The sequence below is a fragment of the Bos grunniens genome, chromosome 3 (genome assembly GCF_055505025.1).
Source record: "Bos grunniens cultivar Pamir isolate PY7600 chromosome 3, Bosgru_T2T1.0, whole genome shotgun sequence".
Lineage (NCBI taxonomy): Eukaryota > Metazoa > Chordata > Mammalia > Artiodactyla > Bovidae > Bos > Bos grunniens.
Genome location: NC_141167.1, coordinates 36,199,012 through 36,271,100, shown reverse-complemented (window position 1 = coordinate 36,271,100; position 72,089 = coordinate 36,199,012). Strand labels below are relative to the sequence as shown.

The following is a 72,089-nucleotide window of genomic DNA, read 5'->3' as shown; positions in this document are numbered from 1 at the left end:
GTTGCTGGTTCATATGGTAGTTTTATATTTAGTTTTTAAGGAACCTCCATGCTGTTCTTCATAGGACTGTAAATTTACATTCCTATCACCAGTATTGGAAGGTTCCCTTTTCTCTACACCGTCTCCAGAATTTATTATGTATAGATGTATTTGATGATGGCCATTCTGACTGATGTGAGGTGATACCTCATTGTAGAATGTCACTCTTGCCAATACTATTCAACATAGTTTTGGAAGTCCTAGCCATGGCAATCAGAGAAGACAAAGAAACAAAAGGAATCCAAATTGAAAAATAAGAGATGAAACCATTACTGTTTGCAGTTAATATGATACTATACATGGGAAATCTTAAAGATGGTACCAGAAAACTACTAGAGATCATCAATGAATTTGGTAAGGTAACAGGATAAAAAATTAATACACAGAAATCTCTTGCATTCCTATACACTAACAATGAGAGATCAGAAAAAGAAATAAATGAAACAATCCCATTTAGCATTGCAACAATAAGAATAAAATACCTAGGAATAAATCTGCCTAATGAGGCAAAAGATCTGTACACAGAAAATTATAAGATACTAATGAAAAAAATCAAAGGTGACCAAAAAGATGGAGAAATATACCATGTTTTTAGATTGGAAGAATCAATATTGTGGAAATGACTACCACCCAAAGTAATCTACAGATTTAATGCAATCCCGACCAAATTAACTATGGCATTTTTCACAGAATTAGAACAATTTTTTAAAAAATATATATGGAAACACAAAAGACCCTGAAGAGATAAAGCAATCTTGATAAAGAAAAATAGAACTAGAGGAATCCTGCTCCATGACTTCAGACTATATTTGTAGTTTGATTTTTCTTTTCTGGTATGCTTGTATTTCATTCTTTCTAGTTTTTGAATCTCTATTCTTGGTTTTTGTTTTGTGGATAGTTATGGGTTCATATAAATTGACCCATAAATTGACTTCCAACTATATTCATTCATTTTAAGCAGGTGATTTTTAAAGTTCAAACACATTCTATAGGATCTACTTGTTTTTACTCCTTACTGCCACACTTTGTATTTAAAAAATAATTATTATTTTTAAATTTTTTAATTGGAGAATAATTACTTTACAATATTATGTTGGTTTCTGCCAAACATCAGCATGAGTCAGCCATAGATATACATATGTCCCAAGCATCTTTAACCTCCCTTCCACCTCCCAACCCATCCCACCCCATCCCACCCCTCTAGGTTGTCACAGAGTACCTGATTTGAGTTCACTGTATCATACAACAAACAAACTTCCACTGGTTATCTATTTTTTTTCCTTTTTTAAATTATTATTTTATTTCACTTTACAATATTGTATTGGTTTTGCCATACATCAACATGAATCCACCATGGGTGTACACGTGTTCCCCATCCTTAGCCCCCCTCCCACCTCCCTCCCCATACCATCCCTCTGGGTCATCCCAGTGCCCCAGCCCCAAGCATCCTGTATCCTGCATTAAAACTGGACTGGCAATTCATTTCTTATATGATATTATGCATGTTTCAACACCATTCTCCCAAATCATCCCACCCTCTCCCTCTCCCACAGAGTCCAAAAGACTGTTCTATACATCTGTGTCTCTTTTGCTCTCTCGCATACAGGGTTATTGTTACCATCTTTCTAAATTCCATATATATGCGTTAGTATACTGTATTGGTGTTTTTCTTTCTGGCTTACTTCACTTTGTATAATAGGCTCCACTTTCACTTTCATCCACCTCATTAGAACTGATTCAAATATATTCTTTTTAATGGCTGAGTATTACTCCATTGTGTATATGTACCACGGCTTTCTTATCCATTCATCTGCTGATGGACATCTAGGTTGCTTCCATGTCCTGGCTATTATAAACAGTGCTGCGATGAACATTGGGGCACACGTGTCTCTTTCAATTCTGGTTTCCTCACTGTGTATGCCCAGCAGTGGGATTGCTGGGTCATAAGGCAGTTCTATTTCCAGTTTTTTAAGGAATTTCCACACTGTTCTCCATAGTGGCTGTACTAGTTTGCATTCCCACCAACAGTGTAAGAGGGTTCCCTTTTCTCCACATCCTCTCATGCATTTATTGCTTGTAGACTTTTGGATCGCAGCCATTCTGATTGGCATGAAATGGTACCTCATTGTGGTTTTGATTTGCATTTCTCTGATAATGAGTGATGTTGAGCATTTTTCTTGTGTTTGTTAGCCCTCTGTATGTCTTCTTTGTAGAAATGTCTCTTTAGTTCTTTGGCCCATTTTTTAATTGGGTCGTTTATTTTTCTGGAATTGAGCTGTAGGAGTTGCTTGTATATTTTTGAGATTAGTTGTTTGTCAGTTGCTTCATTTGCTATTAATTTCTCCCATTCTGAAGGCTGTCTTTTCACCTTTCTTATAGTTTCCTTTGTTGTGCAGAAGCTTTTAATTTTAATTAGGTCCCATTTGTTTATTTTTGCTTTTATTTCCAGTATTCTGGGAGGTGGGTCATAGAGGATCCTGCTGTGATTTATGTCGGAGAGTGTTTTGCCTATGTTCTCCTCTAGGAGTTTTATAGTTTCTGGTCTTACGTTTAGATCTTTAATCCATTTTGAGTTTATTTTTGTGTATGGTGTTAGAAAGTGTTCTAGTTTCATTCTTTTACAAGTGGTTGACCAGTTTTCCCAGCACCACCTGTTAAAGAGATTGTCTTTAATCCATTGTATATTCTTGCCTCCTTTGTCAAAGATAAGGTGTCCATATGTGCATGGATTTATCTCTGGGCTTTCTATTTTGTTCCATTGATCTATATTTCTGTCTTTGTGCCAGTACCATACTGTCTTGATGACTGTGGCTTTGTAGTAGAGCCTGAAGTCAGGCAGGTTGATTCCTCCAGTTCCATTCTTCTTTCTCAAGATTGCTTTGGCTATTTGAGATTTTATGTATTTCCATACAAATTGTGAAATTATTTGTTCTAGCTCTGTGAAGAATACTGTTGGTAGCTTGATAGGGATTGCATTGAATGTATAGATTGCTTTGGGTAGTATACTCATTTTCACTATGTTGATTCTTCCAATCCATGAACATGGTATATTTCTCCATCTATTAGTGTCCTCTTTGATTTCTTTCACCAGTGTTTTATAATTTTCTACATATAGGTCTTTAGTTTCTTTAGGTAGATATATTCCTAAGTATTTTATTCTTTTCATTGCAATGGTGAATGAAATTGTTTCCTTAACTTCTCTTTCTATTTTCTCATTATTAGTGTGTAGGAATACAAGGGATTTCTGTGTGTTGATTTTATATCCTGCAACTTTACTATATTCATTGATTAGCTCTAATAATTTTCTGGTGGAGTCTTTAGGGTTTTCTATATGTTTCCATGTTACTCTCTGTTTGTCCCACCCTCTCCTTTCCCCACTGTGCCCACAAGTCTGTTCTCTGTCTGCATCTCCATTGCTGCCCTGAAAATAGACTCATCAGTACCATATTTCTAGATTCCATATATATGTATTAACATATATTTGTTTTTCTCTTTCTGACTTTTTTCACTCTGTATAACAGGACTGACTCAAATGTTTTCCTTTTATGGCTAAGTAATATTCTATTGTATACATGTACCACAACTTTGTTATCCATTCATCTGTCAATGAATATTTAGGTTGCTTCCATGTCCTAGCTACTGTAAATAGTGCTGCAACAAACTTTGGAGTACATGTGTCTCTTTCAATTATGGTTTTTCTACATGCCCAGTAGTGGGACTGTTGAGTCATATGGTAATTCTATTCCTAGATTATTAAGGAATCTCTATATTGTTCTCCGTAGTGGCTTTATCAATTTACATTTCCACCAACAGTGCAAGTGGGTTCCTTTTCTCCCCACCTTCTCTGGCATTTATTGTTTGTATTTTTCTATGACTGCCATTCTGACCGGTGTGAGGTGATACCTCATTGTAGTTTTGATTTGCATGTCTCATAATAATGAGTGATGTTGAGCATTTTTACATGTGTTGGATAGCCATCTGTATGTCTTCTTTGAAGAAGCGTCTGTTTAGGTCTTCTGCCCAGTTTTGGATTGGGCTGTTTGTTTTCCTGATGCTGAGCTGTGTGAGCTGCTTATATATTCTGGAGATTAATACTTTGTCAGTTGTTTCACTTGCAATGTTCTCCCATTCTGAAGGTTGTCTTTTAATCTTGCTTATAGTTTCCTTTGCTCTGGAAAGGCTCTTAAGTTTAATTAAGTCCATTTGTTTATTTTTGTTTTTATTTCCATTACTTGTGTGTGTGTGTGTGTGTGTGTGTGTGTGTGTGTGTGTTAGTCACTCAACTGTGTCTGACTCTTTGCAAGCTCATTGACAGTAGCCTGCCAGGCTCCTCTGTCCATGGAAGTCTCCAGGCAAGAATACTGGATCACTTCAGTGGTTGCCATTCCCTTCTCCAGGGGATCTTCCCTATCCAGGGATTGAACTCAGGTCTCCTGCATTACAGGCAGATTCTTTACTGTTTGAGACACCAGGAGGAGGGTCAAAGAGGATCTTGCTGCGATGTATGTCAAAGAGTGTACTGCCTATGTTTTCCTCTAAGAGCCTTATTATAGTTTCTGGCCTTACATTTAAATCTAATCTATTTTGAGTTTACTTTTGTGTGTGGTATTAGAAAGTGTTCTAGTTTCATTCTTTTACATGTAGCTGTCCAGTTTTCCCATCACTACTTATTTGAAGAGTTGTCTTTTCTCCATTGTATATTCTTGCCTCCTTTGTCAAAGATAGATGCTCATAAGTGTGTGGGTTTCTCTCTGGGCTTTCTATCTTGTTCCATTGTTCTACATTTCTGTTTTGTGTCAGTACCATACTGTCTAAAGGATTTTGTAGTATAGTCTGAAGTCAGGAAGTTTGATTCCTCCAATTCATTTTTTTTCTTTATCAATATTGCTTTAGCTATTTAAGGTCTTTTGTGTTTCCATACAAATTGTGGAATTTTTTGTTCTAATTCTGTGAAAAATGCCATGGGTAATTTTATAGGGATTGCATTGAATCTGTAGATTGCTTTGGGTGGTAGTCATTTTCACAGTATTGATTCTCCCAATCCAAGAATGTGGTATATTTATTCATCTGTTTGTGTCACCTTTGATTTCTTAGAATCTTATAATTTTCTGAGTACAGGTGAGTACAATTCTTTTGACCCATAGTAAGTTGACCTACAACTATATTCATTCATTTTAAGCAGATGATTTTTTAAGTTCAAATGCATTCTACAGGATCTATGTTTTTCACTACCTCCACACTTTTGTCTTTTAAAAATTATTTTCTAACTTTTAAAAAGTTTATTGATTTTTATTATTTTTGGCTGTGCTGGGTTTTTGTTGCTGTGCTTGGGGTTTCTCTAGTTGTGGTGAGGAGGGGCTACTCTCTACTTTCAGTGAACAAACTTCTCATTGCAGTGGCTTCTCTTGCTGTGGAACATGGACTCAAGGGAACACAGGCTACAGTCATTGTGGCATGTGGGCTCAGTAGTTGTGGTTTTTGGGCTCTTGAGCATGGACTCAGTTGTTGTGGTACATAAGCTTAGTTGCCCCATGTCATGTGGAATCTTCCCTGACTAGGAATGAAACTTGTGTCCCCTGCACTGGCAGGTTGATTCTTAACCAGTGGACCACCAGGGAAGTCCAGCACAGTTTGTCTTTTGATGTCATATTTTACATCTTCATGTTTATCCTTTTAATGATTGTTAGTTATAGTTGACTTTACAATTTTGTTGTTTAATCTCTATACTAGTTTACTTAAGTGCTTGATCCACAGCCTGAATTTATATTTGCTTTTACTAGTGGGAATTTTCTTTTCTAACAATATATCCTTCTTGTTATAGCTTTTTGTTTTCTACTAGGGAAGACCCTTTAATATTTATTCTAGGATTTGTTTAGTGTTTTTTTTTTTTTTTTAAGGTTTTGCTTATATGAGAAGTCTTTGTCTGTCTTTCAGTTCTAATTGATAGTCTTGCTGGTATGGTATCCTAGGTTGCAGGTGTTTTCCTTTCAGCGGTTTAAGAATATCATGCTACTCTCTCCTGGCTTGTAAATTTTGTGCAGAAGAATCAGCTGATAGCCCTAAGTGAGTTCCCTTGTATCTGACTTTTTCTCTTGCTGCCTTTAGAATTTTCTTTACCTTTCACATTTGACATTTTAATTATATGTCTTATTGTGGGTCTGTTTCGGTTCATCTTATTTAGGAACCCCTGTGCTTCCTGTACCTGAACATCTGTTTTCTTCTTCAGGCTTGAGAACTTTTCAGCCATAATTTCATTAAATATATTTTTGACACACTCCTCTCTCTCTTTTCTTCCTGAGACCTAATCATGTGAATGTTGGTACATGTGATGTCATCCCAATGACCCACTAAATGTTTAATTTTTTCAATTGTTTTCCTTTTTGCTCTTCTGATTGGGTGTTTTCCATTGTTCTAACTTTGAAAATACTTAAGCATTCTTCTGGATCACCTAGTCCAACACTCATTCCTTCTAGTGTGTTTCTCATTTTAGTTATTCTTCACTATAAAGTGAAGTGGTCCATTTTTATATTTTCTAATTCCTTGTTAATATTCTCATTGTGCTCACCAATTTTTCTCCTTAATTCAGTTAGCATTCTTTTGCTAATGTGTTAAGTTCTTAATCTCATAAGTTGTTTACTTCTGCTTTATTAATTGTTTTTTTTGGGACTTTCTTTTGCTGTTTAAATTGAGATAAATGCCTCTGTCTTCCCATTTTGTTTATCTTTCTCTGCCTCTATGAAATAGGTCAAACACCTATGGCAGTTCTGAAGAGGAGGGTGGAGGTTCTCATGTGGGAGCATCCCCATACAATCTATGTGTACCCAGTGGCTTTGGTGGAGAGCAGAATTTGACATAAACACAAGTCACATGTTTCCTCAGGATGTGCAGAAATTGACACATTGGTAGGAGGTGAGGCTGAAGATGGACAGGCTTGGGCTGGAGCCAAATGTGAGACAGTGTTTCCCTATGCTCAGTTGTCATCACTACCCTATCAGGGAAAATGCCAGTTCTCAAGTAGCTGGAGTAGAACTCCTGAGAGTTAAGTCTGAGCTAATTCACTTTCCTTTAAGTGTGTGCTATGGCTCCATCCAGAGCTGTTACCCTAACCCCAGAGGAAAGCAGCACTGGAGTAAGAAAGGCTGGCATGCTCACTCAGCAAGTGTTGAGGCATAGGTAGGCCGCTGTCAGTGATCCAGACTACCACTGACATACCACTTACCACCTGTTTAATTACCAGTAATGATGCTCCTACCCTGCTCAGACACCACTTCAGGTTTGAGCCATCTTAGCATCTCACAGCTGAGATCTTTTCCTCCTCCATGACAGCCCTCACTCTAGTGTGAATCTGTGACATGATGCACGAAGGACTGGAATATTCATTTCTCTCAGGCTGAGGGAAGAGCTGGAGGTTCTGCAGGAAACTAGTTAGCCACTTGTGCATTTTCAATTGACCCTCTTTGTCCTATTTCAGGAGCCAGTAAGCATTTGTGTGTCCCTCATGAATGGAATCCAGGCTTACCATAGCCCTTCTGTTAGTCCCACTGGCCTTCTAACCAGCCAAGGAGCTTCTCTTTCCATTGTTGAACCCCAGGGCTGGGGCATCCAATATGAGGTTTTAATTGTTGACTCCCCAGGGACAATCTCCAGTCATGTAATCTCCCTCTTCCTCTCAAGTCGTTTCCTAGGGACATAAGTCCCAACTTGATTACTTCTTTCCCTTCCTACCCAATTCTCTGTGGCTCTTTGTTATAGCCTTGGTTGTACAGGACTTTGCCAGTCTCCAGCTAGTTTTCAGTGAGAATTATAAATGTATTTTTGACATGTTCATGGTGGGGGGATTGAGCTTCATGTCATCCTACTCTATGGTCTTGATCTGATTCTGTACATTGTTTTTTAAACATAATTCTATTGCACACTTAATAGTGTAAAAATAACTTCTATATGTACAGAAAAACCAAAAAAGTTTCTACGACTCACTTTATTGAGATATTCACTTTACCAAGGCACTCTGTAACTGAACCCACACATCTCCTAGGTATGCCTATATTTATTTTGCCTTTGTCTTTGAAGGATAATTTTCCTGGCTATAGAATTCTAAGTTAATAGCTTAAAAAATTTCATTATGTCAGTTTATTGTTCCATGGCCTGTGGCTTCTGTTCTTTTTAATGAAAAGTCAGTATTAATTTTTATCTCTGTTCTTCTTTATGCAATGTTTTTTCCCTCAAGCTTATTTTAAGGTTTTCTTCTTACTGGTATGGAACAATTTGATTATTACATGTCTGTTATGGTTTTCTTTGCATTTATTCTTCTTAGGGTTTGTTTAACTTCTTGGAGCTGTAGTTTTATGTATTATTAAATTTGGAAATATTTTGGCCATTATCCCTTAAATTTTTTCTGCCTCCTCTACCCTAAACACCAAATATATGTGTGTTAGGCCAATTTATCTTGTCCCACAGGTTACAGCTGCTTTGGTAATTTCTTTTAACTTTGTGTTTCTGTGCCTGTGAATGTGTGCCTCATTTTGGATGAGTTTCTATTTTTCTGGCTTCAAATTTTCTCTTTTTTTTTTTTTTCTGCAATGTCTGATTTGATGTCAAAACCATCCAATGTTTTCTTCATTTTCATTTCAGAATTTTCATTTACTCTTTTTTTTTATATAATGTTACTTTCTTCTTTATGTTAATGGTACCTTTTAAGTCCTTGAATATGTTTGTAAAAACTGTTTTAGAGCCTAAAGAGATGCTATCATCTTTATCATTTCTGTGTCTCTTTCTATAAACTAACTTTTTTCTTACCTAAGAGTTCCATTTCTTTGTGTCCTGGCATATCAAAAAATTTGATTTGGATATCTGACACCATGATTTTTCTATTTTTTTTATAATAGTCTTTTTTAAATTTTTATTTTATTTAACTTTACAATATGGTATTGGTTTTGCCATATATCAAAATGAATCTGCCACAGGTATACATGTGTTTCCCATTCTGAACCCTCCTCCCTCCTCCCTCCCCATACCATCCCTCTGGGTCATTCCAGTGCACCAGCCCCAAGCATCCAGTATCGTGCATCAAACCTGGACTGGTGACTCATTTCATACATGATATTATACATATTTCAATGCCATTCTCCCAAATCATCCCACCCTCTCCCTCTCCCTCAGAGTCCAAAAGACTGTTCTATACATCAGTGTCTCTTTTGCTGTCTCGTATACAGGGTTATTGTTACCATCTTTCTAAATTCCATATATATGCATTAGTATACTGTATTGGTGTTTTTCTTTCTGGCTTACTTCACTCTGTATAATAGGTGTTTGGATTTTGTTGTCTTCTTTTAAAGAATATCCCAATTTGTTCCAACATACCGGAATTTTCCTTGCAGATTATCTTAATCTCTTTTAAGCTTGTTTTTAAACTTGCTTAATGTAGGTTTTGAGATGCCTTTACTTAGCTATCCTCTTAACATGTGAACTTTAACAGTCCCTACTGAATGCCCCATATGATCTTTTTGTGCATAGATTTCTATTATCATGTACTCTGCCTCATAAATGTCAACTGCTTATGCCTTCTTGAAATCCAATCTCTGTGTCCTAAGTTTAGATATATTGCCATGCTTTGCTTGGGTTCCTTGCCTCTAAGTAAGTGTCTGAAAAGTGCTTAGAGGTAAAAATACAAGATAAACATAGGTCAACATTCTTTTAGCAAGCACAGTTTATGCCATTAATTGCCCAACATCCAAAACCAGTTGTTTCATCTTTTTTCCAGTTTTGTTTTTTGTGGTTTTGGTGGCAGAGTTGGCCCAGTACCAGTTATACAATCAACTTTTTTCTTTTTTGTAACTAAACCTTAAATGCTGATATAGATTGTCGAAAAAAATATAGTACATACTATAATATATCACCTAAGGTTTGATCACCTTTTCTTCTTTGTTTCAAATATAACATTGTCACTTGAGTTTGGCATCACAGACTTGATTGAATCAGTAGCTGCTGAAAAAGACATTGAAGATGGTGGCAAAGTATAATCATGAACTCACTTCCTCCCATAGTTATAAAAAATATACATCTATATATGGAACAATTTGCTCTGAAAAGAACCTGAGAAATAGCTGAATAGCTACTCCACAGTGAAGGATAAAACGGTCATATTGAGGCAGGTGGGGGAGGCAGAAACATGGTCCTGCCAAAAATACCACCCCCAACATTATGATCCATGGTCAAGAGGATCTCAGAAATGTGGGATTTCTTGTGAGTGGTGAGGGCTTTGTGCCTCACATCAGGCACTTCAAATTTTGGAATCTGAACTGGAAATGAACTCCTGAGATGTTTGGCTTAAACAAATGCGGGTTATATCCAGGAGAACCATAGGTCTGTAGGGAATGGAGATTGAGCTCTTAAAGGATTCACAAATAAACTCACTTACCACAGGACCCAATGCAAAGGCACCAGTTTGAAAAGAGTCTAGAGGATAAGTGAAGGAATTTAATTTCAAATCCTAAAGTATCTGCCAGAGGGGCAGAAGCTTGGTGAAACTCTTCCTGTGAACAGAGGTGCTTGTGGGTGCCATTTTTTACATCCTCCCTTTATTTCTTTAGTGGTGGTGTATGTTCTGAATGAATAAACAAGATAAAACCCCAGAAGAAAAACCTTAGTGAAAAACCTTAATGAAACCTTATTACTACTCATAGACAAGTAATTCACCTGATAAAGAGTTTGAAATAAGGTCATAAAGAAATTAACTGAAGATGAACCCCATCCCCTGGCAGCCAGGGTTAGGGTTAGGATTAGGCAAAATAGGTGAAAAAGATCAAGAGGTTAAAAGTTTCAGTTAAAAAAAAGGGGGGGGGAATGTAATGTACAGCATGGTGATAATAATCAATAGCATTATATTATAAGTTGGAAAGTTGCTAAATAAATACTGAAAATTCACATCAAAAGAAAGGTGATAACAACCTTGTATGTGTATGGTGAAAAATGGTAACTAAACTTATTGTGATCATTTCACAATGTATAAATTTGTCAAATCATTATATCTTACATCAAAACAAATATAGTATTGTATGTCAAGTATACTTCAATTGAAAAAAAAAACTGTCTTTTTGTTTAAAACTTCATTTCTCTTACAGGTTTAAAGCTTAATTATTTTTGCTTAAAATATATATAGTTTAATTTATCTTACCAACCACTGGGAATTTGGGATTTGACATGTAGTACAAAATCAGAATATGTACATTTTGCTTATTGATATGCTACTATTAGAGGGAATCTGAAACGTTTTGCCAAAATTCAGCTTAAAGTCTATCTTAAAATTATTTTTCATTTTCTACTATTATTTGCTATTTTTTCTATTATTTTACATAATTGCAATCATACAAGAAGCACCTTTTGGTGAATGGCTTCTTTGACTCAGTATTATGTTTGTGTTATTCATCCATATTTATTTTTGCATGTAGTAGAAGCTTGTCCGTTTACTAATATTTTATAGTATTCAATTATGTAAATATACCACAATGCTTTTTTTTTTTTTTCTATGCCACTCTAGATGAGCAGCCTATACTCTTTAGCTACTTATCAGAAAAGGAAAAAAAAAAAACATTTAGTTTTACTGAATTAGGTGTAAAGTGAACATTTACTGAGCTAGGTGTAAGTGATTTCTTCACAGTATGGCTGATAGTCACGCATAATTGCTAACTACCAGGCATTGTCCTAAAGTACCTTCAGTTCAGTTCAGTTCAGTCGCTCAGCCATGTCAAACTCTCCACGACCCCATGAATTGCAGCATGCCAGGCCTCCCTGTCCATCACCGGCGAACTCCAGGAGTTCACCCAAACTCATGTACATCGAGTTGGTGATGTCATCCAGCCATCTCATTCTCTGTCGTCCCCTTTTCCTCCTGCCCTCAATCGTTCCCAGCATCAGGGTCTTTTCCAATGAGTCAACTCTCACATCAGGTGGCCAAAGTATTGGAATTTCAGCTTCAGCATCAGTCCTTTCAATGAACACCTAAGACTGGTCCCCTTTAGGATGGACTGATTGGATCTCCTTGCAGTCCAAGGAACTCTCAAGAGTCTTCTCCAACACCACAGTTCAAAAGTATCAGTTCTTCGGTGCTCAGCTTTCTTCACAGTCCAACTCTCACATCCATACATGACCACTGGAAAAACCATAGCCCTGACTAGATGGACCTTTGTTGGCAAAGTAAGGTCTCTGCTTTTTAATACACTATCTACATTGGTCAAAACTTTGCTTCCAAGCAGTAAGTGTCTTTTAATTTCATGGCTGAAATCACCATGTGCAGTGATTTTGGAGCCCAAAAATAAAGTCTGACACTGTTGCCACTGGTTCCCCATCTATGTCCCATGAAGTGATGGGACCAGATGCCATGATCTTCGTTTTCTGAATTGAGCTTTAAGCCAACTTTTTCACTCTCCTCTTTCTCTTTCTTCAAGAGGCTTTTTAGTTCTTCACTTTCTGCCATAATAGTGGTGTCATCTGCATATCTGAGGTTATTGATATTTGTCCCGGCAATCTTGATTCCAGCTTGCGTTTCTTCCAGTCCAGTGTTTCTCATGATGTACTCTGCATATAAGTTAAGGGAGCAGGGTGACAATATACAGCCTTGACCTACTCCTTTTCCTATTTGGAACCAGCCTGTTGTTCCATGTCCAGTTCTAACTGTTGCTTCCTGACCTGCATACAGATTTCTCAAGAGGCAGGTCAGGTGGTCTGGTATTCCCATCTCTTTCAGAATTTCACACAATTTATTGTGATCCACACAAAGGCTTTGGCATAGTCAATAAAGCAGAAATAGATGTTTTTCTGGAACTCTTTTGCTTTTTCCAGCTTGAACATCTGGAAGTACATGGTTCACATACTGCTGAAGCCTGGCTTGGCGAATTTTGAACATTACTAGTGTGTGAGAAGAATGCAATTGTGCAGTAGTTTGAACATTCTTTGGCATTGCCTTTCTTTGGGATTGGAATGAAAACTGACCTTTTCCAGTCCTGTGGCCACTGCTGAGTTTTAAAAATTTGCTGGCATATTGAGCGCAGCATTTTCAAAGCATCATCTTTTAGGATTTGAAATAGCTCAACTGGAATTCCATCACCTCCACTAGCTTTGTTCGTAGTGATGCTTCCTAAGGCCCACTTGACTTCACACTCCAGGATGTCTGGCTCTAGGTGAGTGATCACACCATAGTGATTATCTGGGTCATGAAGAATTTTTGTACAGTTCTTCTGTGTATTGTTGCCACCTCTTCTTAATATATTCTGCTTCTGTTAGGTCCATACCATTTCTGTCCTTTATCGAGCCCATATTTGCATGAAATGTCCCCTTGGAATCTCTAATTTTCTTGAAGAGATCTCTAGTCTTTCCCATTCTGTTGTTTTCCTCTATTTCTTTGCACTGATTGCTGAGGAAGGCTTTCTTATCTCTCCTTGCTATTCTTTGGAACTCTGCATTCAAATGGGAATATCTTTCCTTTTCTCCTTTGCTTTTTGCTTCTCTTTGTAAGGCGTCCTCAGATAGCCATTTTGCTTTTTTGAATTTCTGTTTCATGGGAATTGTCTTGATTCCTGTCTCCATACAATGTCACAAACCTCCATCCATAGTTCATCAGGCACTCTGTCTAGCAGATCTAGTCCCTTAAATCTATTTCTCACTTCCACTGTATAATCATAAGAGCTTTTATTTAGGCCATACCTGAATGGTCTAGTGGTTTTCCCTATTTCTTCAATTTCAGTCTGAATTTGGCAATAAGGAGTTCATGATCTGAGCCACAGTCAGCTCCCAGTCTTGTTTTTGCTACTTTATAGAGCTTCTTCATCTTTGGCTGCAAAGAATATAATCAATCTGATTTCTGTGTTGGCCATCTGGTGATGTCCATGTGTAGAGTCTTCTCTTGTGTTGTTGGAAGAGGGTGTTTGCTATGACCAGTGTGTTCTCTTGGCAGAACTCTGTTAGCCTTTGCCGTGCTTCATTCTGTACTCTAAGGCCAAATTTGCCTGTTAATCTAGGTGTTTCTTGACTTCCTACTTTTGCATTCCAGTCCCATGTAATGAAAAGGACATCTTTTTTGGGTGTTAGTTCTAAAAGGTCTTGTAGCTCTTCATAGAACTGTTCAACTTCAGCTTCTTCAGCGTTATTGGTAGGGGCATAGACTTGGATTACTGTGATATTGAATGGTTTGGCTTGGAAATGAACAGAGATCATTCTGTCATTTTTGAGATTGCATCCACGTACTGCATTTTGGACTCTTTTGTTGACTGTGATGGCTACTCCATTTCTTCTAAGGGAGTCCTGCCCACAGTAGTAGATATAATGGTCATCTGAGTTAAATTCAGAGGGGACGACAGAGGATGAGATGGCTAGATGGCATCACTGACTTGATGGACGTAAGTCTGAGTGAACTCCGGGAGTTGGTGATGGACAGGGTAGCCTGGCGTGCTGCAATTCATGGGGTCGCAAAGAGTTGGACACGACTGAGGGACTGAACTGAACTGAACTGAACTGAGTTAAATTCACCCATTCCAGTCCATCTTTGTTTCCTAGAATGTCGACATTCACTCTTGCCATCTCCTGTTTGACCACTTCCAATTTGCCTTGATTCATGGACCTAACATTCCAGGTTCCTACACAATATTGCTGTTTACAGCATCGGACCTTGCTTCTATCACCAGTCACATCCACAACTGGGTGTTGTTTTTGCTTTGGCTCCATCCCTTCATTCTTACTGGAGTTTTTTCTCCACTGATCTCCAGTAGCATATTGGGCACCTACTGATCTGGGGAGTTCCTCTTTCAGTATCCTATCATTTTGTCTTTTTATACTGTTCATGGGTTCTCAAGGCAAGAATACTGAAGTGGTTTGCCATTCCTTTCTCCAGTGGACCACATTCTGTCAGATCTCTCCACCATGCCCTCCTGTCTTGGGTGGCCCCACAGGGCATGGCTTAGTTTCATTGAGTTAGACAAGGCTGTGGTCCGTGTGATTCAGTTGGCTAGTTTTCTGTGATTATGGTTTCAGTGTGTCTGTCTTCTGATGCCCTCTTGCAACACCTACTGTCCTACTTGGGTTTCTCTTACCTTGGATGTGGGGTATCTCTTCATGGCTGCTCCAGCAAAGCGCAGCCGCTGCTCCTTACCTTGGACGTGGGGTAGCTCCTCCTGGCCGCCGCCCCGATCTCGGGTGTTGGGTAGCTCCTCCCAGCAGCTCCTGCACAGTCGCAGCCTGGCACTCTTGGCTGCTGCCCCTGACCTTGGGCGTGGGGTAGCTCCTCTCCACTGCACTTCTGTGCCGTCAGTCGCAGCTGCCGCACTTAAAACCAGAAAATTGATGATGGCGTGGTCCACAAACCAACCCTGATTTTACAATGGCTTCCTAATAGTCCAAACTTTCTGACACACATGAGTGAGGCAATTGGTTTATTTTCCATAGATGAGGGGGAAATTGGTTAAAAAGAACTAGAAGAGTCCTGTGAGTCTATAAATCAAATCCTCAGACTTAAAAAAAAAAAATGTCCGGGCAGAGGTAAGGTATACCTTAATGATGGAAATTGCTAGCAAAAGAGTTCTAATACAGTTATATACTAAACCTCATTTCCATAGAAGGAAATGAGTCAAATTGTGGATCTGTAAGAATACAGACTTAAGTCAACTTCAATGCCTGAAAGCGATATCTGTGTGAGAAATTATAGACTGAGATACCAGTTTCTGAAACACATTGCAAGAGTATTGCTTGTCCAGGCTTCCTCAGGAAATTGATGACTAGCCTCTCTCTAAAAGTTTTCCATTCACTGTATGATAGAAACTTTTGCTCTGCAGCATTACAACTCTAAAAATCTTTTCATGGAATTTACTGGAAACTTAGATTCATTGCTCAGAAATGAGTGCAAAACCACTTAGCCTATAAGGCAAGAGAGACCTGTATTTGCTCTCGTTGGGCCATAAAGCAATCTTACCTCAGGTACTCCAATAACTATAGCTGCTTGAGAATGAGAATTGTAATGTGTTCACAAAGATAAATCTTTGTAGCTTTTCCCAAGGTGGGAGACTGAGACCAGTCCCTCATTCCTTTTAAATTTGAAAACCAAATTCTTGCCTCTATTTAATCCAGAGCCTATGTTGTTCTGGCCCAGTCCATCCATTTATTTATTTTTATATTTATAGACCACCTTTCCTCCACAGCAACATCTTTGTCAGAGTGGCTCCTAGAGGAACAATTGATCACAGGGAGGTTGCAGAGCCCACAGGGTAAGCATGATATCAAACACTCTTTTATATTAGAAACAGAAATGATTTCCCAGGGTCTTTACTGCAGAGATACTTGCTTTACTTTTGGGGGAATGGTTAACATAAGAAATTTCTAAAATTTTGGAAAAGGTGAAATCCTTTAGGTTCTCTATTTCAATGTATCTACAGCCCAAAACAATAATGCCTTCACTACCAATTTGTTACAATCGGATAACAAATTAAAGTAGGTGAAGTTTCTTATTTGCCAGTTTAAAATAGGAGAAAAAATAGAAATGTCTCTGGTTCCTCAGAGTTGAGCTTTGGCAGATTTGCAGACACTTTGATTTGTAGATATATTTCTCAGTCTTTCTGAGTTGTGTGGTACCGCCTTTCCTCGTGCATGCTCAATCATGTCTGAGTCTTTGCCATGGAATTCTCCATGGCAAGAATACTGGAGTGGGTTTCCATTTCCTACTCCAGGGGATCTTCCCAACCCAGGAATTGAACCTGCTCCTTTCCTCAGCACACTTTAAAAAATGCCTCAGGCAAAGTTTAACACTGAAAACACATTGCAGATTATTTTTGTGTTTGGGAGTGCAGGTTCTCTGACCCATGTGGTGACAGATGGTATTTGCACAGAGCTGCAGGTGTTCCCATTTCCCAACTCCTGCCTTAACAACACATTATCATGTTTCTTCGTCGTGGATAAACATAGACGTGCTTTAAAATATTGCTGAGAGAGGTTGAAAGAACAGATGAAGATGTATAATTGGTGAAGGAGCATTAAGCCAAGAGTCAGGAAACTTGACTTTTAGCCTAAGTCCATCACAACATGTTTGCGACTTTGGATAATTCATTTGCTACCTCTGACCCTTAGTTTCCTTGTCTATACAATAAAGTGGAAACCCTAGATGATTTCTTTGATCATTTCCCCATCCAGCCTTTTAAGAGACTCAAATCAGATTCTTGGAAATCCTGGTAAAATTTATGTCACTAAATTTTAATATTTTATTTATAAATGAAGTGTACTTCATTTCAGTCAACATTCAAAAATACTTTTTGCGTATATGTATACCTTTTTTATTGGAGAAGGCAATGGTACCCCACTCTAGCACTCTTGCCTGGAAAATTCCGTGGATGGAGGGGCCTGGTGGGCTGCAGTCCATGGGGTCGCTAAGAGTCGGACACGACTGAGCGACTTCACTTTCACTCTTCACTTTCATGCATTGGAGAAGGAAATGGCAACCCACTCCAGTGTTCTTGCCTGGAGAATCCCAGGGATGGAGGAGCCTGGTGGGCTGCTGTCTATGGGGTCGCACAGAGTCGGACACGACTGAACTGACTTAGCAGCAGCAGCAGCATACCTTTTTATATATGTGTGTGTATATATATATAATATATCTACTACATGCCAGGTGCCATGCTGGGTGACTCAATCATAAGAATAAAAAAGAGAACCCTCAGTGAAAGAGAGCTTATACTCTAGGGAGATAGAAATTAAATGAAAAAGTAAATACAAGCTTACATAATTACAACTATGATAAAAGTTATGCAAGAAAAAACAGGTTTTTTGTTATCAAAAGCTAATTATACAATTTGGCTATCTAGACCAAATGCCTGCTTTGTTGGATTTGGTTTAAAATTTTCTTATATATTTATTTCCAAGGAGTATATTATTTTTCACATGTTTGTTTTAGGAAGAGTCAGAACACAAGGTTTCAATTTATGAAGCCTCTTCATAAAATAATTTATGTCCTGAAACAGTACATGCAAGAATAAATTTTGTCATAATTGTTGTTCTTGTTTTAGCTAATTCATGTCCTAGTTATGTCACTAAGTCACATCCAACTCTTTTGTGACCCTGCTAGGTTCCTCTGTCCATGGGATTTCCCAGGCAAGAATACTGGAGTGGGTTGCCTTTTCCTTCTCCAGGGGATCTTCCCAACCTGCATTGAACCAGGGTCTCCTGCAACAGCAGGTGGTTTCTTTACCATTGAACCACCAGAGAAGCCCACATCATAATCAGAGCCCCCTAAAATTATGATGGGTCTCTTTATGGCAAAACATGGAATATCAACACAGTTTTCTGGCTTGTCTTGGTGACTTTAGTTCCAGACTAGCTTTTTAAAGATGTTAGTATAGTGAAAATATTGGACGATAGAGATAACAGTTTTTACCAGAGCAAAGGACAGATTTGCTTAGAGTCTCAGAAGACAGGCATGATTACTGCCCAGTAACCTATATGCAGAGTACATCATGAGAAACGCTGGACTGGAAGAAACACAAGCTGGAATCAAGATTGCCGGGAGAAATACCAATAACCTCAGATACGCAGATGACACCACTCTTATGGCAGAAAGTGAAGAGGAACTCAAAAGCCTCTTGATGAAAGTGAAAGTGGAGAGTGAAAATGTATACCTGAAATTAAAAAAAAAATTAAAAAATTAAAAAAAATTAAAAAAAAATAAAATTAAATTAAATTTAAAAGATAAAAAAAAAAAAAAAAAAGCTCAACATTCAGAAAATGAAGATCATGGCATCTGGTCCCATCACTTCATGGGAAATAGATGGGGAAACAGTGGAAACAGTGTCAGACTTTATTTTTCTGGGCTCCAAAATCACTGCAGATGGTGACTGCAGCCATGACATTAAAAGACACTTACTCCTTGGAAGGAAAGTTATGACCAACCTAGATAGCATATTCAAAAGCAGAGACATTACTTTGCCCACAAAGGTTCATAGTCAAGGCTATGGTTTTTCCAGTGGTCATGTATGGATGTGAGAGTTGGACTGTGAAGAAGGCTGAGTGCTGAAGAATTGATGCTTTTGAAGTGTGGTGTTGGAGAAGACTCTTGAGAGTCCCTTGGACTGCAAGGAGATCCAACCAGTCCATTCTGAAGGAGATCAGCCCTGGGATTTCTTTGGAAGGAATGATGCTAAAGCTGAAACTCCAGTACTTTAGCCACCTCATGCGAAGAGTTGACTCATTGGAAAAGACTCTGATGCTGGGAGGGATTGGGGGCAGGAGGAGAAGGGGACAACAGTGGATGAGATGGCTGGATGGCATCACTGACTCGATGGACGTGAGTCTGGGTGAACTCCAGGAGTTGGTGATGGACAGGGAGGCCTGGCGTGCTACGATTCATGGGGTCACAAAGAGTTGGACATGACTGAGCGACTGATCTGATCTGATCTGATCTGATAACAAAGGTAACAGTCCTTCACACCCTGAAGAGAGGGGAGGCATATTTAATATTCATTTAAAAAGTTTGAGTATCCTAGGCTCAGGACTCCTCTTCTGTGACACAATCCACTATGTTAATACAGATGTGCAGATAATATTTAGCCCTCCTCTTGTCACACTGTGGGAACTGGAGGAACAATGCAAAAATTGCCAATATTCTGATTGGTTTCTGATATCACTATGAATAATGAACTGTCCTTTAGAACTATGTCTTCTAATAAGATCCATAATTTTGTTGCAGATTAACTTGGTAGTTTGCAATAAGTTAAATTTTTAGACCCTTTAAAGGTTTTTATAATAGCTAATGGAGAGGTGGGAACAAGAGGTTTTTTTTTTTTTTTTTTTTTTTTTTTTTTTTTTTTTTTGCCACACTGCACAGATCTTAGTTCCTTGACCAGAGATGGAAACTGTGCCCCCTGCAATGGAAGTACAGAATCCTAACCACTGGACCATCAGGGAATTGCCAGAACAAGTGTTAGTGTTTGCTGTTTGTTGAGCATGGCAAATTCTAAAGCACATACAGGTATATTATTTGAGTCTTGCCTGAAACAAATAACTGTGACTTGGAAGAGTTTATGTTTCTTGTTTTAAAAAGAATCTTTTTGCAGAAAGGATTGCCTGTCTATTTCATAGTAATAACAATAATAATTAACATGCATTGTCTGTTTATTTCATAATAATCATAATTAACATGCATGTCCTTGGTTGATTAGGTATTACTTCCCTAGTGCATACTTCACTTTTTTTAATCCTCAGAAAAACCAGTGAAGTAGAACTCAGCAAGGCTCATAATTTTGACAACCATGCCTTCTATTTCTTCTTGTTCTTGCTTTAGGCTTTTTGGTCTTTCCACTCATCCACATAGTCACTCTAGTTCTCACCTTATCCATGTAGAAAGCTGTGGCCCTTGGTGGTCTTGGAGTAATCTAGGACTCAGGATGAAACTCTCTGAATTCCCCCCACCCGCCACCACACACACACAGCTTGTGGAGGGACACGTCTCCTCCTGTCAGCACACAGGAAGACCAGTAACTCCTGGGCAGGATATACATTATTTAACTTTGTCCTTAATGACCTCAGGCCAAAACATAAGTCCATACTATCCTAGATAAACCAGAGTCACTCTTTCTCAGGACTCACTCATTAACTTGTGGTTATAGTAGAGTGAAGTATTGTTCTGAAGCCAAGTATATTTGGGGGGGTCAGTTTTCTTGATTTTGAATATATTACTGTTAATAAGGGTTTCTAGTGTATACCAGTGGTCACAGACTGGCTTAGGTGCCACACATAATCTCAATTAGTCTTCATAATAACCAACAAAAAAACAAAACTAAGTTTCACAAAGATTAAGAAAATTTCAGTATAGGATAAAAACAGAATATAGTCATTAAAACTTTGGTTCTGGAGTCAGGTTAAGTATGGATTAAAATTCTGACTCTACTTTCTACTAGCTTTGACTCCATTGCTAAACCTTAATTTCCTATGTGTATAAGGAGAATAATAATAATATTTACTTTATAAGGATATTGTGAGGATTTATAGGAATGCTCCCACATGCTTTGAATCAAGTCTAGTGAATCATAACTGCTCCTGAAATATCTGCTCTTATTGGTATTGATTACAATTTAAGGTGAAAAGTGAATGAGTGGTAGTCCATGGCTTGAACTTGGGATAGGATTACCAGAAAAAAAAAAAAAAAATACAGGCCACACAGTTAGATCCTGAATTTCAAGTAACAAATGAATAACTATTTTAGTATAGATAAATTCCATATATTGCTTGGGACATCCTTATGCTAAAAAATTATTCACTTTTTGACACTAAAATTTAACTGAACATGTTACAGTTTTCCTAAATTTGATAATCTTATCCTTAGTTTTAATCAGTTCTAAAAAACCCACTATACAGCATTAAAGAAAAACTGGTTATTTCTATACTATCTATATCATCTCTATTTCCTGTGTTTCTTCTTATTAACAGTCACTGGAAAATAGTTGTGAAAAGGGAGACATGAATAAATTCAAGTTACATAATATTACTGTTATCACCCCTGACAGAATGTAAGAAAAGAGAAGAGGAATTAAATGATTTAAAAAGTGTCAGGTGCTAACTCTTTTGTGGGGGAAGCCTTCCCTGAGCTCTCCATGTTAGGTTATTTAGCCCCTTCCATGCTTCATACATACGTGGAGAAGAAAATGGCAACCCACTCCAGTGTTCTTGCCTGGAGAATCCCGGGGACGTGGGAGCCTGGTGGGCTGCCGTCTATGGGGTCGCACAGAATCGGACACGAGTGAGCGACTTAGCAGCAGTAGCAGCAGCATGCTTCATACATTGCCAGGAAATGCCCCTCCACCACAGAGATCCCCAGCCCCTGAGATCTGCTGCCTGAGATCTGCTGATCTAAGGTGGAGTTGATATCATAATAATAGAAACAAAGGGCACAATAAATGTAATGTGCTAGTATCATCCCCACACCGGCCTGCCCCAGTCCCTGGAAAAACTGTCTTCCATGAAACTGGTCCCTGGTGCCAACAATGTTGGGGACTGCTGCTCTACCAGAACTTTTCATACCCACCAGAGTTCTCAAATATGGTTCTCCATCAGATTCACCTGGAGGGCTCATTAAACCAGACATTGTTGGATCCCACTCTGAGATTCTGATTCAACAGATTAGGGTGGGCCTTAAGCATTTGCTTTCTAACCAGCTTTCAAGTGATGTTGATGCTATCTAGGAGCCACAGTTTGAGGACTTTGCTTCTACGGTGATCATCAGTTCACTCTTTTATCCTCTGACTAGATGGTGAGATCCTTGATAGTGAGTCTGATGTTGACTTCTCTAAAGTCAATTTTCCAAAATCAATTCACCAAAGATTATCTCACTAACTCCTTACAGACTTGTTCTTGGTATGTTTGTTTGGCCCTTGTCAGATCTAGCACTGGGCCCTGGAGAAAATCTGGCTGTGTTCTAGAAAATCACCTAGACTCTGTATTTGCCATAGAGCCTGTGGCTGGCCAAGAGCTGGGAGTACAGTGAAGGACAAAGACAACAAAAGTGGATGGGGCATATACCCACCACTAGACAGAGGCTAAAGTATCACACACACTAAAGGGAAAGCACATCCAATATCCAATCACCTAAATATGGCAGAATCAAAGTAAGTGCAGACATAAAAAAATAAAATTTGGTAAAATACTCTTTCACTGATATAGTCATTTAGTGAATTAATATCAGGAAACTTTTTTATTGCTGTCCTTGTATTGTGCTGTGCTTAGTCACCGGTCTTGTCTGACTCTTTGTGACTCCATGGACTGTAGCCTGCCAGGCTCCTCTGTCCATGGGGGTTCTCCAGGCAAGAATACTGGAGTGGGTGGCCATGCCCTCTCCCAGGGGATCTTTCCAATCCAGGGATCGAACCAGGTCTCTCACATTGCAGGTGGATTCTTTATTGTCTGATCTACCAGAGAAATCCCATTTATCAAATTAACTTTGATCTTTCTTTGGGGTAGGAATTATCTTGTTTATATATTCACAAAACATGAAATTGTATGTAGAACTTCTAAATACTTAATAATTTTTGTTTAATCCCTGATGGCTCAGTGGTAAAGAAACCTCCTGCCAATGCAGGAGACACAGGTTTGATCCCTAGGTCAGGAAGATCCCTCAGAGAAGGAAATGGCAACCCACTTCAGTATTCTTTCTTGGGAAATCCCATGGACAGAGGAGCCTGGTGGGCTACAGTCCATGGGGTCACAAAGAATCAGATACAGCTTAACAACTAAACAACAACAAAATTGAATAAACGGATTTGCACAGTTTAATTAGGCATGGTGTTCTTGAACATTATGACTGAATAAGTGAAACAGTATTTTCAAATATCAAATGGAAGGAAATTAGTTTTTCCTGTAAGATGGGCCAAAGAGTGACCATTTTTAGCTTTAATGCAATATGTCCAAATGAAAAGTGTGTCTTCTGAAAGTACTTTCTATTCTTTAAGATTATGATTTAATAAATTCCAATTTTTCTTCTGGTAACAACTTTTTTTTTTTTTACTGACTTACAATGCAAAGATTTTACAGATGTTAGAAATCTCATTGAAAAAAAGAGTCAAAATCAGCTTGTCTACATTGTTACCCTGCCTCCCGAAGCTATAGTAATGTGGATGTTTCTGTTGAGCTGGAAAACTTTTTGTTGCAGTGGAGGATGTGGTGAAGAAGTACTGATGATCATGATTCATTTCAGGGATGCTTAAGTTACACATAATTGAAAGTGTGGAAGACAGAACTACTTTCTTCCTATGTTCCACAAATTAGGAATTCCTGTTGTAGTTCAGGAGTAAAGTACTGATTATATGGTCTGGAAATCTTTCAAAAATAAACATCCTTTTTAAAGTCATCTTACATCACAGAATCTCATAATTGAAAGAGACTTGAAATACTATATGCTTAATATACACACTTTAAATGGAAATTCCTTTATGTGATCCCTGTCTATTTTTCTCTCAGGTACAGGGAGCTCACTACTGCACAGTGTATATATACAGGAGGCTTAGTTGCACTAAAATTTGATCTTCCTTTGGGCTAAAATCCAATTTTACTAATAAGGTAAATGTTAAGATAATTTATTCACTTATTTTTCTCAATATGTGAATCATAGTCATTTTCTGAGCTGTGGATAGGCACTGGGAAACAAAACAGGAAAGTTATGGTCTTTGCTCTCAAAGTCCATATAGTTTAATGGAAACATATACATGAAAGCAAATAATACAAAGATTGATTCGATGATGGTACATACAAAGTGTAGTGAGCACTTAGAAGAAGAGGTTCCTACATTAATCCTGGGGGTTAGAGAAGACGCTGTGAATTAGGAAATGTTTAATTGATATTTAAAGCATAAGTTGCATTGGAGTCAGGGAAACAGCATGTACAGAAGTAAAGATACTGAAATGATCACTCTGTGTTCTGGAGTACAGACTATGTGCCTGTTGCAGGTGGGGTAAGTGGTGTTAAAAGTGAGGAGTTGCAGGCATGGTGAAACATATAATAAGTATAGGCAGAATATTCAAGTGAGTTTATATTTCACATTGTAGGAGGCACTAGAAAGTGTTAAGCAAGGAGAAGTAACATGATCATATTTTTACGTGAAAGAAATACTTTTGGCAACACCCTATAAAATACATTAGTGTTAGATAAGAACAAATAGCAAAGTGAGAAGTTCACTGCAATTGTCCAGACCAGATTATAAACAAAAGTGAAAAGAGGAAGAGGGAGTATTTGAGCATTTATTGATAAGTTTGAGCATATTGAAGTTTGAGCATTTATTGATAAGTATTTAGAATAACCCTTTGGAATTGATAAGATTTGGTAAATAATTGTTTTTGAAGGAAAAGGGAAATAAATCAATGTCGTACGAATACAAGTTCTGTGACTTAGACCCTTATTACTCATGGACCAACCATATTGGCATAATCAGGAAACTTAAAAATGCAAATTCTTAGGCCTCTCTCCCGACCTACTCAATCAGAATTTGCATTTTAACTGGATCCCCAAGTGATGTTTTTGCCTTTTACATTTGAGAAGTACTAGCTGAAACTCCAGTACTTTGGCCACCTCATGCAAAGAGTTGACTCATTGGAAAAGACTCTGAAGCTGGGAGGGATTGGGGGCAGGAGGAGAAGGGGACGACAGAGGATGAGATGGCTGGATGGCATCACCGACTCGATGGACATGAGTTTGGGTGAACTCCAGGAGTTCGTGACGCACAGGGAGGCCTGGCGTGCTGCAATTCATGGGGTCGCAGAGTCGGACACGACTAGCTACTGAACTGAACTGAACTGAAGTAGACTGTACAAGAATGCCATGCATTGAAACACAAGACCCCAGAGGAAAACATAATGGGCTCCTTTGGCACTTGGGTGATTCAGAATAGGAGAGGAGAGGGGGTAAATTTAGTTTAGGCATATTGAAGCTTGGTTTGTCTGTGGAAGATCCAGTTTAAAGAGTCATTATCTGAAGGATTCTAGAGCTAAGAATAGATGCTATTTCAGAAACAATCAGAGAATAGGAAATCATGAAAATTATGGGATTAGAGGAGATTGCCCAAGAATGTAGGCAATTAGAAACCAATTACTTTATGATATTGATTTTAGATTCCTAATCTTTGGAAGGGGCTTCCCAGATGGCTCTGTGGTAAAGAATCTGCCTGCAATGCAGGAGACCCGGTTTGATCCCTGGGTTGGGAAGATCCCCTGCAGAAGGAAATGGCTACCCACTCAGTAGAATCCCCATGGACAGAGGAGCCTGGTGGGTTACAGTCCATGGGGTCACAAAGAGTCAGACACAACTGAGCCACTAGAAGATTTTCAAGTCAGTTTCCTTAAATTTGAATCATTTGAGAACACATCAGAAGTAGCTAGTTCCCAAAGATAGCCTGAAACAATCTTCCCCTCCTCATATGTGCATGCTTCTCCTCATATAAAAAGGTGGGGCTTATTGATCTTCTCCTTGAAATTGGATTGTCCTTGAGACTCATTCTGACAAAAAGAAGCAATCAGATGTGACATCTAAGGACTTTGTAACCCAGGCCTTAAGAGGATGAACATCTTCTACTTCCTTTCTTTCTAAGTCCAAACAACATGGAGAGGCTATGTAGAAGAGAATGGAGGTATTCCTAAAAATTATTTTAAATGAAGATTTCAGTGTTGTATCACTGACTATAGATCAATAATTCATTCACTCTTTCAACAGTGCTCCTTATCAAAGCATGATGGCTGTCCATCCTCTTAGCTGAATCTAGTTTTCCAGTATCTTCTCTCTCTGTGAACGTCTTCCTGAACCATGACTTTTTGGTTGTGTCCATACTAGACTGCTCTGTTCTCCATCTCTTTGGCATATACTTTCACTCATTTACATGGTTTCCCAGGCTTTATTGTTCTTTTTTCTTCTCACTCTATTCTCCTGCAGTAATTGTACTTATCTTTCAGAGTTTGTGTCAAATACTACCTCCTTGGGTTCAGATATGTTCTATACCACTGCTGCTGCTGCTGCTAAGTCACCTCAGTCATGTCCAACTCTGTGTGACCCCATAGATAGCAGCCCACCAGGCTGACCTGTCCCTGGGATTCTCCAGGCAAGAACACTGGAGTGGGTTGCCATTTCCTTCTCCAATGCGTGAAAGTGAAAAGTGAAAGTGAAGTCGCTCAGTCGTGTCCGACTCTTAGGGGCCCCATGGACTGCCGCCTACCAGGCTCCTCCATCCATGGGATTTTCCAAGCAAGAGTACTGGAGTGGGGTGCCATTGCCTTCTCCACTACTCCAAGCTAATGACCCACTCCCTTTGAATCTAGTGTCTTTTTAGCCATTTTCGCCAATTAAACATTTGCATGTACTGTGTTACATAGTTCAATCACTGTGTCTCTCTTTTCTAAATAGTTAAATATGTGTATTTGTTAAATCTGAGTGGTTGTTATATAACTATTACAGTATTTTCTGTATTTTTCAATTGAGATGTTTTGTAATAAAACATTAAAAATATTTATGAAACATTTTATTTAATTTTTTGTTGAAGTAGAATTGATTTACAATGTCTTAGTTTCAGGTATACAACATAGTTATTTTATATTTTTGTAGATTATATTCCTTTTAAGTTTATTATTAAATATTGCCTGTATACCCTATGCTATATATTACATCTTGTATCTTATATTATACCTAGTAGGTTGCACCTCTTAATCCCCTTGCCCTGTCTTGTAGCTCTCCTTCCTTTCCCTACTGGTAACCACTAACCATGGTTAGTTCTCCGTATCTATGAGTCTGTTTTAGTTTTGTTGTATTCGTTTATTTTCTAGATTCCACATATAAAATATACAGTATTTGTCTTTCTCTGTCTAACTTACTTCACTAAACATGATAACCTCCAGGTCCATGCATGTTATTACAAATATCAGAATTTCATTCTTTTTATTGCTAAGTGATATTATATTATTTGTGTGTGTATACATATATACATATGTGTACATATACATATATGTGCATGTGTATCTTTGGGTATGTGTATATATATATATATATATATTACACACACACAAACATATATATATATATATATATATATATACTCAGTTCAGTACAGTGGCTCAATTGTGTCCACTATTTGCGACCCCATGAACCTCAGCACACCAGGCCTCCCTGAACATCACCAACTCCTGGAGTTTACCCAAACTCATGACCATTGAGTTGGAGATGCCATTCAATCATCTCATCCCATGTCGTCCCCTTCTCCTTCTGCCCCCAATCCCTCCCAGCATCAGGGCCTTTTCCAATGAGTCAGCTCATCGCATCAGGTGGCCAAAGTATTGGAGTTTCAGCTTTAACATGAGTCCTTCCAATGAACACCCAGAACTCATCTCCTTTAGGATGGACTGATTGAATCTCCTTGCAGTCCAAGTGTCTCTCAAGAGTCTTCTTCAACACCACAGTTCAAAAGCATTAATTCTTCAGCACTCAGCTTTCTTCATAGTCCAACTCTCACATCCATACACAACTACTGGAAAAACCATAGCCTTGACTAGATGGATCTTTGTTGACAAAGTAATGTCTCTGCTTTTTACTATACTGGCTAGGTTAGTCATAACTTTCCTTCCAAGGAGTAAGCGTCTTTTAATTTTATGGCTGCAATCATCATCTGCAGTGATTTTGGAGCCCCAAATATAAAGTCAGCCACTGTTTCCACTGTTTCCCCATCTATTTCCCATGAAGTGTTGGGACCAGATGCCATGATCTTAGTTTTCTGAATGTTGAGCTTTAAGCCAACTTTTTCATTCTCCTCTTTTACTTTCATCAAGAGGCTCTTTAGTTCTTCTTCACTTTCTGCCATAAGGGTTGTATCAACTGCATATCTGAGGTTATTGATATTTCTCCTGGAAATCTTGATTCCAGCTTGTGCTTCTTCCAGCCCAGCCTTTCTCATGATGTACTCTGCATATAAGTTAAATAAGCAGGGTGACAATATACAGCCTTGACGTACTCCTTTTCCTACTTGGAACCAGTCTGTTGTTCCATGTCCAGTTCTAACTGTTGCTTCCTGACCTGCATGCAGATTTCTCAAGAAGCAGGTCAGGTGGTCTGGTATTCCCAGCTCTTTCAGAATTGTCCACAGTTTATTGTGATCCACACAGTCAAAGGCTTTGGCATAGTCAATAAAGCAGAAATAGATGTGTTTCTTGAACTCTCTTGTTTTTTCCATGATCCAGTGGATGTTGGCAATTTGATTTCTGGTTCCTCTGCCTTTTCTAAAACCAGCTTGAACATCTGGAAGTTCACGGTTCACGTATTGCTGAAGCCTGGCTTGGAGAATTTTGAGCATTACTTTACTAGCATGTGAGATGCGTGCAATTGTGCAGTAGTTTGAGCATTCTTTGGCATTGCCTTTCTTTTGGATTGGGATGAAAACTGACCTTTTCCAGTCCTGTGGCCACTGCTGAGTTTTCCAAATTTGCTGGTATATTGAGTGCAGCACTTTCACAGCATCATCTTTTAGGATTTGAAATAGCTCAATGGGCATTCCATCACTTCCACTAACTTTGTTCATAATGATACTTCCTAAGGACCACTTGACTTTACATTCCAGGATGTCTGGCTCTAGGTGAGTAATCACACCATTGTGATTATCTGAGTTGTGAAGGTCTTTTCTGTACAGTTCTTCTATGAATTGTTGCCCCCTCTTCTTAATATGTTCTGCTTCTGTTAGGTCCATCTCATTTCTGTACTTTATTGAACCCATCTTTGCATGAAGGGTTCCCTTGTTATCTCTAATTTTCTTGAAGTGATATCTCGTCTTTCCCATTCTATTGTTTTCCTCTATTTCTTTGCATTGATCGCTGAGGAAGGCTTTCTTATCTCTCCTTGATATTTTTTGGAATGTTGCATTCAAATGAGTATATCTTTCCTTTTCTCCTTTGCTTTTCACTTCTCTTCTTTTCACAGCTATTTGTAAGGCCTCCTCAGACAGACATTTTGCTTTTTTGCATTTCTTTTTCTTGGGGGTGGTCTTGATCCCTTTCTCCTGTACAATGTCACAAACCTCTGTCCGTAGTTCATCAGGCACTCTGTCTATCAGATCTAGTACCTTAAATCTATTTCTCACTTCCACTGTATAAGGGCTTTTATTTAGGCCATACCTGAATGGTCTAGTGTTTTTCCTACTTTATTCAATTTAAGTCTGAATTTGGCAGTAAGGAATTCATGATCTGAGCCACAGTCAGCTCCCAGTCCTGTTTTTGCTGACTGTTTTGCAAAGATAGAGCTTCTCCATCTTTGGCTGCAAAGAATATAATCTATCTGATTTCGGTGTTGACCATCTGGTAATGTCCATGTGTAGAGACTTCTCTTGTGTTGTTGGAAGAGGGTGTTTGCTATGACTAGTATGTTCTCTTGGCAGAACTCTATTAGCCTTTGCCCTGCTTCATTCTGTACTCCAAGGCCAAATTTGCCTGTAACTCCAGGTGTTTCTTGACTTCCTACTTTTGCATTCCAGTCCCTTATAATGAAAAGGACATCTTTTTTTGGGTGTTAGTTCTAAAAGGTCTTGTAGGTCTTCATAGAACCGTTCAACTTCAGCTTCTTCAGTGTTACTGGTTGGGGCATAGACTTGGTTTACTGTGATATTGAATGCTTTGTCTTGGAGATGAACAGAGATCATTCTGTTGTTTTTGAGATTGCACCCAAGTACTGCATTTCGGACTCTTTTGTTGACTATCATGGCTACTCCATGTTTTCTAAGGGATTCCTGCACACGGTAGTAGATGTAATGGTCATCTGAGTTAAATTCACCCATTCTGGTCCATTTTAGTTCACCGATTCCTAGAACGTTGACGTTTACTCTTGCCATCTCCTGTTTGACCACTTCCAATTTGCCTTGATTCATGGACCTAACATTCCAGGTTCCTATGCAATATTGCTCTTTACAGCATCGGACCTTGCTTCTATCACCAGTCACATCCACAATGGGGTGTCGTTTTTGCTTTGGCTCCTTCTCTTCAATCTTTCTGGAGTTATTTCTCCACTAATCTCCAGTGGCATATTGGGTACCTACCGACCTGAGGAGTTCATCTTTCAGTGTCCTGTCTTTTTACTTTTTCATACTGTTCATGGGAATCAAGGCAAGAATACTGAAGTGGTTTGCCGTTTTTTTCTCCAGTGTACCACATTCTGTCAGACCTCTCCACCGTGACCTGTCTGTCTTGGGTGGCCCCACACGGCATGGTTAGTTTCATTGAGTTAGACAAGGCTGTGGTCCATGTGATCAGATTGGCTAGTTTTCTGTCATTGTGCTTTCAGTGTGTCTGCCCTCTGATGCCCTCTCTCAGCACCTACCATCTTCCTTGGGTTTACTTGGACTTGGGGTATCTCTTCATGGCTGTTTCAGCAAAGCGCAGCTGCTGCCTCTTCCCTCAGATGTGGGGTATCTCCTCACAGCTGCCACTCCTGATCTTGGACAGGGTTATCTCCTCCAGGCCACTCCTGTACCATGCAGCCGCCGCTCCTATATACTATATCTTCTTTATTCATTCATCTGTTGATGGACACTAAGATGCTTCCATATCTTGTCTGTTGTAAACAATGCTGCTTTGAACATTGAGGTGCATGTATCTTTTTCAATTAGTGCTTTCATTTTCTTCAGATGTATACTTAGCAATGAAATTGCTGGATCATGTGATAATTCAATTTCTAACTTAAGGAATCTCTGTACTAATTTCCATAGTGGCTGTACCAACTTTTAATCTCACCATCAGTGAACTGATGTAGAACTATTCCCTACACCCTCACAAATATTTCTTATTTGTTTTATTTTTGATGATAAGCATTCTGACAGGTGTCTGATGATACTCATTGTGGTTTTGATTTGCATTTCCCTGACAATTAGTGATAATGAACATCTTTTCATTTACCTGTCAGAAAAACTTTGGAAAAATGTCTATTTAAGTCTTTTGCCCTTTTTTTAAATTGCTTTTTTTTTTTTTGATGTTGAGCTTATGAAATATTTATACATCTTGGATATTAACCCCTCACCAGACATATCATTTACAAATATCTTTTTTCCATTCAACAGATTGTCTTTTTATTTTGTTGATGCTTCCTTCACTGTGCAAAGCTTCTAAGTTTATTAGGTCCCATTTGTTTATTTTTTAAATTTTATTTATCCATGGCTGTGCTGGGTTTCTGTTGCTATGTGGGCATTTTCTCTAGTTGCAGTGAGTGGGGCTACTCTCTAGTCGTGGTGTGCAGAGTTCTCATTGCTGTGACTTCTCTTGTTGCAGAGCACAGGTTTTAGGCATGTGGACTTCAGTAGTTGGCATGTGGGTTCAGTCGTTGTGGCTCCTGGGCTCTAGAGCACAGGCTCAGTAGTTGTGATGCAGAGGCTTAGTTGCTCCATGGCATGGGGGTCTTCCCATATCAGGGATCGAACCTGTGTCTCCTGCATTCGTAGGAGGATTGTTTACTACTGAGCCACCAAGCAAGCCTTCATTTGTTTATTTTTCTATTTCCCTTGTGTGAAAAGACAGATGCAAACACATGTTGCTATAATTTATGTGAAAGAGTAGACTGCCTATGTTTTCTTCTAGGGTTTTTATGGTTTCTGGTCTTATATTTAGGCCTTGAATAAATTTTGAGTTGATATTTATATATAGTGTGAGAAAATGTTATAATTTCAGTCTTTTACACGCAGTTGTCCAGTTTTCACAGCACCACTTCTTGAATAGTCTTTTTTTTTTTTTAAACTTTACATAATTGTATTAGTTTTGCCAAATATCAAAATGAATCCACCACAGGTATACATGTGTTATCAATTGTATAGTTTTACTTCCTTTGTCATAGACTAAATGACTATATGTGCACTGGTTTATTTATGGGATTTATTTATTTATGGGTTTATTTATTTTGTTCCATTGATCTATGTGTCTGTTTTGTGTGTGTGTGTGTGCCAGTACAGTACTGTTTTGACTACTGTAGCTTTGTAGTATAGTCTGAAATAAGAAAGTGTGAAATCTCCAGCTTTTTTTTTCCCCCCTCAATATTGATGTGGCTATTTGGGGTCTTTTGTGGTTCCATATAAACTTTAGGATTATTTGTTCTAGTTCTGTAAAAAATGTCATGGATATCTTTTAAAGGATTCCATTCAATCGGTAGATTACTTGGGGTACTATAAATATTTTAACAATATTCTTCCAGTCCATGAACACAGGATATCTTTCCACTCATTTGCGTCTTCAATCTCCTTCATCAACATCTTATGGTTTTCACACTATAAGTCTTTCACCTTCTTGGTTGTTTTTTCTTAGGTATTTTATTCTTTTTATAATTGTAAATGGGATTATTTCCTCAATTTCTCATTCTGATATTTCATTATTAGTGTATAGAAAAGCAACAGATTCTTGTATGTTACTTTTATATCCTGCAACTTCAGTAAATTCATTTATTAGTTCTAATAGTTTTCTGATGAAAACTTTAATATTTTATATACATAGTATCATGTCTTCTGCAAATAGTGAGAGTTTACTTATTATCTTCTAATTTGATGCATTTAATTTCTTTTTCTTGTCTGATTGGTGTGGGTAGAGCTTCCAATACTATTTTAAATATAAATAGTGAGACTGGGTATTCTCAATTTGTTCCTTGCTCTTGATTTCAGAGGAAAAGCTTTTTAGTTTTTCATTATAAAGTATGATATCAGCTATGGGTTTGTCATAAATGGGCTTTATTATTTTAGATATTTTCTGTCTATATCAGCATTGTTGAGAGTTTTATCATGAATGGGTGATGAAAGAAAGTGAAAACTGAAAGTGAAGTCACTCAGTTGTGTCTGACTCTTTGTGACCCATGGACTGTAATCGGCCAGGCTCCTCCATCCATGGGATTTTCTAGGCAAGAGTACTGGAGTGGGTTGCCATTTCCTTCTCCAGGGGATCTTCCTGACCCAGGGATTGAATCTGGGTCTCCTGCATTACAGGCAGACTCTTTACCATCTGAGCCACCAGGGAATACCTTTTCTGCATCGTGTGATTTTTTTTCTTTCTTTTTGTTAATGTGGTGAACCACACTGATTGATTTGCTGATATTGAACCATCCTGGCATCCCTGGGACAAATCCCAGTTGGTTGTAGTGTATGATCCTTTTTATATATTGTTTCATTCATTTTGCTAACATTTTATTGAGAATTTTTGCATCTATATTCATCAGGAATGTTGATCTATAATTTTCTTTTTTTGTAGTGTCTATCTGGTTTTGGTATCATCAGAGTAATGGTGGCCTCATAGAAGGAATTTGGTGGTGTTTGCTCTTCTTCACATTTTCTGAATAGTTTGAACTCATCTTTATATGTTTGGTAGAATTCTACTGTGAAGCTCTATGGTCCTGGATTTTGAAATTTTTTGATTACTGATTCAATTTCAGTACTAGTAAGAAGTCTGTTCATATTATCTATTTATCCCTGATTAAGTTTTTGCAAGATAGTACATTTATAGGAATTGATAAATTTCTTCTAGAGTATTCAATTTGTTGAAAATGAAAGTGAAAGTTGCTCAGTTGTGTCCAACTCTTTGTGACCCCATGAACTTTACCATCCATGGAATTCTCCAGGCCAGAATACTGGAGTGGGTAGCCTTTCCCTTCTCCAGGGGATCTTCCCAACCCAGGGATAGAATCCAGGTCTCTGGCATTGCAGGTGGATTCTTTACCAGCCGAGCCACAAGGAAAGCACAAATAACTATTCATAGCATTCTCTTATGAACATTTGAACATATTTTCTGAACGTATTCTCTTATGAACATTACAGAGTATTCTCTGTAATACTGGTTGTAATTTCTCCTCTTTCATTTCTTACTTTGAGTATTTGTTTTTTCCCTTAATCAACCTGGCTCTTGGTTTAGCAAATTTATCTTTTTAAATAACCAACTCTTGATTTTACTGATCTTTTCTATTGCTTTCTGCCTGTTTTATTTATTTTCTCTCTGATTTTTGTTATTTCCTCCTTTTGCTGACTTAGGGTTTGGTTTCTTTGTTTCTTTCTAATTCCTTTAGATGATAGGTTATGTTGTTAATTTAGATTTTTCTTGTTTTGTGAAGTATGTCTGTATTGCTATTAATCTCTTTTTTTATAACTGCTTTTGCTGCATCACACAGATTTTGGGAACATGTTTTTATATTCACTGGTCTCAAGGTAGTTTATGATTTCCTCTTTGATTTCTTTAGTGACCAACTGGGTTTTTAGGTAGGATGTTTTTCTTCTCCACTGATTGGTACCTTTACTGTTTTTCTTCCTGTAATTGATTTCTAGTGTTTATTTTGTAGTTGGAAAAACTGCTTCATATAATTTGTATCTTTTAAAATTTGTTGAGATTTGTTTTGTGGCCTTGCATGTGATATATCCTAGAAAACATTCCGTGTGGCCCTGAAAAAAATGTGTATTTTGCTCCTTTTTATTGGAATGTTCTATAGATATTCATGAACTCCTACTAGTCAAATACGTCATTTAAGAACACTGTTTCCTTATTAATTTTCTGTCTGGATGATCTGTCCATGATGTAAGTGTGGTGTTAAAATCACCTATTATTATTAATATTATTGTCAATTTTTCCTTTTATGTCTGTTAACACATGGTCTATATGTTCAGTACAGTTTAGTTCAGTCACTCAGTCATGTTCAACTCTTTGCGACCCCATGAATCACAGCTCGCCAAGCCTCCCTGTCCATCACTAACTCCCAGAGTTCATTTAAACTCATGTCCATCGAGTCAGTGATGCCATCCAGCCATCTCATCCTCTGTCGTCCCCTTCTCCTCCTGCCCCTAATCCCTCCCAGCATCAGAGTCTTTTCCAATAGTCAACTCTTGGCATGAGGTGGCTAAAGTATTGGAGTTTCAGCTTTAGCATCAGTCCTTCCAATGAACACCTAGGACTGATCTCCTTTAGAATGGACCTGTTGGATCTCCTTGCAGTCCAAGGGACTCTCAAGAGTCTTCTCTAACACCATAGTTCAAAAGCATCGATTCATTGGCACTCAGCTTTCTTCACAGTCCAACTCTGCATCCATACATGACCACTGGAAAAACCATAGCCTTGACTAGACGGACTTTTTTTTGGCAAAGTAATGTCTCTGCTTTTCAATATGCTACCTAGGTTGGTCATAACTTCCTTCTAAGGAGTAAGCGTCTTTTAATTTCACGGGTGCAGTCACCATCTGCAGTGATTTTGGAGCCCCCCAAAATAAAGTCTAACACTGTTTCCATTGTTTCCCCATCTATTTGCCATGAAGTGATGGGACCAGATGCCATGATCTGAGTTTTCTGAATGTTGTTCAGGTGCTCCTATATTAGGTCAAAAATATAATGAGTGTTATATCCTCTTCTTGTATTCAATGCTTTATCAGTATATAATGTCCTTCTTTTTCTTTAATTGCATTTAATTATGTACATTGTTTCAATGTCTACTTTTTTTCTGATGTAAGTATGGGTCACTAGCTTCTTTTCCTTTCCATCTGCATAAAATATCTTTTATTTATCTCCCCATTTTCTGTCTCTGTGTGTCTTCAGCTGTGAACTGAGTTTCTATTGTAGGGAACATATAGATGGGTCTTTTTAAAAAATCTAATCAACTACCCTATGTCTTTTGACTAGAGCATTTAGTCCATTGACATTTAAAGTGAGTATCAGTAGGCCAGTGTTCTTGCCTGGAGACTCCCAGGGATGGGGAAGCCTGGTGGCCTGCCGTCTATGGGGTCGCACAGGGTCAGACACGACTGAAGTGACTTAGCAGCAGCAGCAGCAGCAGCAGGCCAGTACTTGTCATTTTGTTAATTGTTTTATTTATTTTTTTGTCATTCTTTGTTTTCTTTTTTAGTTTATTTCATTTGGTTTGATGATATTCTTTACTATTATGTTTGTGTTCCTTTCTCTATAGTTTTTATAGATCTATTGCAGGTTTTTCAATTTGTGGTTACTACGGAGTTCATATTTGCTGACCTATAACTATATCTACTGAATGAAACTGATAGTTATTTAAGTTCAAATACGTTCTAAAAATTCTATACCTTTTATTCCCTCCCATCCTGTTTTACTTTTTTGATATTATATTTTACATCTTCATGTATCTGTTTATTATAGTTGTAATTGATTTTATAATTTTTGTCTTTTAACCTACGTACTAACTTATTTAGATTTTGACCCCCCTCACAGCCTTTACTATTTATTTGTCTTTGCCAGTGGGATTTTCCCCTTCGTATAATTTCTTATTATAATCTTTTCATTTAAAGAAGACCCTTAACATTTCTTGTTAGGTCAGTTTAGTACTGATAAAGTTAGTGTTTGTCTGAGATGTCTCTCTCTCTCTTTCAATGTGAATGTTAACTTTTCTGGGTTACTTTGGCCACCTGATTTTAAAAACTGAAAAGACCCTAATTCTGGGAAAGATTGAGGGCAGGAAGAGAAGGGGAGGACTAAGGATGAGTTGGTTGGGTAGCATCAGTGACTCGATGGACATGAGTTTGAGCAAGTTCCAGGAGCTGGTGATGGATAGGAAAGCCTGGCGTGCTGCAGTCCATGGGGTCATGAAGAGTTGGACACAACTGAGTGACTGAACTGAACCAAACTTTGCTGGGTAGAGTATAATAGTTCAGATGATAGCCTAATGGAGCTTCCCTTCATGTGACTGTTTTTCTCTTGTGGATTTTAAAATTCTTTACCTTTTGTCATTTTTATTATGATATGTCTCAGTGTGTATCTCTTTGGGTTCATCTTCTGTGGGACTCTGTTTGCTTATTGCACCTGGATATCTGTTTCCTTCTTCAGATTTGGGAAGTTTTAAGCCATAATTTCATCAATATATTTTGTACCATTTTCTCTCTCTCTTCTCATTCTGAGACCTCTCTAATGTGAATGTTAGCATGCTTGGTGCTGTTTCAGAGGTCCCTTAGACTATTATTTTGTAAAATTTGTTTTTCTTTCTGCTATTCTGATTTGGTGATTTCCATTATCCTTTCTTCCAGATCACTTACATTTTGTTTTGTCTCACCTGCTGCTGCTTATGCTGCTAAGTCGCTTCAGTCATGTCTGACTCTGTGCGACCCCATAGACAGCAGCCCACCAGGCTCCCGCGTCCCTGGGATTCTCCAGACAAGAACACTGGAGTGGGTTGCCATTTCCTTCTCCCATGCATGAAAGTGAAAAGTGAAAGTGAAGTCACTCAGTTGTTTCCGACTCTTAGCGACCCGATGGACTGCAGCCTACCAGGCTCCTCCGTCCATGGGATTTGTCTCACCTAACTTGCTGTTAATTTCTCTAGTGTATTTTTTCATTTCAATTATCATATTTTTAGCTGTGACTGGTTCTTTTTGTATTTTCTGTGCTTAGTGACTCAGTCATGTCCGACTTTTTGTGACCCCATGGACTATAGCCTGCTAGGCTCCACTGTCAATGCGGATTCTCCAGGCAAGAATACCGGAATGGGTTGGCATGCCTTCCTCCAGGGGATCTTCCCAACCCAGCGACTCTGTGTGAACTTTCTTTATAGCCTTGCTATAGAAGAGCTGTTCTTTTCGCCCCCAGGTTGATTTCAGTGAGAGTTACTGTACATGTAGTTGTAATTTTACTGTGTTCATGAGGGGAGGGGAGCCCAGTGTCCTTATACTCTGCCACCTCTCTTCACACACAGTGTGCCTCTAATCCACAAAACAAACAACCACCAACAAAACACAAAACCTAGAGGCAGTGTTACTATTTCCATTTCGTAGATGAAAAAAATGAGACCCAGGGGATTATGTAACTTTCCTGATTTTAAGGATAGAATAGGAAATGGCAACCCACTCCAGTAGTCTTGCCTGGAAAATTCCATGGACAGAGGGGCCTGGTAGGTTACAGACCATGGGGTCACAAAGAGTCAGACATGACTGAGCCACTGAGCACACACAAGATGATGGGACTGTTAAATTGCAGAGCTAGAATTCTAGTCCAGGCTAATCTGACTCTACTGGCTAAAACACCACATTACCTTGTCTTTGTCTATGGGGCATAGTTTACTCTTATTTGTAGCTTTATTAGGCATTAAAAATCTGTCTCCCAATACATTTTAAGCTGACAGAGAGTGCACAAGCACTCCCACAATCCCTGAGAACCTTTAGCAAGGTTCTCACTTCCTTGCTAAGTGATTTGCTAAATTGATATAGTTTAACTCAGGTTAGTGAGGTATACCATTTTTAAGAACTTTCTATATGGATACTTTAAGGTGCCAAAGGCGAGAGAAGAATTACATCCTAGTATTCCCTGCCGTAAAACTTAAAATAATCTGGAAAGGGAAGATAGATGTTACCACCACTCTGCTAGCATAAATGGAGTTTTTAAAAAAGTGCTCAAAGCTCCTTTTTCCAGCTAATCACTTCCTGTGCAAGCATCTATCTCATATATTTTCTATTCCTTCTGTGTTAATGGGGACCAGTGTCCCCAAAGTTGATATACATTGAGACAGCAGGTGTACCTAAGAAAGGAGGGAACAAGAGCACTTACTGCATGGTGAAGTCTAATAATAGAAAATTTATTCACCTGGCACTCACTACATTAACATTCAGGATGAGCTCATTGTTTTGGCAATCAGCATGCTGCTATTCCTAAGGAAAAATATAAATCACAGCCTCCTTCCATTTCACATCCCCATGTTCCCCATCCTCATGCATGTTCTTCCTCTATCCCAGTGTTAAGTCCTAGTGACGACAGTTTTGCTGATGTGGGGGCTACAATGTAAACTGCCAAAGGCAAGAGTGCATCTCTGAAAACAGGAATACTTCAAGGTTCTCTGTTGTTTTTACCTCATGCCCCAGGTTCTACCCACCACCCAAAAAGATGATGTAAGTTCCAGATATACTCCTTAAGGAAAATATCCACCAACAGTATTCTATATCATTCAATGGAATGGTTTATGAAACTTCAGGGGTCTAAGGACTTCCCATTTGTAATTATATTCTTAGGGGCATTAAAAAAACTTCTTTCCATGGCACAAGAGCCCCTTCCTCCTGCTCAATCTATGCCCTAATCATTTATCCTGAGTCTTTTCTGGCCATGTCTCATCCTTCACTTCATAATCTAGCAATTTCTGAGCTTCTTTATAGTTTGTGGAAGGCCTCTCATGCCTCCATGAATTTTCATATGCTGAGCTCTCCAGGGTTTGCTTGCAGTGCATACTTACCAGTTGAACCTTAAGATCTGGTTCAAGCAATAATTCCTTTGAAATTCTTTCCCACATTCTGGGCTAATCTAGGCTTTTCTTTCTGCAAGTGAAAGTGAAAGTCACTCAGTCGTGTCCTACTCTTTGTGACCCCATGGACGATACAGTCCATGGAATTCTCTAGGCCAGAATACTGGAGTGGGTAACCTTTCCCTTCTCCAGGGGATCTTCAAAACTCAGGGATTGAACCCAGGTCTCCTGCAGTGTGGGTGGATTTTTTACCAGCTGAGCCACAAGGGAAGCCCAATAATACTGGATTGGGTAGCCTATCCCTTCTCCAGCAGATCTTCCTGACCTAGGAATTGAACCCAGGGTCTCCTGCATTACAGGTAGATTCTTTACCAACTGAGCTTCTGCATATTCCCATCCAATCTCATAGAAATGACCACCACATTGGACTCTGTCTATGTCCTCACTTACTACTGCTTAAGGCCAGAAACTTTTTTGTATATTTATATACTCCTATACCCTGCTTATTTAACTTATACGCAGAGTACATCATGAGAAACATGGACTGGAAGAAACACAAGCTGGAATCAAGATTGCCGGGAGAAATATCAATAACCTCAGAGATGCAGATGACACCACTCTTATGGCAGAAAGTGAAGAGGAACTAAAAAGCCTCTTGATGAAAGTGAAAGCGGAGAGTGAAAAAGTTGGCTTAAAGCTCAACATTCAGAAAACGAAGATCATGGCATCTGGTCCCACCACTTCATGGGAAATAGATGGGGAAACAGTGTCAGACTTTATTTTTGGGGGCTCCAAAATCACTGCAGATGGTGACTGCAGCAATGAAATCAAAAGACGCTTACTCCTTGGAAGGAAAGTTATGACCAACCTAGACAGCATATTCAAAAGCAGAGACATTACTTTGCCAACAAAGGTCCATCTAATCAAGGCTATGGTTTTTCCTGTGGTCATGTATGGATGTGAGAGTTGGACCATGAAGAAGGCTGAGCGCTAAAGAATTGATGCTTTTAAAGTATGGTGTTATAGAAGACACTTGAGAGTCCCTTGGACTGCAAGGAGATCCAACCAGTCCATTCTGAAGGAGATTAGCCCTGGGATTTCTTTGGAAGGAATGATGCTAAAGCTGAAACTCCAGTACTTTGGTCACTTCATGCGAAGAGTTGACTCATTGGAAAAGACTCTGATGCTGGGAGGGATTGGGGGCAAGAGGAGAAGGGGACGACAAAGGATGAGATGGCTGGATGGCATCACTGACTCGATGGACGTGAGTCTGAGTGAACTCTGGGAGTTGGTGATGGACAGGGAGGCCTGGAGTGCTGCGATTCACGGGGTCACAAAGAGTCTGACACAACTGAGTGACTGAACTGAACTGAACTGAACTAATGGTCTAATATGTAAAGAAACTCACCAAATTTTTTTTTCCAGTGAGTGGCTGGAATGTTGCTCTTTTTTCAATAGCTTTGTGGGTTCTGCCTTTACATCACCTGGGTTGATATCCCAGCTCTACCACTAATGAGTTGTGTAATATTGGGTAGGTCACAAGTCCTTGCAGCTTCCCATGACTCTCTCTCCAACCAACTCAACATCTTTTATGTCTTACTGCAGATACAGATTCCTGGGAGAAAGCTCTGAATTGGCTGAATTTAAGTCACCTGACACGTGCTGCGTTATCTGGGAAAGGAATGGAAAATCTACTGAGAGGCAGCCATTTCTTGAAGGACCACACAACCTGAGGGATTCTGCAAAAGGGAGATAAGAATGCAAATAGGGGTAATGTCAGGACATGGGAGGGGAGAATGAGAGGTTATTGGTTAGTGGGTACAGAGTTTCCATTTTGCAAGATGGAAGAATTCTGAAGCTAGATGGTGGTGATGGTTACCCACCAATGTGAATGTAGATAATGCCTCTTAACTGTGTGCTTAAATACTTAAGATGATAGGTTTTGTGTTATATGTATTTCATTACAATTTAAAAAGTTTTTTAATATAATTAAGTAAAAAACAAACAAAAGTAAACAATTAGGAAAGAGTATATTGATGCTCAAATAACGGTAAGTGTCCCTAATAAGGCCCAAGAGGAGAAGTGCTTAAAAATCACTTTCGACTCTGGAGGTTTCAAGGGTACTTGCTGTTGTGTGGTCTTCAGAAAGTCACTTTGCCTCTCTGAGGCACAGAGTAAACTCAGATTACTCTTGGTCAACCATTGTTCTGGTTTTACTGCCTGACCCTTTGTAGCTCTTCTGGTTTCTCTCTTTTTTTTCCAGGTCTGCTCTTCCAAATTGCTCTCAATAGGGTGGTTCCTTAATAAATTTCCAGTAAATTCCTTTTCTGCTTAATATAGCTAGAGTCATTTTTTTTTTTTTTAAGTTTTTGCACGTAACCAAAACCCTGAGTAACAGACTTTTACTGAAACAAGTCTCCACTCCAAGGAGAAAGCCTGGAAGACATTCTAGAGGTAAGAAACACCCAAAATAAGATTTGAGATTCTTGTGAAGTTATTTTGACTCACATAGGCATTTCTTACATACACACTTAATTAGTCCTTGAACTATCTAAGGTTTTGTTGAAATAATGTTTGTGTAAATTGCTGTTTCAGATTCATCATCTTTTCAAAATTTCATACTCTCTTCATGCTTTCCCTGACATCTCACTCCATCCTCTTAGTAATAAACTTCTCTTCAATGCTCTGTTTACTGGTCTGTGTCCCTAACTGAGTTTCTGTGAAAAAATACTTCATATATTAAACATATGTATATCCCTAGTACCTAGGAAGTTCTTGGAATCTAGTAGGTCAGTAATAAAAGAACTAATGGATGAGGAGAAAAGTGAATGGATAAATTGCTGAATGTAGTCAGTTTGGTCTGGGGGAACTCTATTGGATTCTCTTTACCTGTCAGTTGATTTCCCTTTCCCCCTTAAGCTTTCTGGACTGTAGACATTCTTTTTGAAGTCCCATGACCACAGTCAACATTTGCACCATGGCTAATAAATTAGCATCACTTTGAAAACAAAAATGATTCCATTTTGCACTTGGAATGTGGTCTGAGAATTAGGAAGGGCAGGAGTGTTACTTGCCCTGAGGCCTGGAAAGTCTCTTGGTGTTTTATTAGGTAACAATTTCTGTTTTTACTGGATTTGCTGGTCACTAACTAGCCCCTGGGAACCTGAATAAATGCCAGGAGTGAAAAAGAAAACAGCATGCTCCCTGCTACTTAGAGACCAAATAACCTCCTAATCAAGAGGTACCTACCACTGAAATTAGAGGCATCTAACAATAATAGCAATTCTGAGCATGGACTTTTTAAAAGGAAAAGGCAAGCAGAAATAGGTCAGTGTGCATGACTTTTCTAGAAGTAGTTGGTATGAATTTCCCTTTCTGCTGGTCCTGCTCATGGGGAAGTTCTAGAAATGGGGCAAATCAAATGGTTTCTCATGATGACTTTGAGCTTAAAAGCAAGTACATTTTACAGAGGCCATTCGAAAATGGGTTCTCTTTTCAGGGATATCTGAGATTTAGGAAAGTAGTAATAATTTTTCAGAAAGTTTGGGTGTGAATTGATGCTACAGTCATGGTATTATTACTTTTAAACCCATATTGAACTCCTTCATGAATCTTATGTTGGAAACCAGAGCAGAGCTATGTCCTAGAACATGGTGGAGTGGCCTGACTACTACAAAAAGTTAGAAGATTTAGGTACAGTCCTATCTTTTCCTTTCACAGATAGGTGGCCCTAGTTGAGTCAGTTAATATCTCTGAGATTTGGTTTCCCAGTAATATCTCTGAGATTTGGTTTCCCAGTATGCTAATCAAGGATGTTTAGGGTTGTCCTTCTTGGGTCCCTACCTACATACCCAAGCTTTTTGAAGCCAGGGGATTCAAAATCTGTCAAATTTTTGGTAGGATGAAAAATCTGTCGAAGTATTTGGTAGGATGAAAGACATCATCAAAATGGAAGAGATTATAAGTGTATAATGGGATAGAGAAAAGGATATGTTCTCCAGGTGACCTCCTAACAACCTCCAGAAAATCTTTGAAACTTCACAATGAAGCTACACAAAGTGTGGAGCAGAGAAATAAGCTCAGGCCAAGCTTTGATGACAGGAAGACCTGGATTCAAATAATTACCGTGTCCAAACTTGTACTGCTTGCCACATGACAGGCCACTAAGTCTACACATGAGGAGTTGGGGCAAGGAATAGCAGCTTTATTTGGAAAGCCAGCAGACAGAGAAGGCAGTGGGCTAGTATCCTAAAGAACCATCTTATCTGAGTTAGAATTGAGACTTTTTCTTTACTAAAAGGGTAGGGGGTGTGGCTGACTGTTGCAAACTTCTTGGTGCAGGCATTCTTTTTTCTTGCAGCTGTCTAGGTACGTCTGGTAAAAAATGTTCCTATAAACCTCCAACAAGACAAGTGTCATTTTCTGTTCTACACCTTTTTAAAGATAATACCTTTAAAGAGAATGGACTATCATATATATTTCAGGCTATAGCATTCTTTCAGAAAGGTGCAGGGCCAACATGTCTAAGCACAGGCGACAGAATACAAGGGTTAAAGCTAAAGGAATAGATCAAATATGGAGTCAGATTTGTTCTTCTGTTACAAAAATCTCTCAAGGAATCTATCTTCTCTGAACCTTGATTTTACCATTGTAAAACAGAGATGCGATAGGATTCATATAGGGATTAGAAGAAATAATAGAAACTGTGCCTGAAACACGGGAGGCCCTTGGTTTTAACTCCCACTGCCCCCTCAACTTTTCAGAATTTCTAAGGAGAATGATTAAAAAAAAAAGAATCGATAAAAATTATGGAAATTCTGTTAAGTGTTATAACACAACAGAATTTCCATAATTTTTATCGACTCTTTTTTTTAATAATAGAGACCATAGATAACACTTAACAGAATTTCCATAATTTTTATCAACTCTTTTTTTTTTATCATTCTCCTTAGAAATTCTGAAAAGTTGAAGGGGCAGTGGGAGTTAAAACCAAAGGCCTCCAATGTTTCAGGCACAGTTTCTATTATTTCATCTAATCCCTATATGAATCCTATCGCATCTCTGTTTTACAATGGTAAAATCAAGGTTCAGAGAAGATAGATTCCTTGAGAGATTTTTGTAACAGAAGAACAAATCTGACTCCATATTTGATCTATTCCTTTAGCTTTAACCCTTGTATTCTGTCGCCTGTGCTTAGACATGTTGGCCCTGCACCTTTCTGAAAGAATGCTATAGCCTGAAATATATATGATAGTCCATTCTCTTTAAAGGTATTATCTTTAAAAAGGTGTAGAACAGAAAATGACACTTGTCTTGTTGGAGGTTTATAGGAACATTTTTTACCAGACGTACCTAGACAGCTGCAAGAAAAAAGAATGCCTGCACCAAGAAGTTTGCAACAGTCAGCCACACCCCCTACCCTTTTAGTAAAGAAAAAGTCTCAATTCTAACTCAGATAAGATGGTTCTTTAGGATACTAGCCCACTGCCTTCTCTGTCTGCTGGCTTTCCAAATAAAGCTGCTATTCCTTGCCCCAACTCCTCATGTGTAGACTTAGTGGCCTGTCATGTGGCAAGCAGTACAAGTTTGGATTCAGTAACTATTTGAAAGAGGAGAGTGAAAAAGTTGGCTTAAAGCTCAACATTCAGAAAACAAAGATCATGATATCTGGTCCCATCACTTCATGGGAAATATATGGGGAAACAGTGGAAACAGTGTCAGACTTTATGTTTTTGGGGCTCCAAAATCACTGCAGATGGTGACTGCAGCCATGAAATTAAAAGACATTTACTCCTTGGAAGAAAAGTTATGACCAACCTAGATAGCATATTGAAAAGCAGAGACATTACTTCGCCAACAAAGGTCCATCTAGTCAAGGCTATGGTTTTCCCAGTAGTCATTTATGGATGTGAGAGTTAGACTGAAGAAAGCTGACGGCTGAAGAATTGATGCTTTGAAGTGTGCGTTGGAGAACGCTCTTGAGAGTCCCTTGGACTGCAAGGAGATCCAACGAGTCCATTCTAAAGGAGATCAGCCCTGGGATTTCTTTGGAAGGAATGATGCTAAAGCTGAAACTCCAGTACTTTGGTCACCTCATGCGAAGAGTTGACTCATTGGAAAAGATTCTGATGCTGGGAGGGATTGAAGGCAGGAGGAAAAGGGGATGACAGAGGATGAGATGGCTGGATGGCATCACCGACTCAATGGACGTGAGTTTGAGTAAACTCTGGGAGTTGGTGATGGACAGGGAGGCCTGGTGTGCTGCGATTCATGGGGTCGCAAAGAGCTGGACACGACTAAGCGGCTGAACTGAACTGAACTGATGGTCTCTATAGAAGTTTTCCCCATTGGTGTTTGAGTTAGGGGTAATTGAGGAATACTGAGAGAGGTTTCTCTTGAGAAAGCTTAAATGTGGCCAAAAAAAAAAAATTATTCTCTAAGAGAAAAATAGTAAAATCATAAATGAATTAGAGCACAGATATATTGTGTTGGCCTAAAAGTTTGTTTGGATTTTTCCATAAGATATTACAGAAAAACTCAAAAGAACTTCTTGGTCAATCCAATACAAAGTCATTTTAAAAAGATATAACAATTCTCCAACTGAAGGCCCTGACTCTAACCTGATTAAATATATTCACATAGTTAAAGGAAGTGCCCCCAGAGTTTAATGGCTTTTGGTCAGGCAACAAAAATACAGAGGAGAAAAAGAGTTATTTTGGTGGCCAATAGTGAGGCCCCTTTTAACTTTGTGTTCTAATGAAAAGGTCTTGGTGGAGGAATTACAATCATTATGGCCCCAGTGGCCAGGTCACCTTGAGTTGGGGAGGTCTGTGTTAGTCTTATAGCAGACAGCTTAATATAGTAGCGAATAGCACTGCTGTGTTGTAACACAGACAAAGGTTTAAATCTTGGCCCTGGTATTTACTAGCAGGATAGCTTTAGCCAAGCTGTTCAACCTCTCAAATTCTCAGTTTTCTAATCTAAAAAATGGGGATAGTATTAATCCCAACTCATACTGCTGTTATGAGGCCTACATGCCATGATATATGTGAATTACTTAGTGATTGGCATCTGGAAAATCCTCAATAAATATTAGCTTTTCCTATTCACTGCAGATGGTGACTGCAGCCATGAAATTAAAAGATGCTTACTCCTTGGAAGGAAAGTTATGACCAACCTAGATAGCATATTCAAAAGCAGAGACATTACTTTGCCAACAAAGGTTCATCTAGTCAAGGCTATAGTTTTTCCAGTGGTCATGTATGGATGTGAGAGTTGGACTGTGAAGAAGGCTGAGTGCTGAAGAATTGATGCTTTTGAACTGTGGTGTTGGAGAAGACTCTTGAGAGTCCCTTGGACTGCAAGGAGATCCAACCAGTCCATTCTGAAGATCAGCCCTGGGATTTCTTTGGAAAGAATGATGCTAAAGCTGAAACTCCAGTACTTTGGCCACCTCATGCGAAGAATTGACTCATTGGAAAAGACTCTGATGCTGGGAGGGATTGGGGGCAAGAGGAGAAGGGGATGACAGAGGATGAGATGGCTGGATGGCATCACTGACTCGATGGACGTGAGTCTCAGTGAACTCCGGGAGTTGGTGATGGACAGGGAGGCCTGGTGTGCTGCGATTCATGGGGTCGCAAAGAGTCAGACACGACTGAGTGACTGATCTGATCTGATTATTATTTGAGCTTGTTTACATTAAGTTATCATTCAGTTAACTCTCCTGGGTTTGCTTGCCTAATTTTGAAGGAGTTTCTTGACTTTCCCAAGTTGGTCTGGCCATAGAGGAAATATAATGATTATTTTTATGGTCCATGTGATAGTTATACTTCTTATTATAAATTAAAAAAATACCATTCTTATTTACCTGCCATTTTCTCTGAGACTGGATAATTTCAACACATTATTGAGGTTATGCCTGCAGCCATATGAGGTTGACAAAGATCAGGATCTGAGCAGTATAAACTGTGCTTAATTCGCAATGGAAAACATCTCTTAGTAAACATTCTGTAAGTCAAAAAAAACCTGGCAGCTTCCAGATGCATCCCAATAGTACAATATATGCTATCAGTGAGCAATTCAGAGGGGGAAATTTGGTAGGATTATCATGGTCACATCTGGCTAATTCAAGAACTTCATTATTCTATTAGACCAAATTATAAAGAAAAAGTGTTTTGGGAACTTAATTATGCATCAGAATCACCTGCAGGGCTTATTGAAATTTAAGTTGCTGGGCCCCTCCACCAGAGTTTCTGATTCAGTAGGTTTTGGTGGTGGTTGTTTAGTCACTAAGTTGTGTCTGACTTTTGTGATCCCATGGACCATAGTACACAGGCTCCTCTGTCCTTGGGATTTCCCAGTCAAGAATACTGGAGTGGGTTGCCTTTTCCTTCTCCAGGGGATCTATCTTCCCAACCTAGGATTTGAACCCAGGTCTCCTGCATTGCAGGCAGACTCCTATTTTACAGGTGGCTTCTTTACTGACTGAGCTACAAGGAAAGCCCAATAGGCCTGGGGTGGGGCTCATTCCAGGTGATGATGCTGCTGCTAGCTTGGAGACCACATCTTGAGAATCACTGCTCTGAAGTGTTTCAGAATATCACTTTCAAGATAGTCATTTATTTAATGTAAAAACATTTGTTAATATCTGCCATATTCAGGCACCATGCTGGGTTTTGGATATACAATAATAAGCACCTACCAGAAGACAGATAAATAAACTAGGATGCCTATAACTAGAAAAAGTAAGTTGGTAAGCCAATCGAACTACTTCCCATTTGGTTGGTCTCTCCTCTGAAGGAGAATCTATATGGGAATTTAATCAATTTGAATAGCTTGTTTGGAAAATCTAATGTTAGGCGCAAGGATGTTGAGTAATATTAATGAGCAGGGCTGTAGTCAGCAAGGATGCCCAGCTCTATCTACTTCTCTAAACTTCAACCTGCCTCCTTTCTTGCTTGTTCCTCCAAATAGTTCTAGTCAGATTGGATATTGTGTGATTAAATTTGCATATGTATGGCTTTGTTTCCTGTTCCTACGTTTTCCTTCCACACATTTGGATGATAAGGTAAAAGAAGCCTTGCTCCTTAGAACACATCCTGCCACCTTGCTTTTTGGCTAAGAGAAGGGAAAAGTTTCCATTGCCTTTGAAGCAATAGCAGGGGTTCCAACCCAGGATACCCAGACTTTATACCAGGAAGTACTGAAAATTAGCCCAGTTCACCATTACACAGTGCCTTGTTCCCATTGCAGCACTAATTTTTTGAATTTATGTTTAATTAGAGGATAACTGCTTTACAATGTTGTATCGATTTCTGCCATACAACAATGGGAATCAGCCATGTGCTCTGTGCTAAGTTGCTTAGTCTTGTCTGACTCTTTGCGGCCCCATGGACTGTAGCCCACCTCGGTCCAAGGGGAATTTCCAGACAAGGATCCTGGAACGGGTTGCCATGCCCTCTTCCAGGGGATCTTCCCAACCCAGGGATCGAATTCAGGTCTCCTGCATTGCAGGCGGATTCTTTACCATCTGAGCCACCAGGGAAGCCCATGAAATTATCCATAAATATACATTATTTTTTAAAATTTGACTTAGTTTTTTAGAGCAGTTTTATATTTACAGAAAAATTGAGCAAGAATTTTTGATAGAGCATTCCCATATACCCGATTACCACACAGACACAGCCTCCTCTGTATCAATGTCTTGCACCAGAGTGGTACGTTTGTTACAATTGATGAACTTACATTGACACGTCATTGTTACCCACTGTCCAAGTTGACATTAGTGTTCGCTCATTGTGCTATATATTCTGTGGGTTTTGGTGAATGTATAATGACATGTATCTACCATTATAGTATAATACAGAACACTTTTACTTTTCTGAAAATCCTCTGTACTCTACCTGTTTATCCCTCCCTCATCCCCCTGCCTGGCAACTGCTCCTCTTTTTACTGTTTACATAGTTTTGCCTTTTTCAGAATGTTGTGTAGGTGGAATCATATTCATTAATTTTTAAATATTCAGGTGCTTCAAGAACACTGTAGGTGTTTTTCCAGAAATATTGCAGGCTTTTTGTATACCCTAGACAAATGATATTGCCCAGAAAATCAATTCCATAAAGAGAAAATCTGAGAAGCCACTGGGCTATATGCCAAGGCCTTGTGGAAGAAAATACACTGTCAAATTTTCACATGCATGCTCACTCAGTCATGTCCAAGTCTTTGCGACCCCATAGACTGTAGCCCACCAGTCTCCTCTGTCCATGGAATTCTCCAGGCAAGAAATACTGGAGTGAGTTACCATTTCCCCTACTCCAGGGGATCTTTCCGACCACCCCCCACCCCTTCCCAGGGATCAAACCCATGTCTCCACGTCTCCTGCATTGGCAGGCAGATTGTTTACTGCTCCAATGAGCCACCTAGGAAGACCACTATGCTGAAAATAACTCTGGATTCTGCAGAAAACCTGCCTTCCATTAGTCCATCCTTTATTTCTGTGATCAGAGAAGGAATATCAAAATGATAGTTAAAAATTGAATAAAGACCTCAGAGGAGGCCATCTATGTTCTCGAGGCCTCTTTTCCGTTCCAAGCTCTAAGCATCCACAATAGATGCTCCTTTCACTAGAGAAATGAAGCCTCTGAAGACATTCCTTAGACTTTAATGTTTGGATGATTAACAGCCTTGGTGTCCTGAACCCATTACTGATGTTATAAAGTTATGAAACCTCTCCCCAGAAGATAGCTATCCACAAAAGTATCCATAAAATGTCAGGGATTCCACTGAAACCTGAAGACCACTGACTTAATGTAAAAATAATGTAAAACAAAAACAAAACTAAAACTTTAAAAGATTAATACCCTTCTCTGAATGGATATTATCTAACTCACCTGGAACATGATTGACTATCCATCAGTTTGGCTACTGTACCCCATTAGAATAGATGGTGATTGGTTGTTCTGGTGCCATTTGAAAGTCAAATGAATTCATAAAATTTGTAAAGCATTTTCTTGGTGATTATTGAAATAACTTCAAGTTCTTGACCATTTGTGTATGAGGGTCTAATCACTGAAATTCCTAACTACGTTAGAAACTGTAACTTAATGCAAACATTTCTTCAAATACTAATTCTTAGAAATGTATGGATCATGTTACTACTTATTGCTAAACAGAAATATACTCCATAATACAGTTAGTGAATATTCATCCTTTCCTCGTTTCTGTGGTTCTAAGAAAACTGAGATGCTCTTGACATATGCATTAATATACATGAGTTTTCTCCCAGAACTTCTCAGCCATCTCTCATAGGCCCTAACTTTTGCACAGATTTTTCACTCAACACATTCATTGAGTGCCGGGGTCCTGCCCCGGCTGATCCAGGGTATTCGAAGCGGGGACGGCGTCGGCGACCTATTTATTTAAATATTTTATCAAAGATATAAAGAGTAATAGGATGAGGATAGCTCAGTAGGAAAATTCAGTGGAGAAAAGAGGCTGAGTGGCTTGGTTTACGCGGGAGACCAATAAAACTTCAAGACAAGAAGTTTGCACCACTTACGTAGGCCGCAGGCGTCCTTCCGTTCTCCCGAAGGAGAGGAGACACTGAGGCCTCCCCGGTCGGATCTTAGAAGCCCAGGCATAATTAGTAAGCATGGTGGGTTCCGCGCTCCAGATGGAGACCCAGCCAGAGTGAGAGAGAGAGCGACATGGGGAGACCAGTATTTCGAGAAACTGATCCCAATTCTTTATTTTCCGTGGTCTACTTTTATACATTGAGATGTTATGCAAAAGTCACGCGGGGTCAGCAGTCCTGACTTTTATCAAAGTCAGGTGCTTCATACAAATGTATACAGAGGTCTTAGGGGTGTTACATCATCTTCTGGCCAGGGGGGCCTGCTGACAATTTACGACCCTCTCCTTGTGACAGCGGTCAGTCAATCAGGACACTTATTTCTCCAGGGCTGATTATTCTCAAAACAGATGCCACCCAAATAAAGTTACATTCCTACAGGGTGAGGGTGTAGTGGGTTTTAGTTAAGGAAAGAATTTACTTAGCCTAAGGTCTAACGTGATTAATATCAAAGGTTAATTCTATATATTCATTAATGTGTGTAAGGGCAGGGGATATGGAGACTTAGCAACAAACATTGGCTCAACAAATGAAAAACCCTTCACCAACACAATTTCTAATTAGCCCATTATACTTATACTAATAGTTTTCTAACTTTTCTAAGGAACCTGTTTTTAGAAGGTTTAAAGCATCTTGTGCCTCTCACGGTTGGGAGGCTGTGAGCGATCACATGTGGCCGGACAAGCCTGTCAGGCAGGCCAGAGAACCTTCAGAGGAGTTTGTAGGTTAAAACACTCTTATCACGCCCAGGAATTATTATAAACTGGAGCTCTAAGTTAACTCCTTCTCCAAAAGAGGTGGTGGGGGACAGCCCCCCCGTAAAGTCAGAGGTGTAGGTAAGAGCTCAAAGTAGTAAAGTAGGCAGGCTCTGGTTATGGGGGTAGATGCTCGAGGAGTTCCAGGGGGACTCCTGAGGCTCAATCCCGCCTTTGCGTATGTCGAGCCTCCTTCCTCATGACCTTTGTCACGGGCGGAGTACCTCACTCTGGCCCCCAACAATTGAGGGCGCATTCAATGCCCCAGCACTGCACTAGACCCTTGCTGCTGCTATTGCTAAGTCGCTTCAGTCGTGTCCGACTCTGTGCGACCCATAGACGGCAGCCCCCCAGGCTTCCCGTCCCTGGGATTCTCCAGGCAAGAACACTGGAGTGGGTTGCCATTTCCTTCTCCAATGCGTGAAAGTGAAAAGTGAAAGTGAAGTTGCTCAGTCCTGTCCGACTCTAGCGACCCCACGGACTGGGCTCCTCTATCCATGGGATTTTCTAGGCAAAAGTACTGGAGTGGGGTGCCATTGCCTTCTCCGACTAGACCCTTAGGGTACACAGATAGAAGCTGAAATAGCGAAAACAGAGTGTAGTAAGGAACTAAATAAAGATACAAATCCCATTTGTGGAATTTTTTTTTTTTTTAAATCTTAGACACATTATTTAGTATCTTTGAAACCATTTCCCCATCTGAAATAGAAAGGAGTAGCAATAATTACTGAGTAGATTGATGATACATAATATATCTCACGTTGACATAACCTATTTTATTCTGCGTTTTGGGGCTCTTGCTTTCAAAGAAATATTTTTTCCTCATCTTTTCCCCACAGATTGAAAGTATCTGAATGTAGTTGCAGTGAAAATTTACTTTTCTATATTAGTTGTTGGTGTTAAGATTTCCCTCCCTTGGTTATTTTCAGCCTTTTCTCATATCCATCAAGTGTACATACTTCAGGGCAGAGTAGGATCCTTTTCCTACTACTACATGCAAAAAGTCTTTTGCCAAGAATTTAGCTGTGATGTGCTTGGCACACAGCAGAGCAACAGAAAGAGAAATGAATGGTCACTGCAATTATAAATGGGTTAACATTCCACTGTACTGCAAAAGAATAGATTTCAGGCAAGGCTGCAACAAGAGATTGAGGGGAGGGGGCATGTACAACTGACTCCATTCAAACATGGAAACAAACCCTTCTAAGAAAGATTACAGAAAGAAACACCTGCTATCCAATTCTTCACATAAAAATTTGGCCCAAATACAGGGGGCAGTTTGAAACAACTTTAATATCCCAAGTTAAAGGAACCAAATAAGAGAATTGTACAAATGAATTCCTGAGAATGGACCTTTATAATTCTGACTGCTATTTAAAACCAATAGAGTATAAGTCAGAGTTCAGAGCTCATCTTTTCCATCTTACATTTCCAGAAAATGTTTTTCTTTTGTATCAAGATTTAGTATAGCCACTTGAAAAATTACAAAATTCTGGCTGGGACCGTGACCCTTCACTGGTGTTTTCTGCTTTTCTCAGCTACTGGCAATGTAAGCCCGAAAAGCTATTGGCTCAGATTCTCTCCAGTTTCTGCGGCCATTATTTTCTTCGCCTTCGTCCTTCCCTTCTACCTCTGCCCACTCTCCCTCCTCTTCTTCCTCTGTGCCTTTTCCCTCTTCTTTTGATTGAAGTACAATTTTCATACAATAAGATGCACAGATATAAGATAAACATTTAATTAACTTTGATACATGAAATTGCCTATGTAGCCCACATATCTATTAAGATATAAAATACTCCCATCATCCTAGATAGATTTGGAATCAGCACAAGAGAGCTATCTCAATTGCCTGGAAACAACCAATGTTTTGGGTTCTTTCACCATAGATTAGCTTTTCTGGTAGTAGAAGTTTTTCTTTGTATCTAGCTTTTATTCTTTTTGGAATTCATCCATGTCACTGCACCTATTGGTAATCTGTTCTATTACTGAATCAGTTTATAATATGTAAACATACCACAATATATTTATACTTTCTCCTATTGATAAATATTTGTGTAGTTTTCAGTTCTGTGACTTTGTAAATAAAGCTACTGGAAGCATGTCCTAAATATAAATTTATTTGTTTGCAAATGGTATTTATAATTTTATTTTTTGAATAAAATTGTTGTTAGTATATGTAGACAATAAATTATCTATATTCTAAAATTTTCTTTATTTATTATAGTTATTTTGTAGATTCCTGAAGATATTCTCTGAAAATAATTATGTTGTCTGCAAGTGAAGACTGTTTCGCTTCTTTTATTTCTCAATGCAATAATGAATAGAAATGGTGAAACCCAACACCCTATTTTATTCCATCTCAGGTGAAATGATTCAGTCTCTATTAAGAGTGATCTTGTTGTGCCTTTTTATACATGCCCTTTGCCTGGTTTGGGAAGTTTCTATGCATTCTTAGTTTGTTAAGATTTTTTAATCATACATTTAGCATTGAATTTGATGAAGTGCAAGATCTGTATCCATTCAGATAATCATAAGACTTTTCTTCTTTATGTTATTTCAATATTGCAGTTTATAATGATTGCCTTTTAAGTGTTAAACTAAATTTGCATTCCTGAGATGAACATATCTTCTTTCTCATAATGTAGTAAAACTTTACTGTTTTGCTGAATTTGATTTGCTGGCACTTTGTTATAAAATTATGTACCTGGATTCATGAAGAATATTGGTGTGCAATTTTGTTCCCTGTAATGTATTTATTTGGTTTAAACATCAGGTTTATGATATGGCAAGTATTCCATTTTTCTCTTTCTATTGAAAGAGAATGTTTTATTTTAATGAGAAGATTCAGTTCAGTTCAGTTGCTCAGTCATGCCGACTCTTTGCGACCCCATGAATTGCAGCACGCCAGGCCTCCCTGTCCATCACCAACTCCCGGAGTTCACTCAAACTCATGTCCATTGAGTCAGTGATGCCATCCAGCCATCTCATCCTCTGTCATCCCCTTCTCCTCCTGCCCCCAATCCCTCCCAGCATCAGAGTCTTTCCCATTGAGTCAACTCTTCGCATGAGATGGCCAAAGTACTGGAGTTTCAGCTTTAGCATCATTCCTTCCAAAGAACACCCAAAGCTGATCTTCTTTAGGATGGACTGGTTGGATTTCTTTGCAGTCCAAGGGGCTCTCAAGAATCTTCTCCAACACCACAGTCCAAAAGCATCAATTCTTTGGTGCTCAGCTTTCTTCACAGTCCAACTCTTAATTCCATACATGACCACTGGAAAAACCATAGCCTTGACTAGATGGACCTTTGTTGGCAAGGTAATGTCTCTGTTTTTGAATATGCTATCTAGATTGGTCATAACTTTCCTTCCAAGGAGTAAGCGTCTTTTAATTTCATGGCTATAATCACCATCTGCAGTGATTTTGGAGCCCCCCAAAATAAAGTGTGACACTGTTTCCACTGTTTCCCCATCTATTTCCCATGAAGTGGTGGGACCAGATGCCATGATCTTCGTTTTCTGAATGTTGAGCTTTAAGCCAACTTTTTCACTCTCCTCTTTCACTTTCATCAAGAGGCTTTTTAGTTCCTCTTCACTTTCTGCCATAAGGGTGGTATCATCTGCATCTCTGAGGTGATTGATATTTCTTTGGGCAATCTTGATCCCAGCTTGTGCTTCTTCCAGCCCAGCGTTTCTTACAATGTAATCTGCATACAAGTTAAATAAGCAGGGTGACAATATACAGCCTTGACGTACTCCTTTTCCTATTTGGAACCAGTCTGTTGTTCCATGTTCTGTTCTAACTGTTGCTTCCTGACCTGCATATAGGTTTCTCAAAAGGCAGGTCAGGTGGTCTGGTATTCCCATCTCTTTCAGAATTTTCCGCAGTTTACTATGATCCACACAGTCAAAGTCTTTGGCATAGTCAATAAAGCTATTACTATTTCTGAAAAGTTTGTGCTACAGTGCTACAGTGCTACAGTGAGTGAAACAATCTGGTATTTTCATTGTGGAAAAATTTTGTGAATAAATTTATCTAATAGACTATTTTTATTTTCAATATTTATAAAGGTTTTATTTCTCCAAGAATTTGTACATGATTTCCAAGTTGTCAGATTTATTGGCATAAAATTGTTTATAATAATCTCATAACTTTTTTCTATCTGTGGTAATTGAATTAATGGTAAATTTTATTCATGATATTGATAATTTGCTCTCTACTTCCTAACTGATCTCTCTAACTAGGAACAAATGTAAAGATATTTTCAAGGAACTAAACTTAGGTTTTGCTAGATTGTTTTATTTATTTATTTATATCATTAATTTTTGTTCATATCTTTATTATTTCTACCTTACCACTTTAGGTTTTCTTTTTCTTAATTTCTTTAAGTGAACTTTTTAGATCACTAATTTTAGAGCTTCCTTTTTTTCTAATATGAGATTTAAAGGTGTACGTTACCCTTTAATCAATGCTTTAGCTACATGCTACAAGTTTTGATATTTTGTGATTTCATTATCATTTAGTTAAAAATATTTTCCAGGTTTATTTGGGATTTCTTCTTTGACTCATGGACAATTTAGAACAATTGGGGTATTGTCTAATATCCAAGTATTTCAGGAATTTTCAGGATGGTAAAAAAGCAAATATTTATATATTTAACAAACCAATATAGAGACTGTTCCCTGATGAAAATTAAGAAATAAGTAGCACAGATGGTTTTTCTGGGGGAATGTCTATTTGCTTTCTTAAGTACTGAACAATGAGTTTTAAAATCTTCAGCTATACTTGTGGATTAATTTATCTTTCCTTTTTGTTCTCTTAAGTTTTGTTTCCTATAATTTGAAACTCTGTTATTAGATGCATGAATATTTAAGATTGCTATATATTTCTGCTGGAGACATTTTTTTTATCATAGTGATATATCTCCTTTCATCTCTAATAATATTTCTTGTTCTGAAGTCTCCTTAGTCTGTGTTATTAATACAGCCAAGCTACCTGTCTTTAAATTAGTGTTTGTATGATATATATTTGTTGTACCTTTATATTATCTGTAGCTTTATATTTTCAGTTTGTTTCTTGAAGACATTATTTACTAGAGTCTTGCTTCTCATAGAGTCTAATGTTGTCAATCCTTAATTGGGGTATTAGTGAAAGCGAGGTCGCTCAGTCGTGTCCAACTCTTTGCAACCCATAGACTATAGCCTACCAGGCTCCTCTGTCCGTGGGATTTTCCAGGCAATAGTACTGGAGTGGATTGCCATTTCCTTCTCCAGGGGATCTTCCCAACCCAGGGCTCGAACCCGGGACTCCCGTATTGTAGACAGACGCTTTATCATCTGAGCCACAATTATTGATATGAATGAGTAAACTATGCTATCTTTGGTGTGTTTTCTAATGGTCCCATTTCTTTTTATTTATTTTTTATCTGCTTATCCTCTCTTCTTTCAGCATAACTGAGTGTATTTTAGTATTTTATTTTATTTTCTTCTTAATCTTTTGGCTACACCTCTTGAATTTTAGTTACTGTTTATAGGATTTCCAATATATGACTGTACATATAAAACAAGAATCTTACACTTGATCCCTTCTCAACATTTGCACTACTCTTGTCATATACTTTATTTCTATAAACTTCATATTATGTTGTTACAATTTTTGCTTTAGATGGTCACTAATCTTTTAAAATATTAAAACATAAGAATAGTATTTTTTACATGTATCCACATTTAGCATTTCCAATGTTCATTTATATAGATATGGATTTCCAACTATTATCTCAGCCTATGGAACTTCCTAGTTTTTGCTGTCCTGGCCTACCGGTGGTAGAGTCTCTTGAGTATTTGTGGCCTGAAAAATTTTAATTTCATTTTCATTTTAAAGAAGATAAACTTAATCCTAGATCTGGGGCTCTGAAGACTGTCTCTTGCTGTTCAATTTTTTCCAAGCTGTTTCAAGGACACTCTCCTAGACATGTAGAGCCATACTATAACATGATAAGAGGAGCTCACACATCCTTCAACTGAGTGAGTTCCAAGCTTACCTTTATTATAACCATTATTTGAAATAGCCTTTGTTGCTTCCTTCAGGTTGTATACTACTACCAGCCATTTGTTTCTACTATATCTCATTATTCAGTATGTATTTGCATCTGTTATCAGTAATAACTCTCCTAATATCTGAAAGACACTGAACAAATTGCCCAAGGCATTATGTTGAAAATAATCAGCATGGTAAAAACAAGTATACACCATTGGCTAGGAAGTAGATCTGGATGCTAGTTCCACATTTTTCAATAATTAGCTTCAGGTTTGTCCTGGAGCATCTTGAGTCTTGGCTAACTCATTGTTTTCTCATCTGTAAAATGGAGAAAATACATATTTCATGAAATTGCTGTGGAACTAACTAATGACATAGAAAAGTGCCAGACCTGAACTCAATCAGTCATTGCTGAACCTGAATGATTCACATGAACATGATGTGAAAATGCCAAGAGTTACTTACATAGAAATCGTCAAGATGAATTACAACATATTGACTGGACTTCTATCCAAACACAAATAACTTCTGAAAATTTAGAAAATGGATTTAGGTAAAGCAAAGTGATTTGAAAATGTTAGTTTTAAGAAGAATCCTGGAAGGATGGGGGTGTGAAATGATGATCCTGGAAAGTTTTAATAACATCTCATTCAAATCAATTTAATTCCACTCAACTCATTTTATTTGGGTTTCTTCCTAGTACCAAATTCTAATAATTAGGAAATGAAAAAAAAAATCCCTTCCATCAAGGAACCTACAACTTAATGAGAAACAGGTAACATATAGTGACGCATTGTAACATTTTGTCCAGGTGTGCAGGCTTTGGCATGAAACTACCTGATTTGGAATCCCTGCTTCCCAACTTACTAATTGTATGACTCTTGACAAACTATTTTACCTCACTATGAGTATTTGTCAAGGTAGCGCTAGATTCTGTTAAAGACAAAAATCTCTGTGGCTTGACATAACAGAAGTTTACTTATTCATCTTGTAAAATCCAAATGTTGATTGGGTTGGGTGTGGTGGGGAAGCTCTGCTCCACATCCTTGTTCAGGGCCTAGAATGGATGATGACTGCTCAAGGCACTGGCATCCAGCTAACAGACGGGGAAGAGAGAGAGTGGAGGATCACACCAGAAGTCTGTGCAGGTCAGACCTGGGAGTGGACAACATCTAATATTCTGTGGGCAAAAACATAAAAGACAGGAAAAGGAAGCCCAAGTGTGTGTCTAGACAGAAAGGGAAATGGATTCAATGAATAGATGTGTTTCAGTTTTTGCATGTGTAAAATCAAAGTAATAATAGTATCCATCACAAATAGTAATAGGAGCTCAGTGGAATAATGCACATAAAGCACTTAACCCAGTGCCTAACTCATGGTGTTTGTTGGCTGTTTTTACTGTAGGTGCTATGACAAAGGTAAAATAGTGGATTCTACAAGCATACAGAGCGGGGCATAATAAACGGACACTAGGATATCAGCTAAGACTAAACAGGGGTAATAGGGCTGTAACAGTCAGTTGTGCCGCTTCCTCAAATCATTAGGTGTAATATGCAAAATTTCATGGTGCCATTATGTGTCTTCAGGGTCAGCCACATCCCCCAGCCATCTCTTTTCTTATAAAAATTTTCTCTTATATTTTGGCTTCTTTTTCAGCCCATGATGAGGGGGAAAAAAATTACTAACACTGAGAAAACACTCCAGATAGGAAACACACTTTAATCATTGTGGACCGTCTGCTTAAGAATACTTTGAATTTACTTTTGCTGAGATCCAGCCTGTAATATTGTATAGCAGTTGCTATATTTTCAAAGTACAATCTCCAAAATGGAAAAACTTTTAATGTGCTCTATTTTTTCTATAGTTTCACTTAATTCCAATTTAAAAGCCACATTTTACCTTGTGGTTAAAAAAAAAAAAAACAAAACACGCAGTTAGTCTATTTCATGTAAATTCGGTCATTTCAGGTTTAAATTCAGTCTTCTGAGGATTTCCTCAGATATGACTAGAGTCATATCTAAATTTTGCAGATACCCTTCAGAGAATCTTAGCTCTTGTGGCTACCATGTGTTCACATGTGGCATTGACATGTATATGATCCTGCCTGGTTCTTATGTGTTTCATACCTCTACGCTGGCTTCTTCTGGAGAAGGGACCTGTTTGCCTAGGACAGTCCCAGTTACACTTATTATGTTGGTATTCTTGCCCACTTACTGTCTCCTTTCACTCTTTAATATCACCCTAATTTGGAAAATAACTCATGTGGTCATGTTGGTTGAGGTTCTGCATTGCCACATGGCCACTTTCTGTTCCAAGTCTACTTGTCTTGACTTTGATACCCACTGAAGTCCATCTGCTCCCCAGTTTTCCTCACTTCTTCAGAACATAAAAAGATATGGGTGCTTCCCCACTCCATTCCACTCTAGTCTAGGGCCAGGGAACACTACATCTCAAGGATCTTGGCTCTCTTTTCTCTGAAAACTCCATGCAGTCATCTCCTCCTCCCTGAGTCACTTTATTTTTGTCAAGCTCCTACTTCTCATGAAGGGCTTTTTAGGTGAATCCCAGATCACTTTCCAGATAAACTATAAATGGTATTTATTCTCCTAAATGTGTATTAATTGATCAACTAATGTTTGTAATCTAAATGTGTTTTGGTAAAAGGATTTAAAAAGATCTCTCTTGTGAGCAGGAAAGGCAAAATCATTGGCTTATGTAACAGTGCCCCGGTTTCTGGAGCACCCATTTCTCATGGTTAGTGCACAGTCTTGGCTTTGTACCAACAAAGCCTGACTTAAATCATGGCCTTATTACTTTAGAACTCTGAGACTTTAAAATATATAGAATAAAAATATCTCTCCTATAGATACGGTGAGATGAGATAGTTATAAATATATACAGATATAGATATATAATGGTATTTTTGCTCAGAGCTGGACCAAGTGTCTAGGAATGCTGGTTATTATAATAATTATTATTAGCTGAGAGGCAGTGGAATCTAAGTGATATAAAATGATGTAGCTTCAAATTTCTCCTGGGAAACTCACTGCACCTCTTTAATTCACATGTGTTTTATCTACAATATGACAATAAAAATGTTATTCCATGAGATGTTCAGTGTATAGTGAAAATAGTTTTTTGAGCTCCTGCTTTGGGTCAGATTCTTGTCTCCATCTTGTTTCACCTCAGCAATAATGCTAAGATAAGTGAAGCTCATTATCCACCATGACAGACTGGGTAGAAAATGGTAGAACCAGGCTTTTAAGTCATGAGATAATGCGTAAAAAATGAATAAGTAACATAAAGTGCCTCACACAGGCTTGAAAAGGAGACACTAGGAGTCATGCTATCTAGGAGAATTTTATACTGTTTCTTCTTTTATGAACAGAGGCAATAGGAAAGTCAAGGGAAGTTGATGGCTTTGCCCTTTCCTGGTGGTGTATTTGAAGGCTCATCACTTTCCTGCCACTTGGAAGTATGTGATTCATACCCCAGACCTGGGATTCAGATGTGACTTCCTAAGAGGCCAGGGATTTTGACTACCTGTTCTTCCAGCCTCATTTTCTCATATGATCCAGAGGCATTTGATTGTCTCTGTTGGTGCCCTGGCAAGAACCCATACTTTCATTTCCAGCAAGTGATCTTACTCTGTTTCTGGCCATGTCCACCGCTTTCTCTGAAGCATGGCTGGGCGTCTCTTGTCACTCCTGGCACTGCTCAGGCACCGGGCTCTGCTGCCTCCACATATTGACTGCCAGCTTCTCTTCTCCACCTCAGCTTTCCTAAGGCTAAAGGAATTGCTGAATCTGGAGATATGGAGTCCTGGCTGCCAACTTCCATTAAGAGTGTATCCTTGTCCAGGTCACTTAACTTCATTGAGTCTTGTAGTACTGTAGTACTTCACCAGTAAGTATTAATATAATTTTATTCAAAGTCACCTTCAAACAAAGTGAAGGTTGAGTTCATCTCAGCCACTCTCCTTTCCCATCAACAAAGCTTGGTATCCGCATTCCCTCTGGTACTGTGCTGAGCTGTCCGTAGCCTTCTACCTTGCAGTCTCCCAGGCCTGGCTTACCTGAGGGTGAAAACCCTGGGTTTACCATACTATCCTCTGCCCCATTTTTCTTCAACATTTATATTTGCTGCTAGTGTTTCATGATCTCAAGACTTTCTGACTTTTAAAAGCCTTTCTAAAGGGGCTTTTACTATCATATTAAATACCATTCATCTGGGAAGTTGAGTTCTCCAATTTGAACTTACCTGATCCTTTTGTCTCTTTCACCATTAGCATTCAGTCATTTATCAACTGTGTCTTCAGGATTGCATGCAGTGGAATTTAACAGAGGCCAGTCCATAGTGAATTAGTTAAATCAAGTTTCCTTTTTCTCAGAAACACATTTAAGAGTGAGTTGTCAGAGGCAAGCAACAATGTTGGCCTAAGTCAACAAGGACTTAAGTAAGCTCTTCCAAGCTTCCTATTTCATCCATAGCATGGACTTTCTTACAATCACAAAACGGGAATAAATGGGGAAGACCATCAACAAAAGACATGTATTGGCTGAGTCTGTCCCCCTTCATCAGAACATGGTAGCTTTCCCAAGAGATGTCCTCCACTGGTGGCCTGGTGCCTTTTGTATTAATATATATCTCATGGGCCAGGACTATGTCACCTGCCATTTTCCAGCTTCAAAGACTGAAAGAGGAGTTATTTAATTCCTTGCTGTCCTCCATAAAATTGAAGTTATAGTCATAAGAGAGAGAAGAAAATCAGTAGAAGGTGTATTTTGTTGTTTACTTGCTAAGTCATGTCCGACTCTTTTGTGACCGCATTGACTGTAGGCGGCCAGGTTCCTCTGTCCATGGGATCTCCTAGGCTAGAATACTGGAGTGGGTTGCTGTTTCCTTCTCCAGGGAATCTTCCCAACTCAGGGACCAAACATATGTCTCCTGCATTGGCAGGCAGATTCTTTACCACTGAGCCTCTAGGAAAGCCCCAATATAAGGTAAAAAACTTAAAATGTTTGCCATGCTCCATTGTAGCAATTTTATTTTCTAAATATTTCTTTGCTTCATGACTTCTCCTCCTTCCCTGTTCTCTTCACTGCTTGGTTGGATGGTTACAATTGCCTACTAATTGGTCACTGTGTTTCATGCTTGTTGTCGTTGCTGTTCAGATACCCAGTCATGTCTGATTCTTTGCCATCCCATGGACTGCAGCACACCATGCCTCCCTATCCCTCACCATCTCCTGAAGTTTGCCCAAGTTCATGTCCATTGCATCAGTGATTCTATCTAGCCATCTCATCCCCTGATGCCCTCTTTTCCTTCCACCCTCAATCTTTCCCATTATCAGGGACTTTTCCAATGAGTCAGCTGTTCACATCAGATGACCCAAATACTGGAGTTTCAGCTTCAGCATTAGTCCTTCTAATGAGTATTCAAGGTTGATCTCCCCTAAGATTGACTGGTTTGATCTACTTGCTGTCCAAGGAACTCTCAGGAGTCTTCTCTAGTACCACAGTTCAAAGGCTCAATTCTTCAGTGCTCTGCCTCCTTTATGGGCCATCTCTTACAACTGTACATGAACATTGGGAAGATCAAAGTAGACCAAGACAATAGTTTCACAATTATTCTTTTAAAATTATTTCCCACCCATTGCAATTTCTCTAAAATGATGGTCTAATCTGCCAGTCTCCCATCATCTCTCCAGTAGTTCCTTACCATTTACAAGATAAAATTCACTCCTGAGGATGCTGTCCAGTGCTTCCCATGTTCTGGCTCCATCTACATTTTCCTTCTCAACTCCTTTGCATTCTATTTTCTGTCCCAGACTTATCCATTTACCCAGAAATACTGGGAGTTCTTGCTGCCGTACTCTATTTCACACCTCTGTGCAAAAGTGAAAGTAGTGTCCTCTCCCTCTTTCTTAGTGTTTTCCAATCTTCAAGGGGCATCATCTTTCCCTGAGCCATTTCTGTTACCGACAGTATAGGCAAGGAGCATGTGTCATGCAGGACAGGCTCTATAATTTGTTGGACCCAGTGAAAATGAAATGAAGCCTCCGGTTCAAGAATTTCAAGACAGTAACAGTAGGACACTAAACCAAACATAGGACCCTGTGAAAGCGAAAGTGTTAGTTGCTCAGTTATGTTCCACTCTTTGACCTCATGGACTGTAGCCCCCCAGACTCCTCTGTCCATGGAATTCTCTAGGCAATAACAGTGTAGTGGGTAGCCATTCCCTTCTCCAGGAGATCTTCCCAACCCAGGGATTGAACCCGTGTCTCCTGCATTGCAGGGGGAATCTTTACCATCTGAGCCACCAGGGAAGCCCGGTGCAGCTACATAAACCCCATGCCCTTGAAGCTGTCCCTGCTCCTGGGTCCCACACATCTCAGGTTTCCTGTGTTGTTGACTATTGGCTGGCCTGTCGCTCCCACCAGACTATGAGCCTCTTGAGGATAAAGACTGGGTCACTGTCATCTCTGTGTTACAGACCATGGCACATGCATAGAGGAAACAGAGTACACTGGATTTTTCCAACAGAACATTCTCTAAGGTCAGGGCTAGTAAGCTTCCCTCCCACCACACCTCAATTAGGGGGAAGCTGATTAAAGTTCTGGATCAAGAACCAGCTCCTTGTCTGGTGGCTCCTGCCTGCGGGATGTGTTTTGCATCAGTCCTGAACTCAAGTTTAGCAGCATGTGGGGAAATTTCCACACATTCTTTAGGCTTAGTTTTGTGAGACACAGTATAGCTGTTGAGCAAGGATTTCTAGGAAATTAGAAGATTGTCAAAGCAGTGCACATTGCAGGAATTAAATATACTGGTAACAGCAGGGCTGTAACAATGAGAAAGGAAGAAAATTGCTGGAAAGTGAGTCCTGCCGAGCTGTGTGCATGAGCTCCGTGCAGCTGCAAGCTAGGCACTTGTTTAGGGTTTTTCTTTGCGTGACTTGATGGAAAGGAACCCTGACCCAGCATCTCAGCCTATGTTTGTATCCTAGATCTACCACTCACTAGCGAGCTGTTCCTGGGAAAATTACTAAGCTTTCTCAGTTTCCTAGATTCCTCAAGTATAAAATCAAGGCATTACTACTGTAATCAAAATGATTAAATTAATAAAATAAGCTAAACTGCATAGCATTACCCAGAATATAGAAAGCACATAATAAGTATTTCCCATACTAGATGTATTTTAGTTACACATTCAGACTACACATTATTTGAATTCAAACAACAACCTTCTATGTATTTTTCAACTCTCATTTGCCAGGAATTCTAACTGTGGATTTTCCTTTAATATGGTCTGTTTGTGTTTGTTCCTGTCCAGATCTGCATCCACCTTGTGCTCACATGAATGAGGAAGGTCAGTAAGAGTGTACAGAGGCTTAAAGACAGACCGACTTGGTTCTACTATTTACAACTATGTGCTTTGGGGCAAGCAGTCACCGACCCTCAGCTTTCTCATATTTTTGCACAGATTGATTTAGAGTTATGGAGATTTTATAAAATGATGCTTTTAAAACCCAAATACACTGGAGTACCTTGCCCATGGTAGATGCTTCATGACAGCTAGTTTTATTGTCACTCCAGCAGCAGTTGACCCTATACTAGAGTCAGCTGCTAGAAGGAGTGTATTCTAATGCCTACTGCTTAAACTATATCTGTGCATTCACCTATATTATGGGCAAGTTGATCAACATATCCAGGTTTGTGAGAGGAATGAGATCATCTATAAAACATTTCTCCACAGCAGTCCCTATACACTAGCTAACATCTATTGAGATAACCACACAATTTAGGTATTAGTATGATCTCTGTTTCACAGATGAGGAAAATGGGCTTAGGGAGACAAAATAAGACCCATAGAGTAAGAAAATGATGAAGCTGGGTTCCCACCCAAGCCACCTGCCTCTCCAGACTTCTGCTTAAACTACATGTCTTGAGACCCATGAAGTCCCTCTAGGAAAGGGTCCTTGGGTCTGCAACTCTTCACTTCTCTTTCTTAGATTTGGAACACCTATCTGAGGCAGAGCTTCTAAAACCTCCAAATGATTCCCTGGACACTCAGCAAACATAAAATTCACTCTTGTTTCTACAAGAATAAAAAGGAGAGTAGGTATCGCTGTGGAAGAACAAGCTGGTCCTCATGCCTGGGAATGAAATCTACTTCTGCTCTCTTTCTAAAGCTCCTGAGTTTGGCTGTGTGGCACTTTGGTGCTGCCAGAAGCCTTTTCCCACCACAGCAGTGAAGATGAAGGCACTGGTGTCTGGTGTTCCCACCTAGAAGGGAGTCCAGACAGCCGACTACCTATCATTATAAAGGAGTTGGGAAGGGTGTCTGTGGTTTTTGCCCACTCGGCATCCATTCCAATCTGGTCAAAATGCCCTGATTTATTTTTGGAGAAACACTCCACTCTTAGTCCTTGTGATTCAATCAGTACTGGCTCTGGAACTTGGTCACACCTATCAGAGTCATCCAGTCCATTACTATTTTTGATGAAAATTATTGGAGAATAAGTCTCTCTTTACTCAAGAGAGAAACTTTTCTCATTTCTGTGGGGTCCTTAACTGTTAGAATATATACCTGATGGCCATCTTGCCTGCCTACCTGCCCAAGAATGAAGAAAACTCAGAGGAAAGCAGAGTGAAGGGTAAAAATGGCAAACATTCCTGATGTTGTCTGAGTACACAGACCTGACTGTGCCTGAAGCCAGCACTTCTATGGTGGTACAAATCTTAATGAGTACAAAGCTTAAGATGTGTAAGGAAGGACATCTAATTCTCTTCTTCAAAATGCTTTTCTAACCATGTGATTCCATTGAATCCAGCTATTACTCTCTCCCAATGTATAGTGGGCAGTACTATACATTGTATATATGTATAGTATGTAAGGTGAGGGTGTCACCTTACATGGCCAAAGAGACTTTGCAGATTTGATTATTAGAGAATCTTAAGATGAGAGACTCTCCTGGATTATTCTGGTGGACCAAATATAATCATTAGAGTCTATAAGAGGATGCAGGACAATCAGAGTCGGAGTAGGAGATATGATAGCTGGAGCAGGAGTTAGAATGATGAGATTGCTGGCTATGGATATAGAGAAAGAAATCTAAACAGCCTTTAGAAGCCAGAAAGGGCAAGAGGATGGCTTCTCCCTTAGAGCCTCTAGAAAGAAGTATAGCCCTGCTGACACTTTGGTTTTAGCCTAGTGAAATTCATCTTGGACTTCTGAGCTACAGAACTGTAAGATAATAACTCTGCTTTTTTTTTTTTTTTAAGCCACTGAGTTTGTGGTAATTAGTTACAGCAGCACTTGGAATCTAATATAAATAAATATAAATCTCATATACCTTATGCTTATCTTTCATGAGATATCACTAATGACTACCATGGAGAACTGAACATGTGCCCAGAAATGTTTAGGCTTTTATTTTTTATTTTTGCATGGTTTAATCTTATATTCTCATAACAGCTCTGAGAAAGATAAGGGTAGACCATTAAGAGCATCTGCTCCACCTAGTCAGCCTGTGACACCCTGACAGGCTCACATTTTCAGTGTGTTCATTGCATGGTTTTGGTCTGCAAGTAATAGGGAAAAATAAACTTGACTTAATGAGAGAATTTATCTTATGTAATAATTTTGAATTTAGTGAGTTTCTAGGGTTTATTAAACTCAATGATCTCATCAAAGATGCACTGTGGTTTCTGTCCTTAGCTATCTCTCCATGATTACAAGTCTACTGCAGGTTCAAATATTAGCAAGTCCCTCAGCAGCCAGAGGCACATATGGGAAGCTTCTCTTCATCCACACATTTTAATTTCAAGAGCAAATAATCCTACCCTGAAGTTCTTCCTCCTAAATTTACCTTTAAAAAAAAAAAAAAAAACTTTTACCCTACATTGTTTTTTCTAGAAAATGCAGTTCTCTTTTACATTGAAAAAAAAAAAAATCTTTTGGTTTTCCAGAAATGTACTGAGATTTTATCACAATTTTTGTAAAACACTGTCATTAATGACAACAGCATTTAAGGAATTTAGTTACCAATATAACATATGTGTATTAGTGTACACTTATACCTGTTTCATTTAGTGTGAAACTATGCATCAGTTCAGTTCGGTTCACTTCAGTCACTCAGTCGTGTCCAACTCTTTGTGACCCCATGAATCACAGCACACCAGGCCTCCCTGTCCATCACCAACTCCTGGAGTTCACTCAAACTCATGTCCATTGAGTCGGTGATGCCATCCAGCCATCTCATCCTCTGTCATCCCCTCCTCCTCCTGCCCTCAATCCTTCCCAGCATCAGGGTCTTTTCCAATGAGTCAACTCTTTGCATCAGGTGGCCAAAGTATTGGAGTTTAAGCTTCAGCATCAGTCATTCCAATGAACACCCAGGACTGATCTCCTTTAGAATGGACTGGTTGGATCTCCTTGCAGTCCAAGGGCCTCTCAAGAGTCTTCTCCAACACCACAGTCCAAAAGCATCAATTCTTTGGCGCTCAGCTTTCTTCACAGTCCAACTCTCACATCCATACATGACCACTGGAAAAACCATAGCCTTGACTAGATGGACCTTTGTTGGCAAAGTAATGTCTCTGCTTTTGAATATGCTATCTAGGTTGGTCATAACTTTCCTTCCAAGGAGTAAGCGTCTTTTAATTTCATGGCTGCAATCACCATCTGCAGTGATTTTGGAGCCCCCAAAATTAAAGACAGCCACTGTTTCCACTGTTTCGCCATCTATTTGCCATGAAGTGATGGGACCAGATGCCATGATCTTCATTTTCTGAATGTTGAGCTTTAAGCCAACTTTTTCACTCTCCTCTTTCACTTTTATCAAGAGGCTTTTTAGCTCCTCTTCACTTTCTGCCATAAGGGTGGTGTGTCATCTGCATATCTGAGGTTATTGATATTTCTCCCGGCAATCTCTATTCCAGCTTGTGCTTCTTCCAGTTCAGTGTTTCTCATGATGTACTCTGCATAGAAGTTAAATAAGCAGGGTGACAATGTACAGCCTTGACGAACTCCTTTTCCTATTTGGAACCAGTCTGTTGTCCCATGTCCAGTTTTAACTGTTGCTTCCTGACCTGCATATAGGTTTCTCAAGAGGCAGGTCAGGTGGTCTGGTATTCCCATCTCTTTCAGAATTTTCCACAGTTTATTGTGATCCACACTGTCAAAGGCTTTGGCATAGTCAATAAAGCAGAAGTAGATGTTTTTCTGGAACTCTCTTGCTTTTTCCATGATCCAGTGGATGTTGGCAATTTGATCTCTGGTTCCTCTGCCTTTTCTAAAACCAGCTTGAACATCAGGAATTTCATGGTTCACATATTGCTGAAGCCTGGCTTGGAGATTTTGAGCATTACCTTACTAGCATGTGAGATGAGTGCAATTGTGCGGTAGTTTGAGCATTCTTTGGCATTGCCTTTCTTTGGGATTGGAATGAAAACTGATCTTTTCCAGTCCTGTGGCCACTGCTGAGTTTTCCAAATTTGCTGGCATATTGAGTACAGCACTTTCACAGCATCATTTTCAGGATTTGAAATAGCTCAACTGGAATTCTATCACCTCCACTAGCTTTGTTCATAGTGATGCTTTCTAAGACCCACTTGACTTCACATTCCAGGATGTCTCGCTCTAGGTGAGTGATCACACCATCGTGATTATCTGGGTCGTGAAACTATGCATAGATATAAGCAAATGGCTATTAGATATTCAGATGTGGTCATACCTGAGAACAAATTCTATATTGAAATACATATTATTTTATTATAAATTTATTTTATCATTCTCATATTATGATCAATACTCTATTTGTAAATATGAATAAACAATTTACATGTGATAAAGAATATAAATATAATAGCTAAATGTATATGAATAAATATATGTATACATGTGAGGTAGGTTGTAAGAATTATATGTTTTTTCAGAGTAATAAAAGAGGCATTATATAATTATACATTAGAAAAGAAAAGCTTTGAAAGGATTAAAAATGCTATAACTCTTCATATGATTTACCATGTCAAGAATATATTACATTTCTTCAGGTCTCTGAGGCCTTACAGAAATGTTCCTTCTGTCTAGAAAAATCATTTTCTGGTTATCTGGATGATATACTTCTTCTTGTCGTCTACTGAGAATACTATGAGTCCTTCCTTGATTGCGCAATGTTTTCTGACATAACTGTGTATCTACTTATATCATAGGACTAATCATATAGCATCAGAAAATGTGTTAATATTCACCTCTGTAATAATTTCCCATGGCCGCTATAACAAATGACCAAAACCTTAGTGGCTTAAAAGCCATACATATTTATTATCTCATAATTCTGTGGTTGAGAAGTCTGAAACAAATCTCACTAGGCTAAAATTGAGGCATAATTAGTGCTGTGTCCTTACTGGAGGCTTTAGGTTAGAAGCATCCATTTCCTCTACTTGTTTCCAAGTGGAAACTTCCAGAAAACACTAGAACATGAACTCTATTTAGCCAAGTTCTTTGCCAATTCATAATAAGAGTCACCTTTTATTTAGTTTCTAATAACGTGTTCCTCATTTCTGTCAGAGACTTCTGCAGAACAGTCATCTTTAAAAATAAAAAGATTATTTTATTTATTATTTTTTTTTTTGGTGAGTGTTTGTTGTTGCACGCAGGCTTTCTCTAGTTACAGTGAGTAGGGGCTACTCTTCATTATGGTGCGCAGGCTCTCATTGTGCTGGCTTCTCTTGTTGCAGAGCACAGGCTCTAGGTACATGGGCTTCAGCAGTTGCAGGGCGTGGGCTCAGTAGTTTCTCAGGAGTTGTGGGCTCTAGAGTGCTGTCTCAGTAGTTGTGGCACACAGGCTTAGTTGCTTCACAACATGTGGTGTCTTACCCGACCAGGGATTGAACCTGTGTCCCTTGCATTGTAAGATGGATTCTTAACCACTGGACCACCAGGAAAGCCTCAGAGTGGCCTATTAATGCCCATATTTTACCAATATTCTGCTCATGATTATTCATACTTTCTCTGAGAAGCTGCAAGCTTTCTTTCTAGTTCTCTTTTCTTTCTGAACTCTTACCAGAATCACCTTAATATCCATATTTTTAACATGTACTTCAAAACTGCTCCGGCATTTACTGGTTACTCATTTCCAAAGCTGCTTCCATATTTTAGGTATTTGTTACTGCAGCATCCTACTTCTTGATACCCAACTCTGTCTTTGCTCAGGTTACCATAATGAAATACTACAGACTATGTAGCTTAAACAACAGATATTTCTTTTCTCACAGTTCTAGAGACCAAAAGTCCATAATCAGGTACCAGTAAATTCAGTTTCTGATCACAGCTCTCTTACCTAATTTGCAGACAGCCACCTTGTTACTATCTGTGTTTGGAGGGTTAGGGCATTCGTTGGCTCTTTCTGTTCCCAAAAGGCCACTAATCCCATCAGATGGGTCCATGCTCATGGCCTACTTTAATCCTAATTACATCCCAAAGGCCCCATCTCCAGATAACATCACACTGGAGGTTACTTAAACATGGTATAATTTTTTAGGGAACACACTCAGTCCAGAACAGGTAATACATGAGAAAGCAAGTATAGGAAAATGTTGATTGTAGAATTTAAGTGGAAGAAATATTGGTGTTCACAGTAAATTTTGTTAACTTTAGTGTGTGTATAAAATTTTAATAGGATGTTTGGAGAAAATGTTAATGCAGGCCTCAGAATAACAAATTACCTCTATACATAGTTGTTGAGAGATGGGTAAATTTAGTGGAAATGTGTTTGCCAATTAGTTCTGAGGTTAAGATGGAGATTAGGACAACTTGTCCTTTTCATATTTCTGATACACTGATTCTTTTCTGCAAAGCATTAAGCAATATGATCAACACTCCATTTGGAGATGCTTATGTGATGTATGTGCAGTTGCTGCA

General features: G+C 38.8%; 1 long non-coding RNA gene across 1 annotated transcript; it reads left to right on the top strand.

Annotated features, from left to right (window-relative positions):
* The first annotated feature begins 41,353 nt into the window (after positions 1 to 41,353).
* LOC147375474 (uncharacterized) lies at positions 41,354 to 54,679 on the top strand. The gene is made up of 3 exons (XR_015160136.1): positions 41,354 to 41,513; positions 42,110 to 42,197; positions 54,355 to 54,679. It is a non-coding gene; the product is annotated as an uncharacterized LOC147375474 (long non-coding RNA).
* The last annotated feature ends 17,410 nt before the right edge of the window (positions 54,680 to 72,089 follow it).